Source organism: Magnolia sinica, chromosome 1 (assembly GCF_029962835.1).
Source record: "Magnolia sinica isolate HGM2019 chromosome 1, MsV1, whole genome shotgun sequence".
Taxonomy (NCBI): domain Eukaryota; kingdom Viridiplantae; phylum Streptophyta; class Magnoliopsida; order Magnoliales; family Magnoliaceae; genus Magnolia; species Magnolia sinica.
Genome location: NC_080573.1, coordinates 106,078,844 through 106,150,932, shown reverse-complemented (window position 1 = coordinate 106,150,932; position 72,089 = coordinate 106,078,844). Strand labels below are relative to the sequence as shown.

At 40.6% G+C, this 72,089-nt stretch overlaps 2 protein-coding genes and 1 long non-coding RNA gene across 7 annotated transcripts; 2 read left to right on the top strand and 1 right to left on the bottom strand.

Annotated features, from left to right (window-relative positions):
• The first annotated feature begins 20,016 nt into the window (after positions 1-20,016).
• On the top strand, positions 20,017-62,217 carry LOC131253249 (peptidyl-prolyl cis-trans isomerase FKBP16-4, chloroplastic). Of its 5 annotated transcripts, XR_009175066.1 has the most exons (12): positions 20,018-20,191; positions 20,281-20,412; positions 28,997-29,052; positions 29,179-29,234; positions 33,137-33,194; positions 35,064-35,138; positions 36,025-36,114; positions 40,007-40,084; positions 40,207-40,247; positions 40,379-40,410; positions 45,018-45,151; positions 46,210-46,874. XR_009175066.1 is itself a non-coding variant. In XM_058254211.1 (11 exons), exons 1-10 carry the CDS (start codon positions 20,137-20,139, stop codon positions 40,404-40,406), a joined length of 669 nt encoding a protein of 222 aa, XP_058110194.1. In that variant the 5' UTR covers positions 20,017-20,136; the 3' UTR covers positions 40,407-40,410; positions 59,431-59,654. The 5 variants fall into 5 exon arrangements, 4 of the variants coding, with proteins under 4 accessions (XP_058110194.1, XP_058110185.1, XP_058110173.1 ...); XM_058254211.1 differs by lacking the exons at positions 45,018-45,151; positions 46,210-46,874 and adding an exon at positions 59,431-59,654 and having other exon boundaries at positions 20,017-20,191; XM_058254202.1 differs by lacking the exons at positions 45,018-45,151; positions 46,210-46,874 and adding an exon at positions 62,079-62,217.
• Positions 34,452-35,161, bottom strand: LOC131253270 (uncharacterized). The gene is made up of 3 exons (XR_009175067.1): positions 35,051-35,161; positions 34,939-35,017; positions 34,452-34,582 (listed from the first exon to the last, which is right to left on the bottom strand). It is a non-coding gene; the product is annotated as an uncharacterized LOC131253270 (long non-coding RNA).
• A 6,109-nt stretch (positions 62,218-68,326) lies between the features above and the next one.
• Positions 68,327-70,748, top strand: LOC131253244 (wall-associated receptor kinase-like 20). The gene has a single exon (XM_058254170.1). The coding sequence runs from the start codon at positions 68,548-68,550 to the stop codon at positions 70,561-70,563; it is 2,016 nt and encodes a 671-aa protein (XP_058110153.1). The 5' UTR covers positions 68,327-68,547; the 3' UTR covers positions 70,564-70,748.
• The last annotated feature ends 1,341 nt before the right edge of the window (positions 70,749-72,089 follow it).

Here is a 72,089-nt window from a genome sequence, read left to right as displayed (position 1 = left end):
AATCGGGCTCACAAAATTCTTGATCGCTGAATCCGGCACCGATAGCCTCCGTAGAACCCCATTCTCGGCTCCTAGTGCCCATTCGCCAAGTTCCGATCCTGGGATGCTACGAGGAGGATTTTCAACACCAATTTGATTCGTAATAAGCATAACCAAAGGCATAACCCACAAACAACAACCAAAAACTCCATCACATTTCCACTATGATTAAAAATTTTACAAGTACAATGAGCATAAAGGGAAATACAATGATAGTGAACAAAAAGCTCCCAGATGATCTGTGAAGCGCCCCTGCCTTAGCGCTACTACGTTCCAACGTCACCTGCACGTAACGGTAGTGCATAAGCTTATGAAAAGCTCAGAGGGTTGTGATAATGTATGCGAAAGGTATTAATACAATTCTGCAGTATCAGAGTAATGCGGAATATGCTGATGAATCCATGAATGTTATTAGCCGTACCAAGGCCATGCGGTGCAAGGCATGAATGATGTCGGCCATAACAAGGTCATGCAGTGCAAAATGTAACTTAAGCATGTGAATCCTCATCTAAGTCCAAATGTCAATACAGCTCAACTCTGGAATATCATTGGAGTCTAGTACACTCCAAACTAGATTGTCGCCCCATCGCGCACAACAAGGCGAGTGGAAGAGACCTCACTATCCACCTGTCAATATCAGGCTCGGCTCATCGATAGCGGACCCATTCCTCGAGCTGCTCAAACTCAGCCTAGCATTGCCCCCTCCTCTCAGGTGGGTAAGGCTGCACCCCCTTCCAACCGACCATGACACAGTGGGAAGCGCAACCGTTTAGTAATCAGCACTCGGTGCTCATGCACCCACTTGGTCTAAACGTTGGAGCAACCTCTTGGTATCATAAGGGTTTAGGGACTTTCACCCAGGGATATCTATAGCACCCCATGTAGAACAAGATTTTCGGTATCCAATCCTGCCAATCCACGATACATCTGTGGAGGCTACAGCCCTGATGTCACTAGGGCGTACAGTAACCATAACACACAATGCGAATGCATGAATCACACTATCCAGTCATACAGCAATCATGCGCATATCGTGCGCTCATGTAGGGCAACACCGCCTATCTGGGAGCCCTTAAATAATTTGCCCGAAGGCATATGCTATGATCAATCACTTCTTATATCAAGCATACATATGATGCGTATGATCATGAATCATGGAACTATACTAAACATGTTATATGAAATGAATGCGGTTCATAACGAAGATGGGCCTAGATGGCCTACAATTATGGGCCTAACAATGGGCCCTAGGGAGAATTTTAATGCGGACATTTAACCAACATTATTCTTACAATGTGGACGTCAAACCAACATTGCTCCCAAGGCACGACCGTCATAAACATCAACACATAAACCACAGTGGAATCACATTATAATGGGCCTTATGTACATCCCATTGGGCCTCGACCCATGGACCTCCGGTACATCAAATGGGCCTCATAACAACGGGTTGGCCACAAATGCATCAAGATGGGCCTCCTCAATGGGCCTTATAAAATCAAGGTGGGCCTCAACAATGGGCCGCAAATGCATCAAAATATATAATTTTTATATAAATGAATCATCTCAAAAGATCAACTGGATTGCACTCCAAATACCAGTGGTAACGATGATCTCCACCGTTAAAATCCTATAGGGTGTGTGTGTGTGTGTGTGTGTGTGTGTGTGTATTTGGGATCCAACCTATTCATAGGTTAACATGGAGATAGATGGAGTGAGAGCAAAAACATTAGCTCGATCGGAATTACCGTGGCCCTTAAGAAGTTTTGAACGGTGAATGTCACTATCCCCACTATTTTTCAGCGGTGGGGATCCACTTGAACTTTAGATCTCACTCATTTTTTTGCCCATGCCATAAAATGATATCTTAAATGGTTGGATGGTTTAGATATAACATACGCGCCATGGTGGGTCCCATAGATAAATGGTGTGGGGGAGACAAATGGGACCCACGGTACTAGCTACTAACATTGAGAGAGAGAGAGAAAGAGTCAGAGAGAGGGAGAGAGAGAGAGAGAGAGAGGGAGGGAGAGAGGGAGAGAGAGAAATATACAGTGAGATAAAGGGACCCCGTCACTATGGGCCCCTCTTACTTAAATCACATACATCAAAATGGGTCCCACAAACAAGTGGGCCCCAAAATCAAAAATAACAGTAAATCACCCACCTATCGGCCTTCTCCTTGCTCCCTTGGACTCTTTAGCTCCTTACCTTCACTTTTAATGGAGGTTGATGAAAGATGAATGGTTGAGATGGGAGATGAGAGAGTAGGAAAGTGGGCCACACTTGTGGCTCTCTTGGAGGGCTTGGAAGGCTTAGACGTATAGTATTTTGGTTGCTTGGAAATGAGTTTGAAAAAGTGAGAGAGTGAGGGTTGTAAAGAGAGAGAGATGGGTGATGGATGTGTTGATGTGATGAGTGATGGGTGTAAGAGCCCTTTTTTTACTTTTGTGGTAAATGGTGTAAGAGAAGTATGGGTGTGTAAGAACCTTTTTGACTTTGGGGGTTGCTTGGGGAAGGGTGAGAGATGATATGTACTTGACATGTACTTGACACGATGGGATTGATTAATTGATTGATTGAGGTGACATCTCGTAGAGATTCTCTCAGAATTCGCACTCGCGGCATTTTTTTCGCACCGAGCGCCGGCCCGCATCTCCTGGCCAGAGTATCGGATCGGCGTGTGAGACGTGGCATGGGAACCGCGGTGACAGCGTGGTCGCAAGGGTACCAGTCTCTGTTTTAGTCGATTCAGGTTAACGGCGTATGACACAGGGTCGCGCACAAATACCGGTTAAGGGTCGAAGGTTGCCGGAATTCGACCGGAAAGACCGTGGAAGTCTATGGAACGGTACGGTCTAGGATACGGGTCTTACACTGTACATCTTTGGGATCATCACCAAGGTCTAGTACACTCTACATGTAATTTTCGTCTACTAGATGCGCAACCATGCAAGTGGAAGAGACCTCACTATCCGCCTTACTAGTTGTAACGCCCTGAAAATCGAGGGTCGAGTAAAAGTCCAACTCCCGAGTTCCAACGCATCACTTATGCAACATATTTAATGATGATTAAATGTTGTCTATATTAGTGCATAAACATGAATAAGATTAAGCCAAATTAGCAAAACATAATTCAGGGACAGTTGTAATATGCAAGCAGAAGTCTGACTTAAATATGTATAACTCTACAAATCAGTATAAGTCCCCAAAGTATGTATGCATTGCCAGGTCAATAATTACATGTATTGTTTTAAAATACAAAATGTCAAAAATGTAGTAGTCCACTACAAGTATAACCCTGAAGCCCTGTCGATTCAGAACGGTCTATGAGAATCCGCCTGAATACTGCATATATGAGAATGCCTCCTCATCATCCTCAAAGTCCGGCTCCGCCTCGCAGGTTACGCCATCATCTGAACCTACAACAGGGTCTGGTTGGTGTTCAAGACACCGTCCCGTAACGTGGGAGTAAGTGATCAACTAAGTGGAACACTAAAGCAAAGGTTAACATGTTATCAATTCAGTCAAGCAGCAATGATAAAGCAATACAATTGAATATCCCTAAGTACTTTGATTAATACAGGAATGGTATGAATACATGATGCATGCCCTCGCCTGCACTCCCTCAACGATCTTCATCTAACGGTCGCGCATGTCAATCACTTCCTCATGCTCTCTACACATCGCCAAACGGCACATGCAATGTGGTACATGAATATGATTACCAAGTTCTTATTAGTCTTTTTCATACAGTAGAATTGGGAAGCTAAGGTACCTCCCTTATATCAATTCCCAAACAATGATCCATTCTAGGGTCGTCAGTCCTAGTAAATCTCATACGATGTTACGGTTCTAGGTCGCTGCAAAGGGCTCGTCACCTTATCAGTGCAGGCCTAGTGTACTCTTGTTGCTACGTAAGGGCTCATCGCCTCTACGTAGTCTTAGCGTATGCTCGAGGTCACTACAAAGGGCTCATCACCTTATCAGTGTAGGCCGACAGTTCGAATACAGTGTCCCATACCACTGTATTCGGCTCATGAGACTGTATTGCTTACTGGACACTACGGGGAGGCTCGTCACCCCAGCGTAGGCCGACAGCTCGACCATGGTGTCCCATACCACCATGCCTGGCTCATAAATTTTAGCGGATCGAGGTACCAAGGTTAAAGGAGTTTTCACTGGTGAGTTTGGTACCTTAGATTCAAGCAGTAGCGTTCATACATGGTGAACATACATCGGGTCAATCGGGTTACTTGATGAGCTCGACTAGTACGAGCGCACGTTGAGTTGATTGATATGAAGTGCGTAAGCACTCCGTGTGGCCTAACCACTGCCAACATTCCAAGTACGGCTCGGATTCATCGATTACGTCCTATGTGGCGAGACAACCTCAACTACCAAATCAGAACCTGTTACCAATTGCCTGGACTATTTCATAGTCCCAACCGCACTCAGTACCAATAAGAGTTCATGTGAGATAATCAAGCAGTAAGTAATTCAAATCCTACAATCATTTAAGCATTTTATGAAATACAATATAAACATGAATTCACACATATGTATTTCATAAGTAATCAGACAATATAATATAAGGTACATAGAGGGATTTATACACATAGTTAAGGTAGTTGAGAACCTTATCTCAACGCCCATATACAATACGATTCACCAATTACTTACTCATACAGATAATTTATCAAACACTTATTCTACACTTATCGACATACATGACATATGTTGATTTTTAACATATACTTGGACAAATCCTTCCAACAAGGAGTTGTCACATACACCATCATCATGCACTTACATCCCATAGCTACGGTAGGCACAAATCATGATTTCATATTCATTCAGTCATTTCAAAAAATACTAAAACTACAACCCTTAAACATACATGACGTACATCAGTCATAACATGTATTTAGGCGGATCCTTTCACCAAGGAGTTGTTACAAATGCAACTATCCCCTATCCATGACAGATAATCATGGCAAACATGAATCCCAATTCTACATGCATTCAATCATTTCGACAAATACCCAGAATACACTATAGTTAATATAGTTCATATATATCTGAAACGCGAAACAAACAACGCATTTAACATGTGAAATAGCACCCACGTCAGTAATAAATCATTAACCGACATTGAAAGGCTTGAAAACTATAACCTATACATTTATAGTTCGCACCTTTCGCCGGTAGACTCGTAGCGAACTCAGTTTTAAAAGTTGAGTCTTGTCTATGGCACCACAATAACCTATACCAGGGAATAGGTTAGCTATTACATCTATTACAATAGTTGAAAACCCTAAGACAAGTTAGGGTTAGGTTTTCTTACCTAAGTACGGAGTCGGAATCGCCTGTATAGCAATACAGGAACGGCGGTTGAGTGCGTGGAGTAGCGGGATCGAATCCCAGGAAGAATCTCCAACTCTCACTCTCACTTTCTCTCTTTTCCTTTCTCTTTTCTCCTCTCTCCTAGGGTTTCTCAAATTCGTATGGGGTGAGAGAGAGAGGGTTTAAGGTCCTTATATAGGCCCAGGTTTGATGGGAATGGCCCCAAGGCCAAGGTATGCTTAGGTTATATCCAAATGCTGACTGTTCCGGTCCAACGGAGCACTTCTGGTGGCCCCTTTTCCATGTGTAGTCAGACTTAAGCTCCCTGACCATGGATCTAGGTCAGGCTGAGTTTTCGTTCTGATCGGATTTATAGATCGACCGTGGCGGACCAGTTTCAGTTCAACGGTCACGGTCACTCGATCAGGGTCACAAGTACACCGACATGTGTGGGACATTTCTCCTGATCTGAGGGTGTATTTGGGTCAGATTCTGACGGTCTGAATCCTTATATTTGACTCGCAAGCGACACGACTCAGATTACTTAAATTCAAATTTTATTTTTAAATATTTTCATGTTTCTCACACACTTCGCTCGGGGCTCAAGTTGTGCATTTCTAGATACAATTAAGACTTGATTTCCGAGGGGGTTGTCAAGTCCAGTAATGCGGTCATATTCATATAGTTTTGGGGTAATCAGACTTTCGACATGCGGTCCAGGTCCGATACGAAGTTTCAAGATGCTCCCGAGAGCAACTGGGCTTTGAGATGGATTTTAGATTTCAAGGTAATGTAGCGTCAATGATACTGCACGTTTTGGGTCTTGCAGATTATATTTAAAGTGATTAGTACTAATTTCATAAGCACTCTAGTTTAGCACTTGCTAACATTAACCTAATTTCTAAAGGTTTTGGTCTTGGGTGATTTCTGCCTGAGGTGGTACTCGGGTCTTAGTATGAATTTTTCTGAGACGTTACACAAGTAGTCAGTCAATATCTACCCAGCACATCGATAGCGGACCAAATCACGAGCTGGTCAAACTCAGCCTAGCTATGCCCCCTACCCTCGGACGGGTGAGGCCACATCCCTTCCCAACCGACCACGACACAGTGGGAGATGCGGCCTAATGGTATTCGGCACTCGGGCGCTCATGTATCCACTTGGTCTCTACGTTAGGGCGTCTCCTGGTCTCGGAGGTTTAAGAATTTTCACCCAGGGTCATCTATGGCAACCTAATGCTAATAACATATTTTCGGTGTCCCATCTGGCCATCCACGATATGCCTGTGGAGGCTATGACCTTAATGTCGCTAGGGCGTATAGTAATTACAACACACAATACAAGATGCATGAGTCATACAATCCAGTCATGCATCAATCCTGCGTATACCGTGCGCTCATGTGAGACAATCTCCGCCTATCAGGGAGTCTCATAACAACCTACCCAATGACATATGCAATGGTTAACCACATCTCATAATAAACATGTAGATGATGTGTATGGGCGTGTATCATGATGCTATACTCATAATGGGTATCAACAACCGGCACTGATAATCGGCCTCAACAATCTGAATCGGCCTCAATAATCGAAATCAGCCTCGATAATCGACCTCGACAATCGAAATCAGCGTCGGTAATTAGAATCGGCCTCGGCAATCGGAATCGGCCTCAATAATCGGAATCGGCCTCGATAATTGGAATCGGCCTCAACAATCGGAATTGGCCTCGGCAATCAGAATTAGCCTCGACAACCAGAATCAACCTCAATAATTAGAATCAGTCTCGATAATTAATCGGCCTCGAAAATCGGAATCGGCCTCAATAATCAGAATCAGCCTCGATAATCAAAATCGGCCTTGACAATCGGCTTCGGCAATCAGAATTGGCCTCGACAATCGGAATCGGCCTCGACAATCAGAATTGGCCTTAACAATTGGAATCGGCCTAAGGGAAGGTCACAATGTGGACATTTAACCATCATCGCCCATCAATGTGGACATTTAACCATCATTGCTCCCAAGGTTTGGTCCACATAGAGCCAAATGTATCGTGGGCCCATGACCTCACACAAGGACCTTATACACATCACTATGAGCCTCACTCATGGGCCTATATACATCACAATGCGCCACACCACGGTGGGCCATATACAATCTTGATGAGTTATATCTTATGGGCCTCAAATATATCTCAATGGGCCTCGGCACATGGGCCATAATACATCACATAGGCCGCATCACATGGACCTAATACACATCACAATGAGTTGCATCACATGGGCCTAATACGCATCATGATGGGCCGCATCACATGGGCCTCGAATACATCACAATGGGCCACAACCATGTGCCTCTCATACATCACATCGGGCCTTGCCATCTAGGCTGGAAATACATCACAATGGGCCACAACGCATGGGCCTTAATATACAATGAGTGGACCCTGCAAGATGGGCCTCAAATACATCAGGGTGGGCCTCATGGATGGGCCACAAATACATCCGAGTGGGCCCCACGGATGGGCCATAAATACATCAAGGTAGGGCCCACTGTATATTCTCAATCCAATCTGATTATAAGGTCACAAAGACCTGAATAAGAGGTAAAACAAATTTCATATAGATCCAAGGCTTATGTGACCTAAAAAGGGTTTCAAGGGTAGCCATTCAATTCACCACTGTTTTCTATAGTGTGGTCCACCTGATAGCTGGACGGCGTGGATCACAGATGCATCACGGTGCGCCCCACATAGCCTATCAGATGGACGACTGATACAAAATACATACAATCAAGGCGGGACCCACGGAACTTACTGACGTCTTCACAGTAACAAAATGCTGCAGATGGATGGTGAGATATAACACATACATCAGATGAGGGCCCCACCGCCCAGGGTCTGGATAGTGTGGCAAAACACATATTTCACGGTGGGTCCCACCTTCTGATGGACAGTGTGAATGAAACACATATCATGGTGGGCCCCTCCTACCAAATGGATGGACGTTTGAATATAACACGTACCTCAGATCGGACCCACTGACTGACGTCAGTACAGTAACTACGCTATTGGGACCCACCGTCCCTCCGTGGACATCTTGGATACAAAACAAATACATCAATGTGGGCCCCACCTCCACACATGTAGCACATGTGGAGTGGGTCTCACGGCTGCCCAAAATGGACGGATGGATATCACATATATCATGGTGGTCCCCACACACGTGGCAGGATGGATTGGATATAACAATACCTCATGATGGTCCCACACGGTTGCTGACGTCCATGCAGTGGGACCCACCATCCCAGTTCTGCTGGACGGACGGCTGGATAAAACCCATATATTACATGGGTCCCACATGGATGAAACGCATACATAAAAGGTGGGTCCACACATGTGGGACCCACTAGCTTTGGCATAAAGCTGATATTTGTGTTTTCCCTTTCATGCGGTCCAGCAGCCTTTACTGCTAGACGTCCAATGACTGGACGACGTGAATGCAACACCTACATCAATGTGGGGTCCATGTACACGTGGCCCACCAGCCACACATATCAAGGTGGCCCCACGTCTAAGTACTGGACAGCGTGGATGGCACACGTACAGCACGTGGGGGTCCACGAATCAAGCCGATATTTACATTTTCCCTCTAATAGGGCCTGCCCAAACGGGCAGCAATGTAGCCACGACATGGGCCTCGGTTGGGGCCACTTGGTTGGACGGCGTGGATCATACATCAAGGTGGGCCATCATTCACAAAAGGAGAGAGAAAGAAGGAGAGAGAGAGAGAGAGAGAGAGAAATTGGATGGTCATGGAGGGACCCTGCCACTATGGGCCCCTCTTGGATACAATGCATACATCAAGATGGGTCCCACCACAAGTGGGCTCTCAATCATTAAAATCACACTAATCAAACCCTAGAAAAACACCCATCTCAAGATCTCTTCTTCCTTCTTCTACCAACGGGTTCTAGAGCTACAAGGAAACAAGATTCAACGGTTAAGATTGATTTTGGAGGGTGGAGATGAGAGGTAGGAAGGTGGGCCACACAAGCTCTATCCATGGAGCTTGGAGCTTGGACGCTAGATCTCTCTTTGGGATTTGCTTGGAATGAGAAAATGAGAGAGGGAGGAGTGGTGATGGGATGAAAATGGATGGGTTCTCTTGACTTTTGGTAAGAAAGGAATGGGTTAAGAATGGGTTGCTTTGACTTTGGGTGAGAGAAGGATGGGTGTGGTGGGATATGTACTTGACTTGTACATTGATTGATTGATGTGACGTGTTGTAGAGATTCTCTCAGAATTTGCAATGCGTGGCATTTTTCTTGAACTAAACGCGGGCCCACATCTCCTAACCTGGGTATCGCCTCGGCGCGCGAGACGTGACAACGGCGCGGTTACTAAGGTACAAGTTTCTAGTCGAGCCAACTCTAATATATGGGACACGACTCAAGATCACGCGCAAATGCCGATAGCGGATCGCGGGTCGCCGAAATTTAACCAGGAGGACCGCTGAGGCCTAATGACAGATGGGCCTCAATATATAACAAGTGGGCCGCATTAATGGGCCTCAAGAGAGAGCTTGGATTACACCAAAAATCATTTCAATAGTTGTAGGTGTAACATGTGTATCACTGTACACTATCATTCTATGGGGCACATGGCTCACTAATGATGATCAGCACTGTCCAAACATTGGACATGTAAATCAGCACTGTCCAAACATTGTCCAGCACCGTCTAAACATTGTCCAGCACCGTCCAGCACAATCTAGACGGTGTAGATAATATAAAATAAATACATTAGGGTGGCTCCTACCCGCTGACAGGGAAAAACAGATGGACGTGTGAATATACAACATGTTATTAAAGTGGGCCCTGCCCATCCAGAACATAGATGGAAGACGTGGCTAATAGATACATCACGATAGCACCTGCACAACACCGTCTAAAAGGACGGTGTGAATATAGAATGCAAACATCAAGGTGGGCTCCACCTCCACACGTACAACACGTGTGGAGTGGGTCCCACGTCCTCGACGGACGGACAGATTGGATGGCAAATACATCATGGTGGTCTGTACAGCACCGTCAGATGGATGGTGCAAACAATACATATATCACAGAGGGGTCTGCACAGCACCGTCCAGATGGACGGTGCAGATGACACATACATCACATAGGGGTCCCACGTGGCAGGTGGGTCCACACGTGTGGGACTCACCAACAAAATGGATGGACAGATAGAATATATATAATATAAATATATACATCTTGGTGTGCTCCACTGTCAGATGGTTGAATGGTTAGGATATAACACACACCTCATGATTAGCCCACCGTCCAGAAATCTGGACGGCATGGATCTGAAGCATACATCACGGTGGTCCTCACAGATGGATGGACCGTGTAGGATATATAACACATGCCTCATGATGGACCTACAAAACTTGCTGTGCTGTACGGCAGCAGCAGGAGGTGGGGTCCACATAGATGGACAATCTGGATAATTAGACCCCACTTGCTGACGTGAATACATCAGCCATGTAGCTGGTGTGCGGTAGACCAGCCAACCCCCTTCTACTGCATGTGGGTCCCACGGATGGACGGCTGTCCACTTGAGATTTGAATCTGCTTCATTGCCTGGACGGCGTGGATGGAACATTCATCAAGGTGGTTCCCACGTCCAGGCCTGCTGGACGGTGCGAACACCACACATAAAAAATCAGATGGTTCCCACTATCCCATCTGGACGGTGGGATGAAATAGATACATCATGGTGGTCCATCACCGTACCAAACATACGGTGTGGATAAAACACATACATCAAATAGGGGTCCCACGTCTAGGATTTGGATGGTAAGGACACAATATACACAGCTAGGTGGGTCCTATGAGATTTACGACGTGGATCAAGTGGGCCACACCCATCACAAGAGAGAGAGATAAAGAAAAAAAGAGAGAAATCGGTGAAGGGGAGGGGCCCCGCCACTATGGGCCCTCCCTATATAATGCATACATCAAGTGGATCCCAAATCATGTGGACCCAACATCAAAATCAAATACTATGAACACCTACCGTTAGATCTTGGACTCCTCCTTCCACCGATGTGTGCTGGAGCTCCAAGGGAACAATTTCAATGGTTGAGATGGATCGTGGAGGGTGGGATTGGGTGGTAGGAAGGTGGGCCACACTAGCTTCTCTCCCATGGAGCTAGTTTGGACAGTGGGTTGCTTGCTTAAAAAATGGAGAAGATGAGAGAGAGAGAGAGAGGATGGGATGGGTGTGAGTGATGGAGTGATGGGGAGAGGGACGAGTGAAGTGATGGAAAGTTTGACTTTTAGGGTTGCTTTTGTACTTAGGGATGGGATAGAGTAATGAGTTGAGTGATGACTGTACTTTGACAAGTGAGGTGATTGATGTAATGTTTTGGGTAGAGATTCTCTTAGTTTTACAAAGTGCGGTGTTTTCCTCAAACTAAATGTCGGCCCACATCTCCTGGCGCACTAGACGCGGTGTCAAAACCATCACGACGGTGCGGTCGCAAGGATACAAGTCTCGGGTCGAGCCGACTCTAGAATATGGGATACGACTCAGGGTCGCGTGCAATTACTATCTAAGCATTGTGGGTTGCCAGAATTCGACCGGGAGAACCGTGGAAGCCTACGGAATGGTACGAGCTAGGATACGGGTTTCACACTTTCAGCCAAAGACATCCTAAGTGCCCTAAATGCTCAAGTAACATTTTCAGTGTCCAAACACGGCAATCCACGATATACTTATGGAGGCTACGGCTCTGATGAAGCAAGGGCGAATATCCACGTGCTATGCAATGCCAGATGCATGAATCACACAATCAACCATGCATCAATCCCAAGCATCCAACGTGCTCAAGAGGGAAAACTCCATCCCTCAGGGAAATACCAAAATATCATGCCCAATGGCACAGTCATGACCAATCACATCTCAACCAAGCATGCATATGATGCGTATGGGAGTAAGTCATGAAGATGAACAAAGATGCTAATGCGGTGAAGATGTACTCTCCTCCTAACTAGTAGGGTCTAGGTACTTAATCAGTTTCTCAAAAGGAATACAACCTCTAGTGGGGGCCCAATAGCCTGGGGTAGCCCTCAAGATTAGGATAAACAATGACATGGGCCTAAATAATAAGAATGGGTCTAGTAAGGGTCTATGGTGGACCTTTAACCACCTATAGGTACAAGTGGGACTACCATGGAGCCACAAATGTGGATATTCAACCACCATTTGTCCCAAGAAGGTAGCCCAATAACATTCTACCAAGAATCAAGGCCCATGGCCCGAGTACAACCATAAATATAAAATGGGCAGCTATATATATGTATGTGTGTGTGTGTGTATCACATGGGTCTCAAGGGAAATACATGGCCCAATCCATACACAATAACATGAGCACAAAAAGGAAGGTTATGGCCCAAGAATGAGGGTACCAAGTCCATACATTATGGTGGGCCTAGTGGGCAGCCCATAGCCCAATCACATAGGCAAGAATCATATTCAAGTTAAGCCAATTGGGCCTTACAACCTTAGCCCAAAGTCTAGTTGATTTGGTGGGCAATCAAGGGTCCAACCATACATTCATTTCCAGTCCAACGCAATGATGGACTGTAACGTCTCGTAAAAATCCGTACCAAGACTCGAATACCACCTCAAACAAAAATCACCCAGGACCAAAAGCTTTAGAAATTAGGTTAATGTTAGCAAGTGCTAAACTAGAATGCTTATGAAATTAGCACTAATCACTTTAAATATAATCTACAAGACCCAAAACGTGCAGAATCATTGACGCTACATTACCCTGAAATCTAGAATCCATCTCTAAACCCGGTTGCTCTCGGGAGCACACCTAAACTCTTATCAGACCTGGACCGCACATTGAAAGTTCGATGACCGCAAAACTATACAGTTATGACCGCATTACTGGACTTGACAACCCCCTCAAAAATCAAGTCCAAATTATGTCTAGAAATGCACAACTTGAGCCCGGAGCAAAGTGTGTGAGAAACGTGAGTATATTTAGAAATGACATACGAATTTAAGTAATCTGAGTCGTGTCGCTTGCAGGCCAAATATAAGGATTCAGACCGTCATAATCTGACCTAAATACACCCTCGGATCAGGAGAAATATTCCACACATGTCGATGTACTTGTGACCTTGATTGAGTGACCGTGACCGTTAAACTGAAACTAATCCGCCACGGCTGATCTGTAAATCTGATCGGAACGAAAACTCAGCCTGACCTAGATCCATGGTCAGGGAGCTTAAGTCCAATCGCACGTGAAAAAGGGGCCACCAGAAATGCTCCGTTGGACCGGAACAGTCCGTATTTAGATATAACCTAAGTATACCTTGGCCCTGGGGCCATTCCCATCAAACTTGGGCTTATATAAGGACCTTAAACCAATCCTCTCTCACCCCATACGAATATAAGAAACCCTAGGAGAGAGAGAAGAGAAAAGAGAAAGGAAAAGAGAGAAAGTAAGAGTGAGAGTTGGAGATTCTTCCTGGGATTCGATTCCGCTACTTCACGTACTCAACCGCCGTTCCTGTATCGCTATACAGGCGATTCCGACTCTGTACTTAGGTAAGAAAACCTAACTCTAACTTGTCCTAGGGTTTCCAACTATTGTAATAGATGAAATAGCTGACCTATTCTCTGGTATAGGTTATTGTGGTGCCGTAGACAAGACTTTACTTTTAAAACTGAGTTCACTACGAGTCTACCGGTGAAAGGTACGGACTATAAACGTATAGGTTATGGTTTTCAAGCCTTTCAATGTCGCTTAATGATTTATTACTGATGTGGTGTTATTTCACATGCCAAATGCGATGTTTGTTTCGCGTTTCAGATATATATGAACTATATGGAGTTTAGTATATTCCATGTATTTGTAGAAACGGTCGTATACGTATGGAATTTGAACGTGTGTTTACCATGATTAATTGTCGTGTGGTTATGCTAGTTGTATGTGTAACAACTCCTTGGCGAAAGGATTTGCCCTAAGACGTGTTATCACCAACATACATCATGTACGTTAGAATATGTAGTCTAAGTGTTTGTAGAAATGTCCGAATGAGCAAATGTGTAATAAATTGTACTTTATATGGGCGTTGAGAAGAGATTCTCAACTACCTTAACAATGTGTATGATTTCCTCCATGTAACTTATATTCTTTGTCTGTTTTACTTAGACACTGTATATGTGTGAATTCATGGTTAAGTTGAAATCCATCAAATGCTCGTATGCGTGTATGATTGGAATTGTTGATCCATTACTGTTCTGATTATCTTGTATGGTTATCTGTTATAATTGAATATGTTTGGGACTATGGAATAGTCCATGCAATCGGTAATAGGCATTGAATATGTGGCTGAGGTTGATTTCGCCACATAGGACGTGATCGATGAATCTGAGCCGTACTTAGGATGTCGATAGTGGTTAGGCCACATGGGATGTTTGTGCACTTTATGTCGATTAACTCGATGTGCGGTCGTACCGGTCGAGCTCGTCAAGTAACCCGATTGACCCGATATATGTTCACCATGTTTGGACGCTACTGCTTGAATCTAAGGTACCAAACTCACCAGTGAAAACCCTTTTAACCTTGGTACCTTGATCCACTAAGACTCATGAGCCGGGCATGGTGGTATGGGACACCGTGGTTGAGCTGTCGGCCTACGCTGGGGTGACGAGCCTCCCCGTAGTGTCCAGTGAGCAACACAGTCTCATGAGCCGAATACGGTGGTATGAGACACTGTGTTCAAGCTGTCGGCCTACACTGATAAGGTGACGAGCCCTTTGTAATGACCTCGAGTGTACGCCAAGACTGCGTAGAGGCGACGAGCCCTTACGTAGCAACAAGAGTACACTAGGCCTGCATTGATAAGGTGACGAGCCCTTTGCAGCAACCTAGAACCGTAACATCGTATGAGATTTACTAGGACTGACGACCCTAGAATAGATCATTGTTTGGGAATTGATATAAGGGAGGTACCTTAGCTTCCTAATCCTGCTGTATGAAAAGGACTAATAAGAACTTGGTAATCATATTCATGCACCACATTGCATGTGCCATTTGGCGATGTGTAGAAAGCACGAGGAAGCGACTGACATGCGCGACCGTTAGATGAAGATTGCTGAGGGAGTGCAAGCGAGGGCATGCATCATTTATTCATATCATTCCTGCATTAATCAGAGTACTTAGGGATGTTCGATTGTATTGCTTTATCATTACTGCTTGACTGAATTGATAACATGTTAACCTTTGCTTTATTGTTCCACTGAGTTGATCACTCACTCCCACGTTACGGGCGGTGTCTTGAACACCAACCAGACCCTGTTGTAGGTTCAGATGATGGCGTAGCTTGCGAGGCGGAGCCGGACTTTGAAGATGATGAGGAGGCATTCTCATATATGCAGTATTCAGGCGGGTTCTCGTAGACCGTTCTGAGTCTATGGGGCTTCAGGGTTATACTTGTAGTGGACTGTTACATTTTTTATATTTTGTATTTTGAAACAATACATGTAATTATTGACCTGGCAATGCATACATACTTTGGGGACCTAAACTAGTTTATCAAGTTATGCATATTTGTTTTAGTCTTCCGCTTGCGTATTACAACTGTCCCTGGATTATGTTTTTTTGATTTGGCTTAATCTTATTCATGTTTATGCACTAATACAGACAACATTTAATCATCATTAAATATATGCATAAGTGATGCGTTGGAACTCAGGAGTTGGACTTTTACTCGACCCCCGATTTTCAGGGCATTACAAGGACATAGCCCATAAATCCACTGGGCCTATTTAGGAAGTTCCAGCCCATTTGGCCTACAATGAGTCCTAAAAATCTGGTTACATATATGTCCATACAACCCAACCAAAGTGGACCTCCAAGATGCATTAATTAATCCCAAAAGCCAGGGGAATAAAGCATGAAAATATCCCCATTAATTCCTCAGAATATGGTGGGCCCCACATCCTTAAACTCTAGCCATAGACAATGTATTTTAATAATGTACCATACTGAAATTTCCAGCCCACTATCTATCTAGGCCTACTGGGTTTAGTAAAAATAAATTCTGATTGGGACGCAAGTCTAGGTGGTCCAGCATCATGTATAAGGGGTCCCACCACACAGGGAGCACACTACAACACAGAATAGGTGGGCCATACAGCTGGACCGAAGGTCCAGCAGTAGCCCCACAATTGGGTGGGTGGTCCATGGGCCTGGACGCCCGGCCCTCTCCAAAGCACAAGGTGGGCCACTCCTTAGACGTCCCACTGAGGGGTGGGCCACGTCCAAGTGGGTCACACATATGGATGGATGCATGGATGAAACACCACATCATGGTGGGCCACAATAGGGTGGGACGGCCAGCCTTGTTGGACGTCAACACCATGGGATGTCTGGCAAGGTGGCTGGTCCAGCCACTTGCCCCAAAAATCCAGTGGCCCAGATGGCCTAAAATCAAGTTAGGTGGGTCCCAGCAAGGGTGGGCCACCATGGGAATAAATTTCAAGATTTAATACACATGTTAAGTATTTTTTTTAAAATGGCAGCAATGAATTTCCAGAAAATCTGCTAGTGCAGAAAATATTGTTGTCCACATGTTTGGCACCACATGGGGTGGGCCTAAGCTTGCCCAAATCACTGAAAAATTGGTGGGTTTGATGGTCCCACATATGGACAGCAAATGGGGTCCACTGGAGTGGCCCACTTACTCCAAAAATCAAGATGGAAAAGGAGCATTTCCAACATGCAATGTTTCTGTACTGTCCAGAAATTTCTAGACAGTCAGCCTACTTTGGCCCATCCCATAGGCCTAAAACATGGGGGAAATGATGTGGGCCCCATTCTACATCAATGTGGGGTCCACACTCTAGAAAACCTCCAAAGAAATTTGGGAGAGAAAGGTATACAAACAGTCCCAAACAATTACTGAAAATCATACTATGGATGGGCCTGAAATCTGGATAGCAACATATCTTGTCCATAGAAATTATCCAAAGGGTTTTATACCCTAATCCATCAAGTGGGGTCCACCTAGATGGGTCATCAACATTTCAGATCCATCAGTACATCAAAAACTTCAAGAAAATCCATGTTTGAAGGCCACCCAACCCATGCATGTCATGGTGGGCTTGGACATCCCATTTTCTGATGGAACTTAGATGTCGCTGACCACATCAGTGGGCCACAAATCTCCAGCAACAAGAGGAAGAGAAAGGGAGAGAGATCATGGCCATGGTGGAAAGTTCCGACACTATGAACCTTCCACCTTCAATCCACACCATCTACTATATTGGTAGTTTACATGCATGCCATTTACAATTAAAAGGAGGTGCTGAGGTAGGGATATCATCCCTACCATGCATGCAAAGGTCTAAATGACTTATGAAAGGTTAGATCTAAGAAAAATGCCTCATGGTGGGTCCATGGAGAATGACCCACCATGAAAGAATATACGCATGCTCTAGGCCCATGGCTTTGAATCTAGGAGTCATGTAGGACCTCTACCATGGATTAGTGGGTCCTACATGCTTTCATTCATGTAGAGAAAGGAAGACAAGAAGAAAGGGAGGAGAGTCTTGATGGAGCACCCACCTCCAATGGACAAGCTCCAACTCAAAGTGCTAGCTTTTATGCTTCAAGGGAGATGTTTTAATGGTGTAGATGGGGGTTTGAGGGTAGGATTGAGGGGGAGATGGGAGGAAGAGTTGCTGGAAATGAGGCAAGGTGGGGATGTTTCCACCATGGAAGGAGAGAAATGAGAGAATGAGAAGGAGAGAGAAGGGAGAGAGAGGGGTATAACAAAGCAATCATTTATTTTCTTGGCTAGGGAAGAGGGTTGTAATCATAGCACATGGGGGGGAAGAACTCAAGGCTAATGATGGGTTTCTAGAGAAGATAGCCTACTACATAGGCTAGGGGTAGGTATGATAGGTGCTAGGGTAGGGTATGTAGGTTGTTTAGATAAGGGAGCTAGGTGGGGCCTAGTCTTGGAAAACGTGCAAGGGTTCTAAGTGGGTCCCACATGCATGATGTAAGGCCAATAATTGCTCGGTTGATAACTCAAAATGCACATATCGAAATTATGCATAAGACACAGCATTGGAACCGTGGCGCCGATGCAGTCGCAATGACATATCTTTCGAGTCGATTCAGGTCTGGTTTATGTGACCGGACTTAAGGATGACCTTATGAACATGTTGGATGACGGATACATGTCCTTGTGAGCTTTAATCTAAGTTTCAACTTGTAATTGTAAACGTCATTGTTTCACTTATTTATGTGGTGTGGCCTATTTGAGCTTTGGATATACTTCACTTTTTGTCTAATGCCATAAAATGAATTAGTAAAATGGATGGACATCATGGATCAGACACATAAATTATTGTGGGCCCTACATATTTAATGAAATACAATTCTTGTCTGATTACTAGCATTACATCCGATTTTAGAGTAATTAAAATGGTAATTTCCTTCTCTATCAAACAAATACTAGTGAAAACTAATTTTACACTACCATTTACAGTTATAGTGGAAAAACAAACAGGCCTTATAATTGGACTAGTTTAATACTTGGATTTTGTTGTACATGTAAATAAGAGCAAGAAGAGCGTTTTACTTGCCACAAAAGTATTTCCTTCCTTTAAGAAAGAGAGAGAGCTTTCGTTGTTTAGCCAATTGCAGTGAGAAGGAGAGAGAGAGATGTAAAGAAGTGTGAAGATGATTGAGGAAGAAGCAATAAGTGAGAGTGGAAGGGAGAGAAAGAGATGTGAAGAAGTGTAGAAAGGGAGAGTGGATTGAGGAAGAAGCAACGAGTGAGAGTGGAGGGACGTAGCAGCGAAGTATTGGGTTTTTTCTTCTGGTGGTTTTTTTTTTTTTTTTTTTAAGTGAGTGGCCGTGTGGACCAATGAGGATTAGGTAATCGGGGAGCCTCTGTTTGCTGAATAGCAGAGGATCCGGACTCCTTCGAAACGGATGGGCTTGGGACAGCCCGGGGCTCTGAACAGCCACAATGATGTATGGCTATTATCCACATTGTCCATTTATTTTTCACGTCATTTTATATTATCATCCTGAATTTTAGGTATTTTCATGGCTTAAGTGAACCACGCAATGAGGATTAAACGCTTACTGTTGAAAGCTCCTTGGGAGCTATGGAAATTTGGGATCCAGGTGACATTTGTGTTTTTCCTTCATCTAAGGTCTACATGGCCTTATTAATGAAAAATAAACATCACAGTGGACACTAGGAAGGTTTCAACGATAAGCGTCATTAGTACCACTTCTTCCAGTGGTGTCGTCCACTTGAGCCTTGGGTCTGACTCATTTTTGGCATCATAGCCTAAAATTGTACGGAAAATGGATGAACGGTGCGGATAAAATACATACATCACGGTGGCCTGTTTAGAGCCCCAGCCTGTCCCGAGCTTGGAACAGGCGGGTAGTACCCATCCGAATAAAAAAGTAGGTCCTGAAAGTTCACACGGACAAGAGCCACGTGTACCATCATCTCTCTTTAAAAAACAAAACGGACGCACACGAAAGAAAGATTAAAGGGCGCCAAAGAATCCCATTAGCCAGTCGAGAGGAAGAACGAAACAAAAGGATGAAATTCATGAGGTTGGAAGAAACCCCTGTTGCATTTGTTTGGACAAGCTCCATTTCCCTACGTTGCCCCTGCTTCTTCTTCTCATGGGACTCTCCCTTCTCCCATCCTCTCTCAACTTCCTCTCCTCTGCCCCCCCAAGTAATAATCTCTCTCTCTTCCCCCCCCCTTCCTCTGTGTGTGTTCATTTGGCGTTTTTGAGTGAAACTGGTTTCTTGAAAAACCTGCAGAAAGGAGGTCATTATGTAGGAAATTTCAAGTGCCACGTTGTTGCTTGGACGCTCCATCCCCACCGGATACATTGGATTTGGATTCCTATGGGAAGGGAAAAAGATGGTTCATTGGCTCTCTCTTTGCAGCAGGTTAGTAACTTGGTGCTTCCCTCTTTTAAGAATATTCCTTTTTCCAATAGACCATCCCAGAGTATGATCAGCTGTAGACAGATGATGAACACGTTGCATACATGCACATCTCAATCCAACTGTCCAAACCTCATAATTGTAACTATTTCGTTGATGATAATCACGACTGTCTGATTGATGATAATCATGTCGCGTAGCTGCGCATCTCAATCCAACTGTCCAAATCTTGTAATTGCAACCAGTGTTCGAAGTATTGGTATCGCTACAAGTTTCGCTGGCCAGGGATATGGAAACAATATCGATATCGCCGATAATATCGCTGATAACTGGAAATGCGGGGAAAAATGAGAAAAATGGCGGAATTTTCAGCGAAACTTCAGGAGATGTTAAAATATACATATTTGTATATTTAGAAATAAAAAAGTTTGCGAAAAGAATGAATACATAACAAGTTTCCATTTAATGGGGCCTTAAAAGCATGTGTGGTTATAAGAAATCAGTCCAACCATCCCATCCCGCCTATTTAACCATCCAACATTCTATCCAAATATCTATCGATATTGCAAAATATCAACAACACATGATATTTCACCAAGAAATCAACAACAATTGGAAAGGAAAAGAAAGATTGTGGTCTCAATATCGTGCATGTTGCGATATCGATAAGATTGAGAGATTATCAATATTATCAATGACAAATTGAAAACTACATACAACTATGTGCCCATGAAAAAAATTGAAATAAAATTTTTTCTAGTAAACAAAATTTTGATGATATCAATACGTTGGTGATATTATTGAAATATCGTCGATATAGTTATTATACAAGCATTACCTAGAATTTACATTGTCGAAAATATTGGCGATACATTGGCGATATTGATGCATTAGCAATACAAGTGACACCTAGAATTTACATAATTGAAACTATTGGTGATTATATTAGCGATATTGATACATTGGCGATACTTAGTGATACATTGCTAATACCTGGAATTTTTGATACTACCAGCATTATTGGTATCATTACCAGCGTTATCGGTATCACTGAGCTGGAGATAAAGATAATATCGGAGATATTTCGATAATATTGGAGATAATTTGAACACTAATTGCAACCACTTCGTTGATAATAATCACGACTGTCTGATTGATGGTCACTGAACAGATGATTAGAGAAAAAAATTCAATGTTCAGTAATTGCCAGACAAATGCGATGAACAAACATCAATTAGTGCGAGGTCAGGGTTGTCCGATCAATCCGATTCTGGGGCTCCATCTAATGTGGGGTCAACTATTCAGATAGTTTGGATTGATATACACATGTGACATGTGTGCGGTGGCTCATGCCTGTGGAGATATGCCGGTCATCTTTCCTGCTGCATATATATCACAAAGGAGGAGTTATATGATATTCTGTCAGAGTATGGTAGGCCATACTTACTGATACATCTGCCATACATGTGGTACATATGGAAATCATCCCAGATTGTCCAAATTGTGGGTCCCAAGTTGAATGGGCCCATACCAAAAATAACACCGATCAGAGGACCCTAGATGTCCAACTGGCCATCATCTTCGTCTTCATCATTTTAGCTTTTCTCTTTGCAATTTGGGGTTGGTTTTTAATTGTTAAATTGGCAGAATTTTTATATCAGCTGCCCACTGGACCTCAACCTACCTCTTTTAGCCAATGTTTGGATTTGGCTGTGGCAGAGGCTTACATCAACGCCAATGGCCATCAAAAGTTCAATCAAAATGATCAACTTTCTGATTGTCAGTCATTCCCAATATGGACATGGCACATGCCATAACATTCCATTAATGCAATTATGTTGATCTGTATGAAATCATACCCCAACGTAACCGATATTATTGCTTGAATGGATTTACATACTCCATACCTATCTATATATTATTTTAGTTTACTGACAGCTGTGCGTGCAAACACACACATCATGCAATCATGCCCCTATGCACCATAGATTCTTCGATTGCCGATCCCACGCTCCCATTCTCATTCCATCATTGATCTTGCTCCGGCCTTGACACTTCTCGGACTTGAACTCTTCACCAAACAACCACTGATCTGATGATGGCTGCGAGGAGGCAGCTTGAATAGTGTGTATTTGCCATTAGGCACTGGATCACCGGTAGCAATGGTTCTACACCACAAACAGTATTCATCTCCTTGTCTGTATCTCTTCTTTTGTTCTTGCTGTGTCTATGAACCTAGCCATGGCAACCAGTGTTGTCATGTGCGACTGCATATGCGCATATCCATATGCGATGTATACGATCGCATACAACATATGCAATCGTATATTGGCAATGGCACATTAAATTTTTTATTTTTTATTTTTTGCAAACAAACAACTTTTTGCCTATAAAAAGGCTTTCAAACCTCCTCCATTTGGAATATTCTCACCCCAAAACTCTCTTACTCTCTTCTTCTCTTACATTTCTTAATTCCAAGTGGTCTTAATCTCTCTCCCTCTCCTACATTCACTCTGTCTTGGAAGTTGGAAGATCAAGATTCAAGCACTTTTAAGTTTCAAGGAAGATAGCTTGTTGATTTTCTACAATAATAAATAAATAGCTTGTTGATTTTGTTGTTTCTTTTTACTTGTTAACTATATTGTTGAATGTTGATGACTTGATGTTTAATTCATTATTTAATTGATTTTATTTCTTTCAAATGTATTTTAAATATGTAAAATTAGTTATCTATTAACTTAGGAAAGTTCCCCTTAGTTTCATATATATATATATATTACATTTTTTTTTGAAAAATTTCCTATTTTCCGATTTTATTTTATTTTATTTTTAATTTTCGAAAAAAAAATATGCGGTCGCATATTCGATTCAACAACATTAATGACAACCTTTTATAAAGCCCTAGATCCATAGTTGTTTGGGTTTTTCCCATTGCTTACTGGAGAAGCCGACCCTATTGAAGCGTTCTACCACATGACCAAGCCTCTCCCTCTTGTTGCTGGAGAGAGGACTCTTTCAATGGTTGAGGTGGAAGACGGCAATATGGCCACATGTGTATGCACTACAGACACACGTGTCAACGTTCACAACGTCCTTGGGTAACAAAATTGAGTAATGATGGTAGGAAATTGTCCTTGATTCATTCGGTACAAATGCTTTGCGAGGACTTTTAGAGAATATAATTGGCTAATGACGATAAGAGTTTGAGTGGCTTCTCACCTCAAACATTCTGAAATGCCTAGAGGACTTTGACGTATGAGTATTCTGCTACCTATATGAAAGAAGAAAGAGAGCAACAAAATTGGCTAGCATAGATAAAGTGAAGGAAGAAGTGAAATGGGAGCATCTCTAGAGGTCAAAATAATTGGTATTGCTTAATCATGTTCTCTTTGTGGAAGAAAAATGTTGGAAAGAAATATGTATGGTTAAGTGGGTCTAATGGGTACCCAAGTATTGACCTTGTACTTCATGGTGGCATCTATTGAACGGAACATGAACCCGCTGGTTTAGTAGCAACCCTTCTTACTTAAATCAATTGTAGAGGAACTCATTGACCATTTTGCCATTATATTCTTAATGATGCGTAGTTTTCCTAACACTTACGCAGAGTTCAAGAAAGGTTAGAAATTGAGGATTGAGTCGGGTAGTGGCTCTCCGTCAGAGTATGCTATGTGGACTCTACTTCTTGAAATGTGGAAATTGTGTTCATGCCTTCATGGGACCTCATTGGGCAATCCGAGTGAATTTGGGATTGATAATTTTCAGCATGATAAGTCAAGCCGGCGTTCTTAAGTTTGTTTAGGGCTAACAAAGCAAATGAACTAGAAATTCAAGTTGTATTAATCAGGCTAGAATTGTTCGAAGATGCTTTTTCTCTGCATGAGTGATAGTTGAAGGGGACTTCACAGGTTCTTTTTCTCGGGCTTCCAAGAAGAAGAAAGGGTCATTTATGTTTTCTTTTTCACCATTAACAAAATCAAATCTATTGCATAAGCATCTTATGATCTTAATCCCGGAGAAACCAAAGATGTCCAAAAATCTTTCAGCAATGGGGTTGTAGGCACCTTCTTTTTGTTAACTCATCTTGTCCACTATCTTGTTGGATCTCTCATGCAAATATTTTGATTAAGTGATAGTTGGTTGATGTCGGGAGGGATTTAGTCGTTTAACCTTTTCCAAGAAATCATGAGAAGCCAGTCCCAAATAGTTAGGACAAGGCTATGATGATAATGACAACGAGGATGCTGATGGCCATGACAATGTCTTTGATGATGATGATGATGAAGAATATACTTTAGTTACTGATTGATTTCTAGATGTTATAATTGTTACTCCCTTGGAAACCAAGGTTTCTAAATTGGGAGGAACCTAAAAGGGTTGTGATTCAAGTGTTGTTTAACCCTTCTTGGAATCACCGCAGAGAAAGATTTGAGGCATTTGGATTATTTTTTTCCTTCCACTGACCTGGGCCCACTCATCATCAAAGGCAAACCTCACAATGTAGTAACGCAGGTCAAGAAAGAGAAGGTAAAGGCTTAGAGGTGAGCCTGCATCCTGATGGGCTTAGGGAGGTTTCAGAGAGGCTAGACATTGTGTTCTCAGTAGTTTGTAATGAGGTCGATGTGGTCATGTGGAAGCCTTATCATTAATGAAAGAAGGAATGGGGCACTCTTATATTGTTGTAGGGGATTCATTCCCTTCATTGTTATTGATCCCTTTCTTTAATAAAATTTTGGTTATTTATAAAAAGAAAAACAGTGAACGGAAACAAAAAGGGGAAAGTGACATCTATGAATATCAGGGATGCATTCTCACACATGGTAGATCATGGGGATGCATTCTACCAAAAGGCTAATGTTAGGGAAATTAAAGTTATTTATGGGTCATCAATAGCGTAGAAACCAAGAAAACGTTGCTCCTAAACACTTTCAACAATGATCATGAATACATTTTAATGAGTGTTTATAAAATTAAAAATTACAAGACTGCTGTTCGTCTGTTACCCCTTTCTAAAGTCTAAATGATTTAGAGTACTATTTTTGGATGCCTCATCTTCAAGCACAAAACATAGACTCCCTAGATGTGGCAACATGGCATGCGTAAGAGATCCAAGATTGTTTGTAGGGTGGTGCCCACAATGTATGTTTATTAACACACAATCGTGTGAGTCCATTTATTAGGTGGCAACGTGCTATGAAGAAATGGATGGGTAGTAAAACGATAATGAACTCTCTACATTGTGAATGTTGATCTCACTGGATGAGTGGACCGACCTAATTTTACAGGACAGACGCACTATGGAGACTATCTAATGAATTTACTGCATCTTGCATGCATCTACCATCAAGGCATGCATAGGTATCTGTATTTGTGATTGAAGATGGAATGTTTGAAAATAACAATCCTCTTATTTCCTTTTTGGGCTTGTTTCAGTAATATTTCACCACCATTATTTAAAGTGGTGGTGACTCATCCACTATACACACGGCATGCATGTACAGAAATTTACGCTGTTTAAACCATGGGGCCTAATGTGAATGGATCATGGATCACATTGATTGAACGATCCTAACCATCCAATTGGCAGCTTTCAAATGGTTGTCTAAAAGTATTTTGGTTGACGCTCCAAATTCATAGTATGAAATCAAATGATCAAGATTGTTCAATCGGTGTGATTTCTGGACATGCCCCATCCCACTGGGCCCTATTTGGAAATTCTGGATTCCCCTGCATATATGCCACATGGACATTGGGTGAGTCAGCACCATTTTGAAAATGATGGTGACCTTTGGCCATGGTCTTGACTCCAGCCCTCTATTATGATGGTTCTCTCCAATTCTAAGTTGGTGTGTCTGATCCGCAAAATGCATAACAATTCAAACCATTCAGATCACATGCCTCACTATGGATAGAGCAAAACTTGAAATTTAAACATCTGATTCACTCTTTTAAATTGGATCACTAACCAATTCATATAAGCATTTGAGCTAACATCATTTGATGGCTAGGATAACCAGAGCTATTTTTGGGTTGTGCTCCATCCACACTGGGTCCTAAGTATTTGGACAGTCTGGACTTTCATGAATATATGCCAGTGACCTCATCATCTGAGCGACACATGCACATTGAATGCATACCATTAGTTATCATTTTTTCCCCTAACCATTCATTTCTTCATAAATGTGTGGTCAGCCTGATAAATTGGCTTATGGGTTTTGGCAAAGGAATATACATCATCAGGATCACCTTACGTGCCATATCAGCATGTCCAGGTTTTGTCTTTTTGAGCTTAAAGATGAGGCTTCTGGAAATAACATTTTACAAGCTTAGACAAAGGAGTAGGATAAATTAGTGGAAACTTTCGAAAGAGGTTGATGGTTAAGGGGATGCACAAACTTCAGATACTCAACTTGTTACTTTTGAAGACACTTACGCTGCAGTTGGTGGACTCTAGTTTTGTTAGATATGTGAGAGGTTGCAAGAATTGTGAGTGTGTTAATTTTGATGCAATCAGATCTTCTAGGTGAATTGCCATCCTTTGGGATGCATTTTTATTAACCAAAGAAGATTGGTGGGAGGGTGAGTTTTCTGTTTCGGTCTATCAGGAGGTGTCCGGCAAGGTTCATTGTGTGGTCTCTTGTGTCTCTTGCCCCTCAATGATCCAAGCTAGCCAAGTAATCTTTGGAGTGAATTGGGTTCAATTCCAAGTAGATGGACCTTGTGTTGTGTGGGTGGTGATTTTAATATAATTGATTCTTCTTCTTTTTGGCAGTGATTGGGGGAGGGGGGAGTAACTTCTTTTTGGAGGTTTATTTATTTATTTATTTTTATTTTTATTTTTTTATTTTTATACTTTTCCCAAAATGGCTGGGTTGCAAGAGCTTGTTAATTTACTGTTGGGTGGTGCAAACTTTACCCGGACAAATTGTAAGAAATATCCAACAACGTCCAAAATCCATTGATTCTTGCTTTTTGAGGATTGGGTTAACCATTATCCAGAAGCTCTCTAGTGGGCTATCTTGGGTATCCTCCTTTGTGCCATGGTGCCATTCTAGTTTGTACTCATGTGCTGGAGGAGGGCTTACTTGAAGCCTGAAGGCGATCCTTTACGATGATAGGGTGGGTTAGTTATAGTCATAGACTTGGTCAAGCTCAGGATTCCGAATTATGAAATTAAGGAGTGTTACAAGAATCACTTCAAGCATATTAAGAAAGCTAAAACCTTTCAATGATATTTAGGAGCTTGACTGAAAAGAAGATGGGGTTTCTATCTTTGGGAATGTAATCTCTAATGAAAATGGTAAAGAAGAGCAGAAGATGCAAGTTGAAGAAATCACTTGGAGATGATGGAGGGCTATTTGTTTGGAGGCAAATAAGAATGATTTCCCATGGCATAGCCCATGCTAGAATAAGGAGGAATAGGATTCAACGGCTAAAGACTAATTGGTTAAGGAAGATAACTGGCCAGCTATTTATTTGGTGCTAGAGAAATTTTGCAAGGACCTCGACACTGCTCTAGACTGAGTAGGTTGAGATTACATAACCTTGCCTTTGAGAGAGTGGGTGATGAGGGGGAGTGTCTTTTTGAGGAGGAAGTGGTTTAAACCTTCCTTCTCTTTGCAATCATTGACAAGTTTTGGAAAGTTCCCTTATGAAGCATGATCTGTTTCCTTTGCATCTATCTAGGAACTTTTCCTTTCACTGTAATTATTTTTGGCAACTAGCCTTTGTAATACCTTATATAGTATCATTCTTGAAGTTCTATCCTGCACACATTGGTATTATGAAGATGGTGGGATATAACAATATGAGCTTTGTTGATCACAAATTTTGGGCGGGCTGCCGGGCTCCCACTAGATGATGAAGCAGACAGTTCAAAGTTCAACAACCAGTCTAGTGGTCTTGTTCTCAAAATTTCCATTTGAACTAATTTCGAAAAAAGGAGGTTAGAAAACCCATGTGCTGGTTTTTGTTATGTCTTCAAAAATGATTCCAATTGTCTCAAGATGGAGACACCGAGAAGCCTTTTTCATGTTTTTGCTCGTGTTTATGCACATGCTTTTCTTGTCCTTTAGAAGTGAAATTTTCTACTGAAAATTTCAGCCATGTTTCCCCTATGGTAATTGACTTGGATTATTACTTTAAAAAGCAAACAACTGAGAGGATTCTTAGAGAATATAATGGTGTCAGCACTAGAAGCTCCATGTTGTCTGTAAAATTGCCATAATATTCATGTTCTCTGTAAAATTGCCATAATATTCATTGAAGGGTCTTGTCCTCAATGGTAAGGTTTGGTCGAAATTGGGCAAGGAAGGTGTCGCGGGGGGGGGGGGGGGGGGGGTGGTGGGGTGTGTCGGGGTGGGGACTTCCTTCAACGTCTGAAGAAACCTATATACACCATCCATGAAAGAGCTGTACTAAGGCCACTTAGTTGAAGCTAGGTGCTAAACACAATAGAATTTATAGCTTCTACCTTTTGAGTAAATATACATGCTTTATCTTATACCACTGCTATGAATTGTTTTGGTTTGCATGTATCGCTTATTCTGATTCATTACTGGCTTAATTTTTGTTTATTATGATTCAGCAACTGGCGTTGACATCTGTGACACAGCTGCTGCTGTTAGTACAAGTAGAAGAGCTGTAAGATATGTTTATTGTCAATGAGTTCTATAATTCATCTCTGTTGCCCATGCCAGCTAGTTTGTGTTTGCTTCGCAGCAATTATTATTATTTTATATAAATTTATTTATTTGTTTTGTTTTGCAGCTTAGAGGGGCTAAGATACCTGAAACTGAATACACTACTCTCCCAAATGGGCTAAAGTTAGTAATACACAACCCTTCCCTAAAAGCTTGTAAATCACTGTAAATTCTTCTCTCTATTAGTCATTTTCAATTCTTTTTACGTCTATTTTTCTTTAACAGTGATTGGTCATTGCTAGTCATTAGCACTTGTGTGTGTGTGTGTGTGTGTGTGTGTGTGTGTGACTGTACCCGTGTGTAGGGTGGTGTTTTAGATTGTTTTTATGAAGGCATTTGTCCTTTGCTTGTTTTTAACTTTTTATTAATAAAGTAGTGATTAGAGCTGTTAGATCTGAACTACGTCTTCCTTCTCCCTTTGAACATTTTCCCCCTTTTCTTTATTTATTCTTTTTCTTATTCATTCCATCCCATTTATATGGTATCAGAGACATTTGTTCTTTGCTTTTCGTCCTCTTAAATGTCTTTCTTTATCCCACCAAGAAAGGAACACCCGCAAGGCTGACTTTCAACATGTTGGATATTTAGAAGGCAGTTTTGGTGTGGTGGACATAATCTATTGTTGCAGTTTGATGTAGACCAGTGTATTTGGAAAAGTTGCATCAGTCCTCTATCTAGAAAAGAGATCTATAAAGTTATGAAAAAAAAACAGCAGAAGCAACGCGCTATTTGAAAAGGAGAGTTTTTTAAATTTGGAGTCTAGATCTGGAGCGCCAGACTCTCTGGAAAAGAGATCTTGGTAGATCTGAAAAAATTAAAAAATTGCAGCACCACACTTCTAAGAGGTTAGCAAGGGCGGCAAATGTACAGTGACACTAACACATCAATATACTGAAATGTCCATGTAGTTACAATTATCTGATAGAAGTGCTGGCTTTGTGAAGGCGTACACTGGAAGGTAAAATCATGCAGCCGTGAAAAAAAGAAGAAAAAGGAAATAGAACCTAACGGCAAAATGTACTGTATATTCTAATGTTTCACAGTACCCAATTTTCTTGTCACTGGTTCTTGGAGTGCTAGCTCTTCTCATTGTGAAAAAAAATATGATGACTAAGTGAAAAGGTATGGTTTCCAGAAGTACACTCCTGTCGTCTTCTTACTCAATCTCTGGCCCCTTCTTTTCGTGAATATAGCCATGAGTGGCAAAGAACTAGGCACATCATAGTTATGCCACAGTAGCAAGTATCATGGTGTCCTTTTAGAATTATAAAATATGTCTCTATCCAAGAGCATGGACAGATAGGGTAGAAATGTCATATACAAACAATTACGTCGTATACATCAAATGACAGTGCTCTGATCATTGCAAGTTCCTGAGCAACATGGCTTGTAAGAAGTTCATTTACTTGGATCAATAACAAAGATCAGTTGTAATCACCTTATTTTAAACAACCAAAGGGTTTTGATACATGTGTATGCCCAAGCTAATTGCTGTTGATTGTACTTCATGGAGTTTGCTTCATTTTGGAGATTGATTGACTATCTTTTGTAGATCGGATCACTTGATGATGAATAACACTATACATAAACAAGGCAAATTTATATTGATTGAATATTAAATGATTACAACTCATGGGTAAATTATGGGATAGACTTAGGGCTGTCAATGCGCTAGGCTGGCCCAATGGGCGCGGGCCGGCTTGGACTGGAGTATCAGGCCTGAGGGCTGGGTTTGGGCCTAAAGTTTGAGCCCATTTCTCAAGTGGGCTGGACTTGGACTTAGCTGTCCAAAAGCCCATCACCCGGCCCGGCTCGATATATATATTTTTTAAATTTAAAATTTAAATAAACATATTTCCCTTCCAAAATTCAAAATTTACATCATTTTTTCCCATCCCATCCCATCCCTCCTCTCTATCTCTCTCTCTCTCTGCTGAAATGGGAAGAGGAAGTTTATTTCTCTCTCTCTCTCACTGTGTTGAAATGGGAAGAGGAAGAGTAGAGGTGAAGCAAATCCAGAATAAAATCAATCGTCGACTATCGCCAAATGTCTAAACGGGCTTTTGAAGAATGCCCATGAACTCTCCGTTCTCTGCAATGCTGAGGTGGCTCTCATCATCTTCTTCAATAGAGGAAGTTTTCCAACAGCTCCATGTAAAGAAACTCCACAAAACCCAAAATTAAAAAAGGGAAAAATAAAAAAAATCTGATCTTCTCTTGCTTCTAATTCTTTTTGTCTTCCATTTTGACTGTTCCTTGGCGTCTTGATGCTGATTTGCTGATTAAAGTGCAAAAAAATGTGGTCTCTTATGCCTTGTTTTTCTGGTTTTTTGCTCGTCTGAGCAATTTGACCTTTATATGATTGTTTCATTTCAGATATGGAATCAGATCTGGTTTTTGTCTTTTTTTTTTAATTTATTATTTATATTTTAAAACCTAAAGAAACTTCATTAATGGAGATATGATGATAACATCTATAACATCCTTTTGTTGAAGCTCGTACATCTAAACCTCAAAAGTAAGATTATTCTATCCAAGAAGAAAAGACCATCCAAATACCAAATTTAAAAAAACAGTATCCAAAGTTCTTCTTCTTCTTTCTCTTTGAATGGCCTGTCTCAGGCTTGGGCCGGGCCCTGCATTTGTATTGTGGGCCAGGCTTAGGCTGGACTATTTTAGCCCATCAAGGGCCCAAACCTGGTATGGGCATATGTTGAAGAAGGCTGTCCAGGCTTGGATAGAGCTTGGCCCGGCTCTAACCTGGCCCATTGACACCCCTAGATAGACTAGTTCCCCACTTGCAATTTTACATGTAAATAAGTAGTTAATTTCTCTTGCATTTTTAGATTGTCAATGTCCATGATGGTTCAATAATAGAAATTTCTATAAACATTGGTCCTCTGATTCGATTATGGAAAATTTCATGTCATTTCAAATTAGGGACTTTGATTCCTTCAGCTTCAGTGCAAATATTAGTTTCCAGACAATCATCACTTTTAAATGATGAAGCTTAGTTGTTAAATCTTGTTTGGATTTAGAAGTAAGGTCTCTCCTCCTCACGCTTAGAACTATGATCCCCAAATACTTTGGATTAACATATCTGTATCATGACTGTGGTTGATAAATTAGTATTAAGGGTGGCAATGGGCTGGGCGGCTCACCCAGCTCGAGGAGCCCACTTGGCATTGGATGGGTTTGGACTGTGGTTTGGGCTTGGGCTTCACATGTATGGCCCGTTAATATAGATATGGTGTAAATTACTTACATGCCCTTGTAATTGGGTTGAGATGGGCTACAATAACGTGAGCCCAAGCCAACCCAAAAATTGATCAGGTCATGCATGTTAGGCCCAAGCTTGGTCCATGGTCCAAGCTAATAGGTCCAAGCCCAGTCCAAAACCGAATGGGCTCTTTGGGCTTGGGGAGTATGAATATATTATATAACTTGTTGATCATAGTCAACTCGTTGATTTTAAAAAACTCATTGATTGTAATAGCTAATAACCTATGTAATGAACTGTTATATAGCGATTGATCATGATCAACCTCTATAATAGTTTATCACATAGTGGTAATTGGAGTTTTGTGCTTCATTGCCAGTCCGCAGCCGGTGTCAATTTATGCCCTTCCATCGTGAATTGGAACAATATGATGATGATCTAAATGTATGTATGTATGTGCGTGCGTGGGTGTGTGTGTGGCTGATTTCATTATAGCTCGACCCGACCTATCCAACCACCCCCCCCACCAAAAAAAAAAAAAACACGCACACACACACACATAGAAGGTTTTTTTTTTCCCCCTTCCTTTCTTTCTCTAGACATGTTGGTCAACCGGGGGGCAAGATTGCTTCAACTCAGGCTTGGGCCTTCTATATGAGGTCCATTCCTGGCTTGGGCCTTGCCCGGCATGGTCCAAACCTGGCCCAATGCCACCCCTAAGTATTAAGTGCAAACTTCAAGGTCATATCCATATTGCGTCTGGGTATCATAGCTTTGGCTCTTATTATGATGTTCTTCTAATCAGGTACTATGACTTGAAGGTTGGAGGTGGGCCTGAAGCTGTGAAGGGATCACGCGTTGCAGTACGGTCATGCTTTCAGTTAAATTTATCTATATGCTTCTAAATTATCATCTGAAAATCACTTTTGAAGACGATGTTTTCAGGGGAAGGAAGGCATTCATGTTTACATTTGCATGTTTACTTATTTATGATGCTCTTATTGCGTAGTTAAGATAAACTTTGTATATGCTGTTTTTGAGTGGTCCTCTGCATCTGTTTGTTTAGTCCTAAATGTATGTTCATCCTTATTACTTTGTAAAAATTTATATAAAAAAGAATAGGAACTGATTTGTTTAATGGCTTAGACATTCGTTCATGTAATAAATTGTTTTACTTAGTTATTGTATTGAGTGTAAATAAAACTTCATACTTCGAAACCCATCATGTACTGTGTTCATTTAAACATGCTGATGTTGTTTTGATAGAAATAGATTGATAAAAGTTTGGTGGCTGCCGTCAAGCATGCTCAAACTTAGATATTAAATTATTGGTAAAACCTTTAGCTATTGAAGATACTGAAAATTCGTTCCTGCTACCGTCATTTTTTTTTTTAATTGTTTCGAAATAAAATTCTCTTTGCCTATCACAAAAAGAAGGCCGGGTGCAGAATTAACTCCCTCCATTAATTTACACAAATGAGGATAACTATGGACAACAACATTCCTAAATAAATGTGATACTAAGCTCTGTTGGAACTACAAAATAGTTTGTGGCATTTACTACAAAAACAATTCAGTCTTCACTAAGGGTACACTTGTCTGCACAACATCTGCATATATAAATGCTACTAAAGAAACAATTCAGTCTTCACCAAGGGTATGTTTGTCTGCACAACATCTGCATATACAAATGCTTAGCAGTGTAAAGTTTTTACCATGGATCCATTTGATAGCAATAGTGTTAACACCGATAGTATTTTACCACATGTTATTTTTGGTTTTTTCCTATTAAAGTCATTTTCCATGTTTGTTTATGATGCGGTACACAAGTCTGAAAATCTGTTTTAGCCCAATTTTTGACCTGACAACATTGTTAGCTCGAGCATATGGGGTCCACTGCATTCATCCCGCCACATGTAAATGGGCTCTGCCACACATACCAACACATGTAGGGCCCACCTTATGGGTCCAAAAAGGACATAAACCTATTTGTAACTATTCAAAATAGACATCACATATGAAAATAAATCATAATTCAGTCCATCATCAATCATCCAAAGTTCCAAACCAAGGGAAATGGGCCTAACCACACATTAACACATAGGGCCACTACATGGGTCCAAAAGATGGAGATCACTTGTTTATACCTGTTCGAAGCATGTATCACATACAACAATAACTCATTAATTTGTCCATCATCAACCATCCAAACCAAGGGAAGTGGACCACAAAATATCTCTCCACTCGCAACCTTTAATGCAGGGGCATTTTCACACCGGGCTCAAGTGGGGTTGCCTGTGGGATGCAAGGGCACACTCAAGGTGGGCGGGGCCGACGGGGGAGGTCTCGTATTCGAAACTCCTCACCGGGAGTGATTAATGTGCATTTCACACCGGGCTCGAGTGGGGTAGCTTGTTGGATGCGGGGACACTTGGGGTGGGCGGCCTGTGTGAGGCGGTACCCATGTGATTTGGGGCTCACGAGAGGGGTTCGACCGATGTCCTAACCCATGAGATGTGGGGCCTGGGCTATGAGATAAATGAATTAATTCGCCATACTCTAACAATTCGAGCTTTTAGAGCAAGTGGTTAATTGTCCTGCATCAACCTTGTTTACTAGTTACCTCTCCCTTAAAAGTTCTCAACTATATCATGTTGTCAGATGTCACAAATGTTCACTGCTTAACCTTTTTCATTTAAATTAGCATGATCATGATAACTTTTATATTGTAGGTTCATTATGTTGCCAAGTGGAGGAATGTTACTTTCATGACTAGTAGGCAAGGGCTTGGTGTTACTGGTGGATCTGTGAGTATGAATATTACATTATCGTACATCTGATTTCTTATACATTCTAGTTTCTAAAATTGTGCACAACAAATCATGAGTGCAATTTTCTATCAGGAGCTTTCGATTGAAATCTATTTGTGGTGTCATCTCCACCATGCATGTCGCCACAGCTATGGGATCTGGACTCCATCTGGTGGGTCTACACGTATTGGCTCACAGTCCAAATATTTCACAAAATGAATGCATGTTTGTAACCATCCAATCAAATAGATTCTTGCCCATTGAATGTGGACTATTACCCATTTTTGTTTATCATTTGTTTGTAGGTCAATTGTTGATTCTTAGGATCATCCAACTGGTGTACTTTATTTATTGTTTTTGTTATTCTTTCTGAGCCATGGTCTGCACACAGTGGGATGACCTGATGGAGGTCCAGATCACTGGAGAGGTGGCCACAGGTATAATGGAGATGGCATGGCTGATAGTTTTCTATCTGCCACACTAGATAGTTGATGACATCAACTATAAATCCACAGTAGCAATTTCTTTATCTTCTTTTGTTTTTCATTTTTTAAGACTGTACTGCTGAATATTACCATCTGCAAGATTGTGTCTATTTAGCATAAAAGATAACTGTTCTTGCATTTTTTATTTTATTTTATTTTTAATTCAGAAATGAGATGATAAGCAGCTTCTAACTGGATTTTGTGTAAAAACAAGAATGTGTTCATCTTCAGCAAATTTTATACAGATGAAATGATTAGCAGCTTATAGCTGGATAAAGAATTATTATACATTCATATTGTTAATTTAGAAATTCATAATGATATTCCCTTTGTAATCAGAAATTCTCCAAGGCCTTTTACTTCTTAATGTGATGCTATTATACTGAATTTTTTTGCAGCCTTATGGATTTGATGTGGGTCAATCTGAGAGAGGATCTGTCCTTAAAGGACTGGATCTAGGGGTTATAGGCATGAGGGTAGGAGGCCAGGTGAGACTGATATTTACTGTGTGACTTCTCTGTTTTACTGTTATCCTGCAAAAGACTGATGTTTAGCATAATTTACAAGTTCACTGCTAGGTCCAGTGCTTCAGGGTCAGTTTTGGTGGGCCATCATATATTGCACCACCTCAAAATAATGCTTTGTTTACATGTGAGTTGAATGTCGCTAGCTACGGGTAAGGCATCACTTGATGGAAAAGTGGTAGTCAGTTCACTCAATGAGGCGCTATGTTTCCTTCTCAAACAGTCCAACGCGGTTTGCACCATTTGATGGCTCAGAAATGGTGCCAGATCACCACTCTGTGGTAACATCAAAGTGGGCCATAAGGATCTTTTTCAATGCTATCTTTTATAAACCCAGACTGTGGTAACTTTTGAGTGACATGTAGAGTCAGCAAGTTTCAGTGATTTTTTTTTTTTTCAGTAGACGTCCAAACATACAGTACCTGCAGTGCAGCTAATGTTCCAAAAAAGTTGCACTTTTTGAAATGCCAGTTGGAATAACATCATTTTCATTCTTATACTCATCTTTGTGAGAAGCTTTAGGGTTGAATAAAGCGGATAATGGAGAAGTGATGTTTGACACAACTGTCTATTATCTTTACAATGATAATTTGTTATCCTTAAACATGCCTAGTTGTGATATCTCAAATATCAGCCTTTGACCTGAGATGGACTCAAGCTATGTGAGTTGTTGGATAATGGCACATGATGAAGTCTGGCAAAAATCTTTGACAAGATTCCGGATATTCTTAGTGAGATCAATGGTTTTTCAGTTCATCATCATAGCATTATACCAACTAACTGGGGCCAGCTACATGAATCCTTATCCCCCATTCCACTCTATCAAGGCCCATATCATCGTCTGTTGCATTTACTCAGGAAAACCAACTTGGATATTGAAGGACCATATCCTCAATTAAACCATAGGTCATCGTATATTTTCTTACTACATCTATTCAGATCCTTTTGGGCCTTCTCCTTGCCCTCTTAGAGGCTTCAATAGTTCAACTTGAACCAACTTATTGCTTCTAACTAGGGTAGTTCTTTCTCTTTGATACTTTAGGGGAGTTCTTACACATGGACAAACCATCTAAGTCTACTTTCCCTCGTCTTATGACCAATTGCGGCTACTCATAAGTTTTGTTGACTGTGTTCATTTCTAGTTGTATCCTAATCTCACCACTCATCCATTTCAACGCCCGCATTTCAGCCACACTTATTCTATGAATGTGATGTTCCTTGACTGCCCAACATTTTGTCTCATAAAGCATGGCTGGTCTTATAGCTATCTTATAAAATCTCTCCTTTAATTTGATTGGTATGTGGTGATCACATAAAACTCCTGTGCCACATCTCTGTTTCATCCAGCCCGCTCTAATTCTGTGAGCAACATCCTTCTCTATTTCTCTGTTCTCTTGAGCTATCGATCCAAAATACCGATAGTGGTTTATTTGGGAACTTCTTGGCCATCAATCTTAATTAGTTCGTTGTTTCTACTCTTGTTTTTAATAAATTACATGTCATATGCATTGTATCTGTTCCTCTAGTTTTAAAACTTTTAGATTCTAAAGCACCCTTCCATAGTTGTAGTTTTGTGTTTTCCCCTGTGTTTGTCTCAATAATCAAAACTATGCCATCTACAAACAAGACACACCACGGGGCCTCTTCCTGTAAATGCCTGGTTAACTCATCTGACCAATGCAAAAAGATATTGACTTAATGCCGACCCCTAGTGTAGGCCGTATGTTGTTGGAAATTCACTTATATCTCCACTAGTGATCCTCACATGAGTTACCGCTCCCTCATAATGTCCTTAACCATGTCAATTTACCCCCTTAATTTACCCCCTTAAGACTCATTTCTTTCCTAACACCCACCAGATTTTCTCTCTAGAGACCCTATGCATGCTTCATCTTAAATCAATAAAGACCATGTGCATATCCTTTCTCCTCTCCCCAAACTAATCCATCAACTTTCTAAGAAAGAAAATGGCCTTGATGGTTAATCTCCTTGGCATACACCCCAACCTTCTAATACATTTATGTCATCCCTTAATACTGCAATAGATAGTGCAACTCCGTATGTCTCATTTATTCTTGTAGATGGATACCATGATACTTTTCATCCATTCTTTTGGCATTTTCTTTGTTCTTTCTATCCTGCAGAACAACTTAGTCAACGAAAATAAGTCAATCTCCTTTGTGCACTTCCAAACCTTTGTTGGCATACCATATGGCCCTAATACCCTTCCTATCTTTATCCTTTTCAAAGCTTCATTTATTTCGTATATCGTAATCCTATGGAAGTGTCTATGATATTGAATGCCATTTGATTTTACAATTCCTATCCCTAAGCCCTCCTAGTGGACGCCATTAAACAAGTTTTGGAAATAACTTATCCACCTTTCATTGATCTCATTGCCCTTAACCAATACCTTATGGTTATCACCCATAATGTGTTAGGCATGATCTAGGGTTCTACACTTTTGTCTCCCTCATTTTTATAAGTTTGAAAGACATCTTTATTACTTTCTCTAGTCCTCAATCTATTGTACAGATCATCATATTCCTTTAGCTTAGCCTCACTATGTTTTTAGCATTTTTTTGGAATTTATTCTTCTAAATTTTCCTTGTTTTTAGTCCCTTGCCAAGCCTTGTTTCATGATCGTTTCTCACCAATAGCCTTTTGTATCTCATCATTCCATCTCCAAATTTCCTTATTGGAGTGGCTTTTTCCTCTAGATACTCTGCTAAAACTTCTTTCGACACTTACTCTATGCACTCAACCATCTCATTCTACATAGTGGTAACTTCTTTGTCAACATTCCACTTTCCTTCTTTGATAAAAAATTTCCTAAATAATATGCTTCCTCTCCTCTTAAATTCCACCAACTTGTTGGACGCATTAATTTCATTGTATCTCTTCCATCTTGATGTAAACATTCATAACTATTAGCAGTTTTGTTGTTAGACTCCTGATATAACCGTGCAATCTTTACATATTGATAATTTTATCTTCCTAAGTAGAAAGAAGTCTATCTGGCTTGTATATGATCCACTTTCAGAGGTTATTAAATATTCCTCTCTTTTTAAAGTTTGTGCTTGCTATTGCAAGGTTGGATGCTGAAACAAAATCAAGGACAACATTCCCATCTCATTTCATTCCCAGAACCATATCCTTCATGGATCCTTTAATATCCTCTACTATCTTTTCCTACATGGCCATGTAAGTCTGTCCTATAAATATTCTCTCTCCATTTGAAGTTTCTTGTATCAGTCTATCAATGTCCTCCTAGAATTGTCTCTTAATTTCTCTTCTAATTCTGTGCTTATGCACTAATGACATTGATTATCTCATCTCCCAACACAACTTTATTGATAGAAACCGATCGCCTACTCTCTTAACATCTACAACTTTATGATTTTAATTTTTTTGTACTATTATCTCTCCTTCATTTCTATTGTTCCTTTCCGATAAACCAAAGTTTATTCGTATCCATTTCCGTACTGCTTACCTATTTCCACTTGGTCTCCTGTACGGATGATGTTAACTTTCCTTCACTTCATCGTATACACTAACTCCATACTCTTATCCATCAAAGTTCTTAAATTTCATGTGGCAAGACATCCTATTCTCTTGGACTAGATTCTTTACCAACACATCCAAAATGGAACAGAAAATCTTATCTACTTTTCCCTGCAACCGGTTGCCGTTTGGTGTCACTTCCAGGGGACGCCCTAGCCAACCCTTGCTTATTTCTCACTGCACATGGGTGTTCGTGTGGGCGTCGCTTGCAATGAACACCCTAGCCAACCCTTGCATTTCTTTAAATGGCCTGGCTGAACTTCATTAATCTGGAAACATGGTGTTTTTGTAGAGATTGTTGATAGTTCCTCCTGAGCTTGCTTATGGAAGTAAAGGAGTCCAAGAGATTCCTCCAAATGCGACGATTGAGGTAAAAAAGTTCATTTCTCTTTTAAGCTTTATTCAGTAATGGCAAACAAGTTTCTTATAGTGATGCTATCTTCCATTTTGGGTTCTAAACTTTGCTCTTCTATCTTCACCTTGAATCTGCAGTTGGATATTGAACTACTGTCTATCAAGCAAAGTCCATTTGGGTATGTATGGATGCTGGAGAGCATATTAGGAATTCATCATTTTCATGTTTCCTCACATGTCTTTTTATTCGAGTCTTGGCATGAACTGACTCTACCATTGGTTGCTGTCAATTGCTACTTTCTTGTGACAGGACTGGTGTAAAGCTTGTGGAAGGATGACAAAGTAAGCTCCTTTTATTGCTTATATGCTCCAATGCCTTTGGACCCATATTTATTGAGATTTGTCTATGTTCTCGCCTTCTCGGTATGGTGTATTTTCGGCAGTTTCTGGTCTAAGTTGAATGCCTCACCTGTTCCTCTTTGAAAGTCTCACAGAAACTCTTTACTTGTGTCATATCATTTTTTTTGTTTTTTTAAACTCATTTAATGCATTTGCAGTGATGTTTAATAAACAGGCAGTACGCAGGTACTGCACAACCATGCTGGACATCAGATTTCTGTTATCATAAAATGCCATGCAACATCTCATCACCGCTTTCTAAGTTGCATTAGTTATAGCTTCAATAAGTATAGATGATGATAGAAGTCAGTGTTTGAGTGGAAGTTTTCCTCGTCTGGGCTCATTTCTTTTTACTATCACTCTAATCCCTTGATTGCATGGATCTAGCTAGCTTCATAGATAAATAGGGTAGGGCAATTAGCAGATGAGTAGGTTGGATCAAAATATACCCCTTGAGTTTAGGAGAACCGTAAGCTGGAGTATGGTTAATAATCGTGGGTGTTTGGGTAGCAAGCATAGAAATTATGAAGTCCAAGGAGTTCCCCCTGAAAGTGGACGTGGTATTGTTTTTGTTGCTAACAGTGTTTTAAAATCCAGACCAACTGGTCGGATGGAACTGACACAAAGACAGGCCAGGACTGCCAGGTCATTAAAATTCGAGCTAACTGATTATTTGATAAAAAAATGCACGAGTGCCCATTGGATAGAAACCAAATTTACTATCCAGCATGACAGAGGCTCTGTTGAATAATGTCTCAGGCAGATGTCTGGACACACAAAAGGAAAAAAAGAAGAAGGTAAAGGTCCAGTCTGGGTTTTAGAGCAACAGTCCTTATGAATGGTAGCTTCAGAATCTTGTTGTTGGCTGCTCAAGCGAAGATCTAAATTTTCAAGATTGGCCACGGGCACCAGATATCTTATCGATGACCGTGGCCTTTAGACCTCAAAGTCGATCTTCTAACGACATTGGTGGATCTGATGTGAGAAGAAGGTTATTGCATGTTGATTATGGATGAATGTTTAAATCCTCAACTCGACAACCCCAATCCCCAATCCAGCATGATAACAACTCGAACTCCACTTAAATTGTTTCAAGAGGAGGTACCAAGTTCCTGCATAAACGTTGTTTGCCCATTTCCAATAAAAGTTTGTGTCCGCTGGTGTTGCTCTATTGCCAACAGGATCAATTTAGGTAGTCAAATTCAATTAGAGATTCAGAAATAAGAAAGTCAGGGACCAGGAATCCTTGGGATCCAAAGTTTGTTGCTAAAGTATGGGTCTAGGAATCTCCAAGTAGTAAGAGGGTCTTTTGCCCCCAATCAATAGGGAATAAGAAAAGCTGTTGAGTTGAAGGTGTATTACCAACATTGTTGGGTTGCGATACTGTTGCAGTAGCAGTGGTAGCAGCAGCAGCACCGACCACAATGGGAACTGCTTGGGCAACTCTATAGGGGAAGGAAACAAAGGTGCGCCTTGCATGGCAACAGCATAGTTGTAGTAGCACAGGTTGACTGCTACTGGATTTGCCTGTTTACGAGAAGAAAAGTTCTTCCTTCAATATCAGCAATTAAGTCCCTTGTCTCTCCGACAGTTACATGAACATTGTTTTCAGTGGAAAGGTTGCTGACTTAGATGGCGTAGTGCGATAGAGGTCATCATTGCAACCGCTGCAATCCAATAAATTACTGTAAAACTCAACATGTGGTGGTTCTCTCAACGCCAAAGAGGACGGCTTCTTGTTGTAGGGATTTCAACCGTGTTTAGAATGGTAACTAGCTTAGTGGATAGACTCAGTAACCAGGCATTGCAATGTGCAGGTATTGTTGTTGATGGAAATTATCATTGTTGTGTTTGGATAACATCCTAGAGTAGGCTATTATTTGGAACTTTGGATGCATGGAAAACGAATTATGTTGGAAGTCTGAATTTAAATTCACTGTTCTAGACAATCCATTATGGAGTCCCATCTTTGATTGCTTAGTGCTTACCCCTCCCAATAAAACATTGGTCTAATGTACCTAAGTGTCCACTCAATGGCTAGGGAGTTGGATTGTCCATATTGATCACGCTATAGATGGTCTCATGATCTAGTCCATCCATCATGTGGCTTCCACCTTTGAGTGCCAACTCAGTCGGTTGGATGATCCTAACCATCCACTCAAATGGGCGACCAATCTTGACTGTGCAACGACTCATCTGATCATTGACCTAGGCCATCACTCATGTTGTTTTCACCTTTCATTGGCCATCCCTTCAATCGTCTAATCCATGTCTAGGGAAATGGATGGTCCATATTGATCATATGACGAATGGTCCATTCATCTGGACCATCCATTGTCTGGATCTCACCTTTGATTTTCCATCCTTCACACACTTGGATTGGATGATCCTTACCGTCGATCAGTGGCTAGGAAATGGATGGTCCATACCGATCATACTAAAAACAACCGAACCATTGATCCAAACCATCTATCATGTGGGTCTCACCTTTGATTGTGTTAGAATGGTCGCATGTGTGATGTGATCACACGTGACGTGTCCACACGTGTGACCATCATGTTTGGGTCCAGTTTTTGTGCATGGGTTAGTATATATGAGCTTTTGAGTCTACGGTAGTGTGCTTATTTTTGTTTCTTGTTGTAAGGGTATTTTGGTAATTTCCTCTTTAAAGTGAAACCCTACTAATAAAACCAGAGGGGTGGGGGCGTGCGACCATTAGAGCTCTCCACTCTCTCTCATGTTCTCTCTCTCTCTCTCTCTCTCTCTCTCTCTCTCACACACACACACACACACACACACACACACATTCTTTTCTTCTAGATCAAGAGCATGGTATCTAAGCAACTTTGATCCAAGTTTTGCTTCTTGATCTCTCTTCTTTACCTTATTTCATCTCTTTTTATTATTTTTTCATTTTCTCTAGTGGGAAACCCTAACGTGTTTGGGGCTGATCTAACCTAATCTTTTTCAGGTGTTGTACCCCCACGTGATGGGTGGTGAAATCGTGTTTAACGAGTACGTGTAAGGCCCGCTTTTGCATTATACTCGTGTGATGGGACAAAGTGAGCTATCATTCATCCGATGTGCAATCTATGTTAAGTTTCTTAAAGCATGAAATCAGATTTGAGGGCTGAAAATTCAGAAATTTGTGAAGACCCTCCTTTATTATGTTGATCAAGACAAGTTGAAGGTCAGAATTAGGTATTGATTTAGTACATCAGTTTGTTGGAAAATTTGTGTTGAAGGAAAATTGTTGTTATTATTCAAATGGATTCCAAAAATGACCTCAAGAGAAGTATTTTATCCTCATTGGATTTGGTGCCCCTCCAAATAAGATCATTGAAATTGAATGGCACAAGCTATCTATAGTGGGCCACGTCCGTAGAAAAATTTCTGATTGGAAAGAGGAAAGTTAAATATTTGACATCCCCGAAACCTAATACCACTGCTACAGGTTATGATGATTGGGTGACAGATGATGCCCAAATTAGGGCATTTTTGTGGAATAACATGGAATCACATATTAATGCCAATGTTATCTTCCTTAAGACTGCCAAAAACATCTGAGATGCCTTGAAGGGGATGTATTCTGGTGAGAAAAACTTAATCTATATTTATGAACTCCTACAGAATATATTTGCATTTCAGCAGGGAGATAAAAGTGTGGGAGAACATTATTCTGCCTTACGCGGCATGTGGGAAGAGTTGAATGTATATCAATTGTTGTCAACCGATTTTTAGGTTATGCTTAGGCAAATGTTGGAATTTTGTGTTGTTAAAGTTTGAGCCTATGAGGTCCTAGATTCTTGGAGGTAGTGAAATTCCCTCAGTGACAGAAGCATTCACCAGAGTATATAGGACGGTTGGCATGTTTACTCAAAGTTCTACTTCATCAGATTGTTCCTGCAATGGGCAGAGGTGATGGGGGATTTCAAGGTGGCTGTGGTCGGGGCGGTAGATTTGGAGGTGGCCATGGTTGTGGCCGTGGTGTGATTGTCATTGCACCCATTTTGGCCTCAACAATTATAATATTGATTCATGCTGTGATCTTCATAGAAAGCCTACATGGGCTAATCAAGTTAACTCTTTGGAGGATAGTTTAGAAGGTTATGTATCCAATCCCGCCACTCTTGTTGAGCCGAGTACTTTAGGTGACACAGTCACTATGTCCAAGGAAGAGTATGCCAAGCTTTTGAAAAATCATTCCACTCATGTGTCTTCTTCTACTTCTACTCTTGCTTAGTCAGGTACATATTGTCTTACATTTTCTGAGTGTACTCTATGGATTATTGATTCTAGTGTTTCTGATCATATGATCGGTGTGCGTAATTTGTTGTCCAAGTTAGTCCAGTCTTCATTAGTTTCATCTGTTACCTTGGCCGATGACACTTCAACTAGTGTTATCTAGTGAGGGTTCTATATGTCCTACATCAGATCTTTCATTGTCATTAGTTTTGTATATTCCAAAGTATCCATTGAGCCTATTATCTATAAGTAAACTAACCAAATCTGTGAATTGTTCTGTCAAAATTTTCCCTTTTTATTGTGAGTTTCAGGATCTAAAGATGGGGTGGATGATTGGTGAAGGGCATGACTCTAATTGACTCCACTAGGTCAAGAATGAAACGACCGAAGTTGGAGTTGCGTTGCAAGCTAACATCTCTCCACATCAATGGCATTCTAGGTTTGGGCACCCATTCTTAGCTAATTTGAAGCGTCTTGTCCCATCTGTCCCGTGTCTAAATTAAATGTTAAGCTTGTGAGTTAAGCACGCATCACAATGTCTTTTCTTTCCCGTGAAGATATAGTGATAAACCATTTTATTTGATACATTCAGATGTTTGGGGACCTGTTCATATTTCTAGTTGATCCGACTTTAAATATTGTCATTTTTGTGGATGATTGCTTCAGAATGACATGGTTATTTATGATGAAAGATCGTTCTGAGGTGTTTATGTATTTCAAAGAATTTCATGCTTAAATCCAAACTCAATTTGATGTTAAAGTGTGTGTTCTAAGATCAGATAACGCCAATGAGTACAAATCAAATCTTTTTCTCTCCTATTTCTAATCCCATGTCATCATTCACCAAACATCCTGTGCACACACACTGTAGCAAAATAGAGTTGTTGAGCGCAAAAATCATATTTGCTTGAAGTGGCTAGGGCATTATTACTAGACATGAAGGTTTCAAAGAGTTTTTAGGGCGATGCTATTTTAACTGCATGTTATCTTATAAATCGGACACCCTCATTAGTATTAGGAGCTCAAACTCCTTTGTCTGTCTTGTATCCCCTAGTGTCCTTCCTTTTCTCTTCCTCTTAAAATGTTTGGATGCGTATGTTTTGTACATTAATTTGATCATGTCTCTGATAAGTTTGAACCGAAAGCCAAACTCCTTTGTCTGTCTTGTATCCCCTAGTGTCCTTCCTTTTCTCTTCCTCTTAAAATGTTTGGATGCGTATGTTTTGTACATTAATTTGATCATGTCTCCGATAAGTTTGAACCGAAAGCTGTAAAGTGTGTTTTTTTGGGGTACTTAAATACTCAGTGTGGCTACAAATGCTATAATCCTATTACCTAAAGACAATGTGGCCATGGATGTGACATTTTTTGAAACTTCTCCGGTGATGGAAAGACGTTTCAATAATCCAAAATTCTACCACCCTTCCTGTGGTGACGAACACAGATTTATCAGCAAAGCAAACCATAGAGTCACATCCCAATCCTCTGTCGTTGCAGGTTTACTCCAGACGTTCCAAGAGAAGTATTGAAGCACCTAGTGATGTGCCCTCTGCCAGTTCTACAATCTGTCTAAAGATCCTCCTCTTCAGTCTTCACCAGACTTGTTGAATGAAGCTGATCAACATATTGCTATTCGAAAGGGTATACGTTCTTGTACTCTACATCTTATTCCCAAATTATCTTTTTTCATTGAATGGTCTATCACCTATTTCCCTTCGAAAGGGTACATGTTCTTGTACTCTTCATTTCGATAGTTTACTTTGTCCTTGTAGTCTGTGTTTATCCCTCGATCGTTTCAGGAGGCTCTACATTCTTATGGGTGTAAAAGAGCTATAGAAGAAGAAATGGTTGCGCTTCATCAAAATCAAACTTGGACTTTGGCTAAATTACTTGCAGGAAAGCGTGTAGTAGGGTGTAGATGGGTATATACCGTGAAGCACAAGTCTGATGGCACTGTGGATCGTTTAAAGGCTCGTTTAGTGGCAAAAGGATATGCTCAAATGTTTGGAAATGACTAGTCTAAAACCTTTTCCCCGGTGACCAAGCTTCATTTAATTTGTTTCTTCATGATGATTTACTTGAAAAAGTATATATGGATCAACCACCTGGCTTTGTTGCTTAGGGGGAATCTGATAAAGTCTGCTGGCTAAGAAAGTTTATTTATGGGTTAAAGCAGTCTCCACGTGCATGGTTTGACAAATTTAGTAAAGTGATAATACAGTTTGAGATGAAACACAGTCAGACTGTCACTCAATCTTTGTTAGGCAGAGTGAGACTGACACTCTGAGTCTTGTCGTTTACGTGGACGATATCACATTACCGAAAATGATAGTAAATGCATATATGGGTTGAAGTTCTTGCAGCAACACTTTTGTACAAAGTTGGGAATTAATTTATCACAAATGAAATGTGTTATGGACTTGTTAGAAGAGATAGGTTTATTGGGGGCTAAGCCGGTTACAACTCCCATGAATGCAAACTCCAAATTAAGTACAGATGAAGGAGACCTTTTTGATGATCTAGGCAGATATCGCCAGCTAGGAAATTGATCTATTTAACTATTACACGGCCTGATATTACTTATCGGTGTAGTTAGTCAGTTTATGCAAGCCCTTCACGTATCTCATATGGAAGCTATGGCCCGCATGCTTAAATATTTGAAAGGTGCCCCAGGTCGGGGAATTCTCTATAAGCGAAATGGACATCTTAGAGTGGAAGGATTATTTGATGTAGACTGGGCTAGATCTCCTTCAGATAGGCGATTCGCCACAGGTTATTGTACCTTTGTAGGAGGTAATCTTGTTATCTGGAAAAGCAAGAAGCAACAAGTTGTAGCTTGTTCTAGTGTAGAGGTAGAGTATAGAGCCATGGCCCATACCACATGTGAACTTGTGTGGTTGAATGTGTTGATGTATGAGTTAGGTTTTGTGGTTGATACTCCTATGAACCTATATTGTGATAATCAAGTTGCATAACATATCACCAATAATCCAGTTTATCATGAGATAACCAAGCATATTAAAGTATAGTACCACTTCATCAGAGAGAAGGTTGCAAACAAGGAAATATCCACACCGTTATCAAATCCGAAGACGAAGTTGCTAATATGTTCATAAAGGCTTTAAGTTGGGCTCATCTGGATAGGTTTTTTGACAACTGGGCATTTATGATATATATGATCCAACTTGAGGGGGAGTGTTAGAATGGTCACACGTGTAATGTAATCACACGTGTGGACACATGTGACGTGTACACACGTGTGACATGATCACATGTGTGACCATCATGTTTGGGTTAGTTCGTGTATGGGTTGAGCATACATGGTAGTGTGCTTTTGAGTCCATGGTAGTGTGCTTATTTTTATTTCTTGGTGTAAGGGTATTTTTGTAATTTCCTCTTTTAAGTGAAGCCCTACTAATAAAACAAGAGGGGTGGGGGTGTGTGAGCATTAGAGCTCTCTCTCTCTCTCTCTCTCTCTCTCTCTCTCTCTCTCTCTCTCTTCTCCTTACATTCTTTCTTCTAGATCGAGAACAAATTGAACATTTGTCCCCACCTTACTTGGTTTGGATGATCGTAACCGTCCATCAATGGCTAGGAAATGGATGGTCGATACTGATGATATTACAAATAATTCAACAATTTATGTAATTGTTTATCATGTGGGTTCTACCTTTTATTGCTCATCAAAAAAATTCACTTCATTGATCTCGGTCATACATTTAGTGGCTAGGCAGGGCGTAAGAGCCTTTGTCACATGATATCCTTAATTATATACTTTGTACAAGCAGTGTTAGTCTTCGTAGTATCGGTATCGTTACAAGTATCGCTAGCTAGGGATATAGAAACATGTATTGATAGCGTCGATACCTGGAAATGTATTGTTGATTGAGGGAAATATAGGGAAAATTATGGGGAAAACGGTGGAAACTTTTAATGAAACTTCAGGAGATGCTAAAATATACATATTTGCATATTTAGGAATAAATAAATTGTAAAAAAGATGCATACAAAATAATTTCCCATTTAATGGGTGCCTAAAAGCATACACCATTGTAAGAAACCAATGTAATAGTAACCAGAATAACTTTATATAATATAAATGCAGATACCAATTAATGACTGGCTATCTCTCATGCCCGCATGGAATTAAGAGGTGGCTCGAAGTCATCATCTGCATCCCTACTTTGTCTATCATGATACTGTTGCTTAATATGTCGACAGTATTGTGCCTAGGTCATTGATTGCTCATGCCAATGAAGGCACTATCTCACATATCTCTGATTGCCATTCTCACCGAACTATATGAGTATGCCCAAATGTGGGTATTACATGATGAACATCGATTGTGGCTGAGTAGGGTCCTGGGGGAACAGACAGATTCTAACCCCACCTCCTGGACAATATTGAGTTCAATCATATGACGGGTACCTCGAATATCTCCCTTTGTACCCATAATTGGAAACGTTATCCATTGGTTGTGCATATCCATAGGTGGACGATTGTGATCGAGTGTCGTAGCTGCCGTGCCCATAGTCGTAATATCCCCCATGCAAATAAGGTGGAATGGAAGTGGAGCTCTCCTGCTCTGAAGTAATATTCATGGATGACAAGCTGCGTGCAAGAGACTCAATGTGTGCTACATTCTTCCGACCATTACGACACTGAAAATGTTGATTGGGACAGTGCTGCCCTCTGCAAGAATGATGGACGAGATTTATGGTCTTCATCTTAAGCGGCATGGTTAAAGCGAGCCTTCTCAGTGAACTGGTTAACAAATTGCTGATTTTGACTCGTCATGTAACCCCCACCACTGTAGTCTTCACTCTTGTTGCCTACCCCTCCATTGGTATTGCTGCCACCACCACTCCCACTAGACTAGCCTCCCTCCCCTTCCTCGCCACTTCCATCCTTGTTATTATTCCGACCATCATTGTCAAATGAGCATAAAGTCTTATCTTTGCTCAATACGACCCTACAATAGGGAGGGCGCTATGAAGGTGCCTTGCCACCCCCATCATGACACACCATACTCATCATCAAAGCATTGAAGGAGTTCACCGTAGTTCTCTGCTCATTGATAGCCTAGTCGACATCAATACCAAGAGACACCACTCCCTCGGTTACCTTTGGAGTGGTATCTCCCTCAAGGTGTCCCGTATCGGTATCGGTTGGCGTAACGGTGACCTCCAAAATCGATACGGATACGGGGGCGTAACGGCCCGTAACGGCGCAAAATTTTTTTTTTGCCAAAAAAATATGAAAAAATATGGATTAAATCCAGAATATTCTAAGCATTCCAAATATGCATTCATTTATAAATTGGAACATGTTTATGGTGGTGTAACGGTCCACTCTTTGGTGAGAAGTTTTATCGGACTATCTGATGAATTTATGAACCAGATAACCTGAATTTGACTACAAAATTCATATATTTAATTTTCTAACTATCTACTATCAATGATAGATATATTAGAATGAATGTAAAATGAAAATATCTTACATTAGGTGTTTGCAATTATTTTTGAGGAATTTCTCGAACATACCTGTGGTCCTGTGCAGTGTGGTGCACCGTGCACGTGACTGTGATAGTGTAATTCCTGTCTATGACCTGTCATATTAAAAAATAAAAAATAAAAAATTAGTAGTGTCTGATATACTCCCCTGCAACTTGATTAAGGATTACTTGATTGGTTGTCAGGGGAGCTATTTTAAATACAAGTTCGGCAGTGTCAAGTGTGTGCATGGCTTCTTGCAATAATACTGTTGTGAGCTGTCTGCTGCAACAAATACTTACCTTAACACAAATATATACTCACAATCACAAGTCACCACCAAAATGAAAATCTGCTTTTTTGTGGTTGCTCGACCTCCACATCATCGTCATCGTCACCATCAGGCTGAGGCTGTCCAATAGGTGTAGGTGCTACATATCCATAATATCCAGTGCCAGAAGGAAATACTAGATCAACGAAACTAGAGGATGACTGATCCTGACTAGGCAACGACTCTGACCCGGAATAAGGATATCCACCAGTGCCCGTCGAATAGCCATACTGGTGCCCATACTCAGGCTGTTGAGAATCTTGGGATTAAGAGTGCGTCTGCTGTGATGAGTAACTTGGATTTGGATCTGGATATCTATAATCATATGGATATTGATCAGGAGGGCTACTCCAACATGAATGTGATGGAACAGGTTGATAACCATCATAATTCAATTCACCATAAGAATATCCATCATAATAACCAAGACCATGAGCCTGCTGATGTTTCGAACCTCTCGGACCCGGTGCACCACTAGATGTACCCACCTCCTGCTGGCTGTATCGTGACTCGGTACACTCATAAGTCCGACCTCGTATACCACCTCGTCGCTGTTCATCGACATCGTGATCTGTAGACGGCTGTATAGGGCACTGAGCAACACCAGAAGTGCCAGCACCAGGGGCAGGGGGGTCATCGTCTTCATCCGACACGGTCACGCTACCACTGCTCGTACTCTTTTGTTGATTTTGAGCCGTATCTGTACGTGGCATAAACGCTGCCCCTCTTACTGGGTCCAACACATCTGCACGACTCTCTTGTTGCGCTCTGCGTATTTCTGGGTCATCAATTTCCAATTCTTCACTATCCTCTTCAATTTGTTTTTCCCTTGTTTCCAACCAAGGTAGAAGTGGGTCATCCTCATCATAAATATTATCCAAGTTTATTGGACAGTAGTCTCCGTCATCAGCAGTTGTAATGCTCCTATGATGTCGTCGCATTCTTAGTTTTATATTGTAATGCATGAAGACAAGTCTATCTAATGTTCTAGTCTGCAATCTATTCCTATTCTTTGAATGAATGAGCGCGAAACAACTCCAATTCCTTTCGCAGCTAGAGGAAGATGTTGTCTGGCTCAAAACTTTTACTGCAATTTTTTGGAGAGCCTTCGTACTCTCTCCGAAATTAATCCACCATTCGGCCGGTTGCAATCTAGATACTGCATGCTGTGCAAGAGCATCTCCAAAGCTACCAAGGCGATTTCCAAATGTATCTAATTCATTTAATGCCTTTATTTGCAGATCTAAGTCAGGCTCTAATCTCTTTATCACATTTTTTAGCCCGACACGAACTTCATCATCCGCAACAAATGATTGGGCATATCTATACCTAGGATTTAGGTAGTAACCTGCTGCATGAAGATCGTGATGGAGTTGGTTTGTCCATCTCTTGTCGATCATCTTCCAATAAGTCTGCCAACTTCTACAATCACGTTGAATTGCAAGCTTTGCCTTATCCATGGCATCATATAGGAAGCCCATGGTAGGTGCTTCATCGGATTCAACAAGACGGAGTACCCTCATTAGTGGCTCCATCACCTTTAGGATCGCCTTGACCTTCTTCCAATATTTGTTGTCCCGTATGGTGTTCGCAACTTCGACCGGTATTCCTGATGTCTTCTTCCTATGTTTTGTGTTGAGTCATTCTCGGGAAGCGAACATCTCACTCAACTCTTCCCTATGCTGGAATAAACTCTCTAATGCTATAAAGTTTGTTGCGAATCTAGTCGCCGCAGGCCTCAACAACTCTCGTCCTTTCGTGAACTTTCTCATTATTGCAACTACTTGATTATGGTTGTAAATAAACGTTGTCACTTCCCTTGCCCTTTCGACCATTTCCTTAACATTCTTCTTCTTCCCAATATCTTCCAATATAAGATCAATACAATGGGCAGCACATGGTGACCAAAAAAGATGTTTTCTCTTATCCATCAACATATGTCCTGTAAGCTTATATGTTGCTTCAGTATCTGTCATAATCTGCACTATATTCTCCTCTCCAATCTCGTCCACAACTTTATCCATTAGTCCATTAATATAAGTAGAATTTTTTGTTGCCTCTGAGGCATCAATTGACTTGTGGTATATAGTTCCTAAGTGGCAGTATACCATGAAATTGAGCATGCTGCATCTGGTTGGGCCAGTCCGACCATCACACATGATTGTGCTCCTCTGGCTTGCCATACAGGTTTAAAGGTAGCCACGTATGCTTTCACATCCACATACTCTGCATTTGTCCATTTTCCCCTAATCTCCTTAGCCGTGGGAGCTTTTATTCCTTCACCTGCTTCTGCTGTTACATTAATTACCACCTGCTAATATAGAGAATTGGCTGCGTTAGGAGGTATGTTGGCATGTATAAATAACTTTGCTGCTGCTCTACCTAATTTCTCAACGGAAGTTCTACTCCACATTTGTTTTATCTTCTTTTGTTTAGTTGATTCTTTCCTAAATAGGATTAGATCAATAGAGGGTCTCCTAGGCTCATTTACTTCTTCATCCAAACGTATAGGGGCATCATGTGAAGATGTCTGTCGTCGGCTCCCAAACATACGTCGTAACCCACCAAACCACTTCCAGTTGCACTCCCACTCCCACTCCCACTGCCCCCCCTGTATCACGCATTGACCCATGCGTGCCAAACATGCGGCGACGTTCTTCCTCTTCACGAGCTAGACGCAAGCTCTCTCTCCTAGCTATAGTAAATTCTCGATCTGAATCTTCGTCAGAATCAATAATATCTTCATCACGAATGCCCATATATTCAGGACCAAACACTTCCTGTCGAGCTGCATCCAAAATATCATCTTTCTTCTTTTGTACAGCAGCACGTTTACCCTTCGACTCATCCAGACTAGCTTGCATTATAAGCATTATCTCTTTCGGTACTCTACTACATGGCGCAACTTGACCCTTTCGATGTGCCAAATGTTGTTTGAGACGGGTAATTCCACCAGTCACTAGTCTATCACAATACTTGCACTTCATTTGGTGCCTAGTACCACCAACCCTCTCACAATGTTGCCATCCAATATCATCACTTGTTGTTGGCCAGACCTAGACATTTCTTTAGGCTTAGGTAGACACTAGATAATTAGATTTGAGTATGAGTGTATGACCTATGTTAATAAAGATGATTTTATATTCTAACTAAACCCTAAGAAGCTCCAAAGCAAAACTTGTCCAATATAGGCAAATAAAAACATAAAGTCACTAATTCGAAAATAGAAAAAAATTATAAAATGACACCCCAAATCTGTAAAATACACATTAACATGTTCTACTATGATTAACACATCACATGGCATGATTAAAACAGTAAAACAATCATTAAAAAATTATTTTTTAAATTTAAAAAAGAAGGGCCATAATTAATGCGTAAATAGAAAAAAATATTAAAAAATTATAAAATGGCACCCCAAATCTGTAAAATGCACATTAACATATTCTACTATGATTAACACATCATATGGCATGATTAAAACAGCAATACAACCATTAAAAATTGATTTTTCGAATTTTAAAAAAAAGGGGCAAAATTCATGCGTAAATAGAAAAAATATTTAAAAAATATAAAATGGCACCCCAAATCTGTAAAATGCACATTAACATGTTCTACTATGATTAACACATCATATGGAATGATTAAAACAGCAAAACAATCATTAAAAATTGATTTTTTGAATTTTAAAAAAAAGGGGCAAAATTCATGCGTAAATAGAAAAAAATATTTAAAAAATATAAAATGGCACCCCAAATCTGTAAAATGCACATTAACATGTTCTACTATGATTAACACATCATATGGAATGATTAAAACAGCAAAACAATCATTAAAAATTGATTTTTTGAATTTTAAAAAAAAGGGGCAAAATGCATGCGTAAATAGAAAAAAATATTTAAAAAATATAAAATGGTACCCCAAATCTGTAAAATACACATTAACATGTTCTACTATGATTAACACATCATATGGCATGATTAAAACAGCAAAACAATCATTAAAAATTGATTTTTCGAATTTAAAAAAAAAGGGGCAAAATTCATGCGTAAATAGAAAAAAATATTTAAAAAATATAAAATCGCACCCCAAATCTGTAAAATGCATATTAACATGTTCTACTATGATTAACACATCATATGGCATGATTAAAACAGCAAAACAATCATTAAAAATTGATTTTTTGAATTTTAAAAAAAAGGGGCAAAATTCATGCGTAAATAGAAAAAAATATTTAAAAAATATAAAATGGCACCCCAAATCTGTAAAATGCACATTAACATGTTCTACTATGATTAACACATCATATGGAATGATTAAAACAGCAAAACAATCATTAAAAATTGATTTTTTGAATTTTAAAAAAAAGGGGCAAAATTCATGCGTAAATAGAAAAAAATATTAAAAAAATATTAAATGGCACCCCAAATCTGTAAAATGCATATTAACATGTTCTACTATGATTAACACATCATATGAGATGATTAAAACAGCAAAACATATTAAAAAAAGTATAAATACCTATTTTTGACAAATTTATGAAAAATGGCCCACCAAGCTTTGATTCAACAAAATCCACAATATAATGTGTTTTTTCCTCAAATATCCAGCCAAGGTTGGTCGAAATTAGTAGTAGAAGGAGTGAGAAACAGTTTGGAAGCAAGAAGTTTCGAAAAAACATCAAAAACGGAGCTTAAAATGCAAAAAAAAATGGCCGTTTTTCGACCGTTACGGCGCTGACCGTTACGCCCGACCGTTACGCCCGTATCGGGCCCGTATCGGCCGATACGGGTACAAAAATCCGAATCGGCCGTTTCGGCCCCGAATCGCGTAACGGCTCGTACCGTTACCGTTACGTATCGGCCGATACGGCCGATACGTAACTGATTTGGCATACCATGATCTCCCTCGACATCATCTAAATAAGCTGACTTGACCAAGTCCTTAGCATTATCACTAAACTGTGTCATCGTGCCTATCAATAGTAGGTTGAGCGGGTCTTGACATGCCTCCATGCCTCAATTTGTTCATAGTTGCCTCTCTTTTATCTTCGTGTTATAATGGCAATATAGATCTTTTGTAACTTTTCATATCCCGGTTTGTTCTTATTATTGGTGTGAGTGACTATGTGCTTTAATTCCCTTCGCATGGCAAAGAGGAGAGTCTAGGCGAGATCATGGATGGCCAATAACTATAGTGTGGGCACTGTTTGAATTATCTCCGATATTATCGAAATATCCCCGATATTATCTGTATCTCTAGCTCGGCGATACCGATAAAACTGGTAGCGATACCGATAACAATGCTAGTATCAGAAATTCTAGGTATCGGCGATGTATCACTAAATATTGCTAATGTATCGATATTATTAATATTTTCAACTATGTAAATTCCAGGTGTCGCTTGTATTGCCAATGCATCAATACTGCCGGTGTATCGCCAATATTTTCAACTGTGTAAATTCTAGGTGTCGCTTGTATCGCCAATGTATATGCGATATTTCGATAATATTGATAATATCACGATATGATCATTATCACTATATGTTGATATCAAGACCACAATCTTTCATTTCTTTTCCAATTATCAACAATTTGTTGGGTAATATCATGTGCTGCTGATATTCTGAAATATCAATACACGTTTAGATGGAAGGTTGGAGGTTGGATGGATGAGATGGTTGGACTGATTTCTTAGAAAACACATGCTTTTAGGCCCCTAGTAATGGAAATGTATGCATTCTTTTTTGCAAGTTTTTTATTCCTAAATATGCAAATGTGTATTTTAACCTCAAGTGAAGTTGCATTGAAAAATTCCAACGTTTTCCCCATGTTTTCCCGCATTTCCGGTTATCAGTGATAGATATTGTTTTTGTATCCCCGGCTAATGAAACTTGTAGCGATACCGACAATTTGAACACTGAGTGTGGGTATATCACCTTCATACATGGCCCACTACTCGTCGATCCATCAAAAGCATGTTTCAGTTTAAACAGAGAATGCAATTACTTTCATAAACCATACTATTTAAGTAATTAAAATAATAAATATACTCATGTGACATCATCGTCTCTTGATGCTTTTGCGTGTGCGATCAAGAATGAATCCTTGACACCTGTAAAACACAACAACTATAAACACAGATTCACAACCATGCCCGTTATTGCTAACTATGTGTCTTCCCCTCACTCAACACTTTCTTAATCTCTGCTCTCAATTCCTTTGGAACACTTGAGCAGTCCTTCACATTCTATTATCCTCTGCCTAGTGCTCCTTTAGCTTAGACACCCCACACTCTTTGTGTGCCCATAGTAATTGCAAAGTGTTCTATATCTATTTTCCTTCGTTGACCGTTCATGTTTGTTTCTATTGAATGTCCCTTGCTCTTCCTTTTTCCGATGACATTTTGCTTCCTACTACTTGCATACAAATACAACCAATAATAATATAATAATCACTTCAATATCATTGAAGGAAAGAACAAGTAATGCATCAATCCATGCATGCATGCAAACAAACATGCATTCATACCTCTAACCATCCATCCATCGATGCATGATACATACATAAACACGTGCAAGATGATCCATCCAACCATCCATCCATGTATGAATGCATATAAACAAAAACACATGCATGATGATCCATCCATGTATGCATGAATACAAACATACATAGACACATGTAGGATGATCCATCCAACCATCATCCATGCATGTAAACATACATAAATACATGCAGGATGATCCATCCATCATCCATCCATGCATGCATACAAACATACATAAAAACATGCATGATGATCCATCCATACATCCATGCATGCAAGCATACAAACATACATAAACACATGCATGAAGATCCATCCATCCATCCATGCATGCATGAATACAAACATACATAAACACATGCATGATGATCCATCCAATCGTCCATCCATGAATGCATACAAGCATACATAAACACATGCATGATGATGCATCCATCCATCCTTCTGGCTATCCATCTATCCATGCATGCATAAAGAATACATAAACAAACACCTGCATGATGATTCATCCGTCCGTCCATGCATGCATACAAACATACATAAGCATACATGATTATCCATCCATCCAACCAACCAACTAACCATACATCCATGCTTGCATGCACATACGCACATCCATCCAATCATCCATGCATGCATACACACACATGATCCATCCATACATATATACAAAGACGCATACATATACACACAATGCATGATCCATACATCCATCCATGTGTACATACATACATACACATACATGATGGATAGACATACACATCCATGATCCATCCATCCATCCAAGTATACACACACATACACACATACTGCCATGCATCCATTAAATAGAAATCTAAAAAAAGAAGTTGAATTTTTTTTCTTCGAATTAAACAGTTTTTTTTCGATAATAAAATAAATATTATTTTTTGAAAAATCAAGAGATCACCATGAATTGATAGGTCAGCCCCTTCTCATGATCACGTAAAAAGGGGCTCCAATTACTTATTTTTGACAAGAAAATGGGAAAAAATTGGATTTTCTCCATTTTCCTTAAATTGAAAAAATTGATCCCTCAATCTCATGATTTTCCACCCAAATCGATGTCAATGCATGAAAATCATGGATTTAAAGTAAAATCCATGTGAAAATAAAGAAAAAGCCAAAATTTTCAATATTTTATACCTTGTAGATTCAGCCCACCGATGCTTTGATCCATGATTTCGCTCCCAAATTCAAGCTTTGATCCATGGGGAGTGAAGGAGAGTTTGCCGATTTTCATCCCAAACTAAGACTTGGTAAAAAAAAAAAAGAGGGGAATTTTTTTTTTTGGATTTCTGTTTTCTCTGTTTATGCAAGGGGCTACTGTCAGAAGAGGAAGTCCACTTGTGTCACTGATACAAGCGATATTTGGTACTTGTACACACGAGGAAATCATGATATATTGGCGGTACACAATATTATCGATAAATGACAAGATATCGGTGATATATGGAAATCCAACGAATAAATGAGTTATTGATATCGTCGAGCCTGCGATATCTATTATTAATAATATTGGCGATATTAGAAACACTACATACAGGCTATAAGCAGAGAGGGGAGAGTTTGGCGTAGGCTGCTTGCATTAAAAGAAATGACAGGAAGCAGGTTGATATGGGCTATTTATGGCACTTGCATGATAGAATCTGAACTGTTCTTTGCAAAGTGCCTATACTTTTTATTATTGTTTTACCCTTTAATAAGCAAAGTTTCTAAGACTAATTGCGAGACAAAAACGCCTGAAATTACCGGTATTATATTTAGTATAGATGTGTTATTATTGAGTATCATTAACATACGTGTAGAAAATGCATAATGTGCCACGTTGGGGCTTGACAAAATTTTAATCAGTAAACTTGGCCTGACTCAGGCCTTGTATTATCAGGTCGGTCTTTGTTGGACCTTGTGATGGCGCAAGCTCCGGATGTGGAAATCCTCAAGTGCACGCTTGAGAATTCATGCTACATCAAGGCTTGGACTTGGCAGCTTGAATGGACCCCAAGCTGGTAAGAAAAATGTTTTAGAACCCGGACTGACCGGATTTGGACTGGAACTTGTGGCATGTTCGTGCCGCAGTCTGGATCTCCATAGGAGCCATTTCGAATTTGGACCACCTAGGTCACGTGTTAAACTATTTGACCTAGGCAGTTTGGTTTTGAACCGGTGGCCTTTAGATTTTCTAATTGGTGAGTTATTTTAATCACTCAAATTATAATATCATGGTAATGTTTGGCTGAACTATCGAGTTGCTGGTTGGGCTGGTTCGGACTGGACTGCTCATGAAAACTAGTGGCGTACTGACTGGGTTTTAAAAACATTGGGTAGGAATTATGGCTGTTTGGATGTAACCAAAGTTTTGTTGGCATAAGCTGTCCAAGTCATGTTGTCGGGACTAGTTATTTTGTTTCTTATTTGTCAAACACCCTATAACATTAAGTAAGGATGTAATGTGGAATGTGTTGAAAGCTTAATATGGATGGTGGCATGTATAGAATTTATAGTGCTTTTACACATTGACACACGTGGTACATGTTGGGCACTTGAAGATTGATGGTGGGACATGTGCATATGTGGAATGTTTGAACTTGGACTGTCACACATTTAGCACATGAAAAGCAGATGCAGGAAAATTTGCGTTCCCCTTGTGAATAGAACTAGGTATAAGCTATCCTTGTCCTTGCTCCACCTTTACATGCAAATCTTGCGAACAATCATATTTTGCAGATACATTATCCTTTTTTTAAGGTTTTCGTATATAAATGGGTTTGACAAATCATAAATAAACAGTATGTGCTAACCAAGGTATTCCGTATCGGTAATGGTGGCCGTAATGGTCACCACCATTATCGATACGGGTATCGGCTATAATGGTCGATACGGGGGGCATAACGATAGTTACGACCACCCGAACGGTTTAAAATTTTCTTTTGCCCGAAAAATTCTAAAAAAATATTTAGAAAATCAAGAATAATGTAAATATTCCAAATATGTATTCATTTTTTGTTTTGAACATGTTTATGGTGTGTAACGGTCCACTCTTTGGTGAGATTGTTGTATCGGGCTGTCTAGTGAATTTGTGAACATGATTATATGTATATAATGTTTACGCATCACAATAAAACATTAAAACTAGAAATAAGAAAAATTGCATAAATACTACTTTTTCAATTTTTTGAAAAAAAAAAGGCCATCGGAGCTTCTATTCACTCAAATCACTTCAATCTATGATTTTAATATTAAAAACTATATTAAGAGTGGTCGAAATCTATTGTAAAATGATTTGGGAGAGTTTTTGGAATGATAGAAGTAAAAAAAAAAAGGGAGAAAAGTGGATTTAAATAGAAAAAAAAAAAAAAAAAAACTAGCCATTTTTTGAACGTTACGGGGGTAACAGCTGTTTTGCCTTATAATGGCCTTTACAGCCACCGTAACGGTCCCTAAAAATCAACTGCCCCATTTCACCCCCGTATCGCATAATGGTCATGGCCGTTACCTATATGTATTGGCCGTTACGGGCGTATCGTAACGGATACGGAACACCTAGGTGCTAACACAAATTTGTTTAAATCGAAACAACCTCCTGAGTCATGTACAAAACTCATGGTCAGATTCACCAAGTTCTAGTTGTAAAGCCCTGCAGAGTTCACACTTGCCTATTATCATAAATCAACTTGCATGTTACTTTTTTGCATTAGGCCCTTCTCTTAGGTTGGATTTGATTCGAAATTCGATCTTATAGGCCTTTTTCAGAAGGGATGCTGTTGGTTGGATTTGATTCCAATGTTGCATGTCTTTATTTCTTGGAAGGTTTATAAAAGATGGGAATATCCTGAATTTACATGAAAGGAGCAAGGACACAAAAGGAGAGGAATCCTTGTAAAAGTAGGACCACCTTTTTCTGAAATATAATGCATTTTGTTTGTGGAGAATCTCCCAAATGACTCCATACGGAAAATCCACTTACCATAAGCTATATTTTTTCCTAAAAATGGAAGTTCCTTGAACACTATGGTTTTTCATTATCGAAAGAGAATAAAATATCAAGATTTGATAAAAACAATTGTTAGAATGCAACTTGGGTGGAAAAAGAGCCAGAAAACTGCTATATGATATGCTATATATAAATAAGATTAAAGAACAAAAACTCAGTTTCAATAGTTTGAATGCATGAGTATGAAAATGCACAGGTGGTCAAATAGGTCAATATCATTCTTTGCTTCTCTTAAATCCTTCATTTCGAAGTAATCCTTATATAAATTAATTTCTCTCTAGTGAATGTTTCTACCTTGCGCTCAGTTCTATCACTGAATGACGACAACCAATCTGTCATATTTGAATGAAATGAGTTTTTTTTTTTTCCTTTTTTGAGTAACTTCAGTCTGGTTTGCCTGCTCTTCTAAAAAATATGGAGCTTTTTTGCCCAAAAGGAGTACATTAAAAGGACTATAAACAGAGAATATGACGGGATTGGGAATCCTGCATAGTTGGGATTAAGCCTAATCTTGATTTTGGTGGGGCCCATGCCTTCTACGTCGGTTTTGCCATGCTAAAGTTGCACCTCCGCATAAATGTAATTATTGGTATTTTAAGTTTGTTTTTTCTAAAACTTTGGTAATTGCATTTATGCGGAGGAAACTGCCACTTAAGTGCTGCGAACCTGACGTGGAGGGCATGGGGCTCATCAAAATCAGGATTAGGCTAAATCCTGATTTGTAGGATCCCTACCCAAACATACCCTTAAAATTTATAAAAACATGTATATATATTGTTTAAAAAGAAATCTCGATCACTAGCTTGAGTTTATATGATTTAAACAAGATTTTATAGACATTTCACCTCCCTCAATTTCTTGCCACCCAGTATTCAGCTTTATTGCTGAGAAAATTCAAGTAAGGGTACTGTGCATTCTGCTAAATTTTCTAGATGGTATTATAGGACGTTGCTTTAAAAAAATTCATTTATGATTTATTTAGGTAGCAAATTGGTGGTCGAAGAGGGCTTTTCATATGATTCCCTGCCTGTATGTGCGACATGATGATATTTGGAAAAGTCCTTTTCATATGACTCAAGAACAACTTGTCTTGATTTTATTTATAGGCTGCCCGGTGACAGCTTCCAGTGTTGGCCCCTCACTTCCCTTAGGGGTCATTTGCATGCCTGTAAAGTTTTAAGTTGTAAACACTTTACACCTGAAAAGAGTTTCAGGCGTAAATGGTTTATATGCTATTCCGAGTGGTAATCTATTTACATGTAAACAGATTATATATTTGACGAACTTGTAATGTATTTACAATGGATAAAGTTGGTATCATACCATAGAGCTTGGGTGGTAAAACCTTTCAAAATTTGCAAATCATGTTAAGGACTTGATTTGTTTTTGGATCACTAGACGAATTGGTGTCCTCCACCCATCACAATGGACCCCAAATGCAATCTGATAGTTATTAGTGGTGGACGTCCCATCCTCCCTTCGTGTGGTCCATTTGATAATGGACGAACTTTTTTTTAATTTAAATTTTTTTTTTTTAGAGCCATAGGAGAGCATCATGGGAAGCACATGATGGATACATTGGATGTATCATACATATTCAGGTGGGGCCCACATATCTTGGGTGTATATCAACCATTGTGTTCTACCATTTATAATGCCTTTTTCGCCGCAAAGACTTCACTTATAATATGAAACATGGCTTCTTCTTTTTTTGCCAGATTTCATAATACAGCTAAAAGCTGTATCTGTAAAATGCTAGTATCCAAGTAGCTCCTCTGTAATTCAGTTACTTGTAATCCCTTTGCTACTTGCGGTGTTTACGGGCATTCAAACAACTCCTTAAGAATAATTGGGCTTGTCTGTGTATGCCTCCAGCACCCCAAAAACCAAATTTCTCCCAATTTCCTAGCGCATGTTGGAAAACTCTGCATTCACTTCAAAATTTTCTAACTATTATAGCTCACATAAAAGATGGATAGATGTGCTTCATGTGTGGTCCATCTCTTGGGTTGATCTCAAACCTTGGATCTAGATCTCAGCTCTATCATGAGATTTAAATTTTCTAGTGAGGATAGATCAGAGAGAGAGAGATGACTTCATTTGAAAATAAACCACATTGGCATTATCTTTATTCGCCACATCGATTCAAGATATTAGACCTAGAGTTTTATAGCTATATATATATATATATAAATAATTCAGAGAACCTGTTATCTTTTCAAAGCTCCGTTAGCTCCTACTCCTTATAAGTGAGCTCCTGGCGCATTACTCCTGGACAAGCTTCCCACACTCGAGTTCACAAGAGGATCTAATACGTGAGCATTGAACAAATTACAAACCTTCTCCCACGTCAATACCATTCACCCTTCTTTGGGATGCTTTCATGACTGATACACCCAAACAAGTCCAAAATCCTATAATTGCTTGTCGATTAGAAACAACCAGTTTTTGCAAAGCCTCTCCTGCATGGAACGAAGTAGATCAAAGGATTCCAAATCCATGGACACAAAATAATAGGAATCAAACGGTCCTGTAAACGCCAAAAATTTTAAAATATTCTTCCTACCATCTTTTAAAAGAGAATTTATATGATACGTGGACCCGCATCTTTCCACAGCATGCACGGGTTTTTATTTCTAGTGGAGTTTGTTGTACGGTGATCCAGACCGTTGCTCTGTTGTTTTTGACCGTGGATTGACCGCCTGTAAATTCTACTTGAGAAGAAATCTTAACCTCGATCGGTTCATATTCAACTTGAAAAAGGTTATAATATTGGTCTCCAACATAGCCCACTCTGGGTTATTTATGGGACAACTCCCATCCAAGATGGGACTCAACAGATCAATGGTTTGGATTACCCTATAAGGTTTGATACTTGTCTGATGTGGCATACATTACAAAATTTTGGAACCCACTATCACATTCCCAAAATCAGATTGCTTGAAGAAGTCTAATAGCTGATTTGTGAGCCCCAGGTCTTTAGGATATTTCTCATTTTTAACCGTCCCATCAATGTCCGCCAGGCTGATTGTAACGCCCCGAAAATCGGGGGTCGAGCAAAGCTCAACTTCCGAGTTCCGACGCATCACTTATGCAACATAGATAATGATGATTAAATTTTGTCCATATTAGTGCACATAAACATGAGTGAGATTATACTAAATCAGCATATCATACTCTAGAGTTAATGTAATTAGGCAAGCGGGTGACTGAGATAAATATATATAGTATATAAGTGTTTCGCAACCTCCAGAATATGAGTATGCTACTAGGCTGAATTTATACATGAATGGTTCTAAAATTTACAAAATATCAAAGTGTAAATGTCCAACTAATCCATAAGTCCCTGTAATCCCGTCGAATCAACACGGGGTCTACATAGACCCGTCTAAGAGCTGAACGTAGGAGAATCCTTCCTCCTTGCCTGCGAAGTCTAACTCCGCTATATAGACTTCACCATCACTTGCATCTAAATCAGAGTCTTGGTGGTGTTTTAAAACACCGCACCAGGGTGGGAATGAGTGGCCAACTCAGTGGTACTATAAGGCAAAGGTTAACATGTTATCAATTCAATCAAGCAGTAATGATAAGGCAATACAACAAACATTTCCTAACTACTCAGGTTAATGCATGAATGATATACGTAATGATGCATGCCCTCGCCTGCACTCTCTCAGCGACATCATCTCACGGTCGCGCATGCTAAACTCCCACTGTGCTCTTCCTCGCTAAAGGCAAATGCAATGCGGTGCATGGTCGTGTTAGCCAAGTTCTTAATTAAACTTATTCATACAGTAGATTCGGAAAGTTAAGGTACTTCCCTTTATATCACTTACCCAAACAATGATCCATCTAGGGTCGTTAATCCTAGTTAATCGCATACGATAGGCAAGTTGTCGGGCATCACCCATAATGAAAGTAATGGATAGGCAAGTTCAATTGATTATACTCGACGTCACTCCACCAACGCCCTACCAACTAGAACGCTATTTTCGAAGGGGGTCCGGATCAGACGGTACACCCCAACTTACGCTGGGACCGCAGTCAGGCTGTGCCGGTGTAAGCCGACAGCTCAAATAGTGTCTCATACCACTGTATTCGGCTCACGAGTTTGGGTTGCTCACATGTCACTAGGGTAGGCTTGTCACCTCAGCGTAGGTCGACAGCTCGACCACAGTATCCCATACCATCATGCCCGGCTCATGAGTCTTAGCGAATCGTGGTACCATGGTTGAACGGGCTTTACATTGGTAAGTGGTACCTTAGATTCAAGCAGTAGCGTCCATACATGATAAACACACAATAGGCCAATCGGTTTATTAGACAAGTTCGATTGGTACGAGCGTACGCTGAATTAATCGACATGGAGCGCATAAGCACTCCACGTAGCCTAACCACTGTTGACAATCATCGTACGACTCGGATTCACCGAACGCATCAAATGTGGCGAGACTAATTCGGTCACTTCAACGAGAACTGTTACCGATTGCCTGGACTACGTAGTAGTCCCAATCATATTCAAATACAGCATGTGGTGACATGTGATAATCATATAGGCATTTAATAAACAATCCAAGTACAACCCTCATTTGAGCATTTTATCAACATAATGAACATGCAACCGAACATTTCAATTCATCCATAAATTGCATAGTTAAAACTAAGATTACATGAAGGAAATTATACATATAGATAAGGTAATTGAGAATTCTATTTCAACACCCTTATTAAATACAATTCATCAAACAATATCTCATTCAGACATTTTATCAAATACATATAACATGTTATTATACATAAATCACGTAGTTGAAATTAAGACTGCATGAAGAAAATTATACATCTAGATAAGGTAGTTGAGAATCCTATCTCGACTCCCTTAATAAATACAATTCATCGGACCATTTCTCATTCCGACATTTTATCAAATACTTAGACTACATATTATCACATATATGAACTAAATTAGTTATAACATATATTATGACAAATCCTTTTACAAAGGAGTTGTCATACATAAAACAATCATATATTCTAGATTAATAGCCATGGCAAGCAAAAATTATGATAGCAATTTCATTCAAATATTTCAACAAACACACGAAATGCGTTATATATTCATATATTTCATACACATGTATTATTTATTGAATACATCGTAACTAAGATCATATGGCGGCAAACAAGTCAGACATAAATCATTAGCTGACATTGAAAGTCTTGAAAACTATAACCTAAACGTTTATAGTCTGCACCTTTCATTGGTTTGCTCGTTTCGAACTTGGTTCGAAACCTACACTTCCGTTTACAGAACAACAGCTACCTAAATCACGAAAGAGGTTAGCTACTTCGTCGATTCCTCTATTCGAATTCCTAAAAAGAAATTAGGGTTAGGATTTCTTACCCAAATCGGAATCGAAACATGTTGAGTAGCGTAGTAGAGAGGTGAATCGATGTGAGGAGTTGTGGGAAAAGATCCCAGCAATTATCTCCAAGAATCCTTCTTCCTTCCTTCCACTTTTTTCTCATTCTCTCTCTCTCTATCTCTCTCTCCTAGAGTTTTTAGGAAATTCGTATGAGGGAGAGAATGAGGGGTTTAAGGGCTATATATAAGCCCAAAAGTGATGTCAATGGCCCCAGGGCCATGGTATACTTAAGTTATAGCCAAAAAGCGACTGTTTCGGGCCAACGGAGCTCATCTAGAGGTCCATTGCACATATACGGTCTGAAGAAAGTTTCTTGACAATGGATCTGTGCCAGGTTAAGGTTTCGGTCCGATTGGATTAGTGGATCGATCGTGGAGGACCCGTTTCAGTTCAACGGTCATCGACACTCGATCAGGGCCACAAGTATACCAATGAGTGTAGAAAATTTTTCCTGATCTAATGGTCTAATTGGGTCAAAATTTGACAGTCTGAAACCTTAAATTTCGCCTGCAAGCGAACGACCCAATTCACTTAAGTTTGAGTTCATTTTCTAAAGATATTCGCGTTTCTCACACACTTCGCTCCAGGCTCAAGTTGTGCATTTCTGAATACTATTTGGACTTGATTCCCGCGATGTTTGTCAAGTCCAATAAGACTGACATAATCTTATAGTTTCGCGGTAATCGGACTTTCGACGCACAGTTCAGGTCCGATATGAAGTTTCAATGTGCTCCCGAGAGCAACTGGGTTTTAAGATTGCTCTCAGGTTTTTAAGTAATGTTGAGTTAGTGATTTTAATTGTTTTGGGTCTTGTAGTTTATATAGAAAGTAGTTCAAGCCAAATCCGTTGATCGTTTAGTTTAGTACTTAATTAAATTCCGCCCTAATTACGACCGAATAAGGTCATAGGGTAGTTTTATGCCCCTTTTGACACTTTTAGTTAGTATATTATTTTATTGATTTTTTTAGTAGTTCATCATCAAGTCTACTTCATCTCTACCAAATTTCATTAGATTTTGTACTGTAGAAAAATTTTAAAAATTCTAGAAGTACCAGCTGTCGGGACCAATAATTTTTGAATAGTTGTCACATCAACCTAAATTTAACTATATTAAAAATTTTATTTTATTTTTCACTTATTTTTATATGCAACTAGACTTATCAAGCTTCAATTTAGCTTTTGAATCACTTAAATTGGAGTTATAACGAAAGAGATATGACTTTTTGAAGTCGGTTGAAAAACTGTAGAAAACTGCAGCGAGTGTCCACCAAAATTTGGTGCACTGGTGAGGCATTGCGGTCGGCGCGATGCCATCGCGGTCCACTGGACCTAAGGCGATGCCATTGCCGCCTGGGCGAGGCCTCGCGCTCACCTGGAGGTGGTTCTGCCACTCGCTTTCTTGAAACGAGCGTATCTTCCAATCTAGAATGAGTTACGTGACGTGCCATATATGAATTTGGGATAGGAGAAGCTGATCTATCCAAATAACTTATTTATTTTAGGAAATTTCATAATGTTAATGGTCAAAATTTTATTTTATTTATAAATTTACTATTTATAGTAAATTTTAGTTTAAGTATTGTTCTTCATTATTTATACTTTAGGATTAATGTTTAATATGAAAGTACTTAGAAAAATTTGAAGAATAAGGTAGTGAAAGGTGAGATTTTGAAGGAAATGAGTTGAAAGGGGATTTAAGACTTTGAGATTGAGTTCTGAGAAATCAATAAGGGATTATGATCGACCCATTGCCCAAGGACGTCCATCTCCAAGTTGGGAAAAATCCGGGACGTTACACTGATAGTCACATAATGAAATAATATCACTCTAATAGTTTGAGACGCATTTTGTGGACATTTTAATTTGAATTACTTACATTCCACACATGCAATTTTTTAGGTAATATCTAAGTGCCCGCGTATCATCCATCACCCTCCGCCGGAGTATCAAAGTTCTCTTTTTTTAATTTTAGTGTTGGCCACTTTATTCTTCCTTTTCTTCCCAATCCTTTTTCTATTTCTCCCATGCTCTCTCCACTCTCCTTGTGTGCATGTCCATCCTACCATTGCAATCTCTTCCCTTCAGTCTTTCCATTCAAACATCCAAACATGCCAAAAACAAGAAATCCAGTTCCCCCACTTTCTCTCTTCTTTCTTCAGTTATTTTTTAGTATTTCTTCTTCCCTGAACACATGTACTCCCTGTGGTTCCTTGGAAGTCCCATACCCTCTAAGCACCAGCCCTGGCTGCGGCGACCCCAACTTCCGCCTACGTTGCAACATCTCGGAAGGAAATCTATACTTCGACGCTCTCAATTCGAGCTCCTACCGCGTGCTCGCCATCCAAGCTTCGGCACAGCACATGGTGGTGCAACCATCGCCGTGGCTACCCGGGTCATGCGTCACCCAAGACATGCCCAAGAGCGAGGGGCTCTGGTTAAACCAGTCTCTCCCTTTCAACGTCACAGCGTCAAACACCATCTTTCTCTTCAACTGCTCGCCCCGTATCCTAGTCTCGCCCCTCAACTGCACCCCCTCCAGCCTCTGCCATCGGTACCTAGAGCGCTCGGGCCGGGTGGACCCACACCGTGTATCCCAGTGTACGAGCGGCCTGTCGCCATGTTGCACATTTGTTGCGGGCGGCATGCCCTCGGCTTACAAGATAAGACTCCACAACTCCGGCTGCCGAGCCTTCAGAAGCATTCTCCACATTGATCTTGAGAAGCCCGCTAGCGAGTGGGAAGAAGGATTGGAAATTCAATGGGCTTCTCCACCAGAGCCCGTCTGCCAAACCCAACTGGATTGCTCCAGGACTTCGACTTGTTCGACGACTAAGCTAGGCCTTCGACGGTGCCTCTGCAATAGGGGCTACCACTGGGACCATGCAATGGGAATCTGCTCAAGAGATGATCCTCACCGCTCATTATCCCCCATGGCCCGCCTTGGTTTAGAGGCTGCCATGGGAGCGCTGGCCTTGTTCATGATCTTGATGGCGGCAGCGGCCATCACGGTAAGAAAATCCAGGAAATTCTCTGGCACAGCGGGGCTTGCTAAAGTAAGGGAAGACATGTTGAAGGCGAGCACTGGCGGGAAATCTGCTCCGATGTTCAGGTTGAAAGAGCTGAAGAAGGCGACAGATGGGTTCTCTAAAGAGAGGATGCTGGGGAGCGGTGGGTTCGGAGAGGTTTACAAAGGAGTGCTTGAAGATGGTTCGCTGGTGGCCGTTAAATCTGCCAAGGTGGGCAACATCAAGAGCAACCAACAAGTTCTCAACGAAGTCGGCATCCTATCTCAGGTCAATCACAAGAACCTGGTTAGACTCTTGGGCTGCTGCGTTGAAGCCGATCCGCCATTGTTGGTGTACGAATACATATCCAACGGCACACTCCATAACCATCTTCGTAGAAGTGTTGTGCCCACCTTCTTGGGTTGGAAGATGAGGCTGAACATTGCTCTACAAACGGCTGAGGCATTGGCCTACCTACACTCATCAGCTCACACTCCAATCTACCATAGGGACGTGAAGTCCACCAACATCCTCCTCGATGACGAGCTCAACGCCAAGGTGGCGGATTTCGGGCTGTCAAGATTGGCCCGTCCGGGCCTCAGCCATGTATCGACGTGCGCCCAAGGCACCTTGGGATACCTCGACCCCGAATATTACCGGAATTACCAGCTCACTGACAAGAGCGATGTGTACAGCTATGGGGTCGTGCTGCTCGAGCTCCTCACCTCGCAGCGGGCAATCGATTTCTCTAGACATCCTGATGATGTGAACCTTGCCGTGTTCGTGACACAGCGGGCCCGTGAGGGCAGGGTCATGGATGTGGTGGATCGTCGGTTGCTCACTGACGAGCCTCTTGTCGTGGTGGTGAGGAGCGTCGAGCTCTTCGCTGAGCTGGCTCTGGCATGCCTGAGGGAGAAGAAGGGGGAGAGGCCGAGTATGAAAGAGGTGGTGCAAGAGCTGCAGTATATAATAGAAACAGTAGCACATGGAGAGGTTGCTGGCAAGGAAGGTGGTGGGCTTATTAGTGTAATGTAAAAGACATGCACCTCTACGTGCGGCCACACGTAGCAAGATGGTATGTATGTGAATAATCTGAGCGTGCTTAAGGTGGGTCCTGACGGTTAGATGACATTGTCCACACTCATCAGCACTGTCACACGTGTATGATGGACGTGGACTGTTACTAGCTTTTCTTAAAGGTGTCCATATCTTCGTGTCCATCTGATGAGTTTATCGGCCTGGACTTTGGAACGGGTCATCCACATGCTACCAGCTACTCCATAACTAGGTTGGCACGTGGCAGTGCATGTGGATGGACACGTGTGGGTTTCACGAAGCACAATCTTCGGACGTTTGCTAGGTCCCTGCTATGGGTGGGCATCCAGCCGAGTCGAGGTGGGCCAAGCTCGGCTCAGCTTATCTATGATGTATTCGAGTTTGAGCTCAAGCTCGAGCTCGGCCTCGAGCTCAACATTGAAGCTTGGCTTGTTTGCCAAAGCTATCAAGTCGAGTTCGAGTCGAGCTAGTAGTTTGAGTCGAGTCGAGCTCGATCTTTTTAATATGTTAACCATATGGGCTTTTAATCTTTTCATAAAAGAAGTCAATAAACTATCCAGTAGCTACTTCTTGAAGAAGACAGTTAAGTCAGTTGTTTGTGCTAGTGATCTTTCCAAAGAATCAATGATATCATTACTGATCTTTCTATAAAATTAAGTTTGTAAAATATTAATGATATCATTACCTCATTTAGATCTGAGAAAAACATGTTTGATGGTACCTCAACTCATATTTAAGAAAAACATTGTATAAGTTTCACAGTCCTAGTTATGAAATCATGACAGTGAATTTGATTAAGTGAAAAAAAAAATAAAAAATCAACAATGGACACTCAGATTGGGCATTTATTTGTGATCTTACACTAAGTGGGGTCAGTAAGCTATCTTGGGTTAGATTGGGCATTTATTTGTGCTTGAGATTTTTCCATCAATTGAGCCCAAAAGTACATCCACTGGGTATATCTTGAATATGGATAGTCGAATTAAGGATTGATGCTTGTGCTACATGCTAGCCGAGTCGGGATTGACGGAAATCAATGGATAAAAAAAGGGGGTGAGTGCTAACCGAGTCGGGATTGACAAAAATCAATGGTCTTCTTCACTCGGTGAGATCGATTCGGCAGGCAGTGGGTAGGTTGCGGCAGGCAAGCAGCGTGCTGGTCGTGCGTCGGTGGTGGTGGTCCGGTGGATTGCTGCTGGTCGGGCGCCGGGCGGGTGTGCGGCGGGTAGAGAAAGAGAAGAAAGGGAAAGGGGGTGCGTGCAGGCAGCGTGCTGCGTGCTGGTATTGCTGGAAAGTGGAGAAGACTGGTAGTGGTCCAGGCGAGCGTGCGGTTGGCAGCAGGTAGAGAAAAAGAAGAAAGGGAAAAGGAAAGGGAAAGGGGGTGCTTTGCGTGTGGTGGAGTAGGGTTTTTTTTTTTTTTTTTTTTTTTTTTTTTTTATTTATTTAAGTTAAAACTTTTATATATGCCTATATATATATATATATAGGCATGCTCACCTACGCAC

Bases quoted from the DNA above. Each gene is read 5' to 3' on its own strand.
- LOC131253244 (XM_058254170.1), top strand. From the start codon at position 68,548: ATGCTCTCTCCACTCTCCTTGTGTGCATGTCCATCCTACCATTGCAAT.
- LOC131253249 (XM_058254202.1), top strand. From the start codon at position 20,137: ATGGGACTCTCCCTTCTCCCATCCTCTCTCAACTTCCTCTCCTCTGCC. The intron at 20,413-28,996 runs GTTAGTAACTTG...ATTATGATTCAG, and splicing joins TGGCTCTCTCTTTGCAGCAG to CAACTGGCGTTGACATCTGT. The intron at 29,053-29,178 runs GTAAGATATGTT...TTTGTTTTGCAG, and splicing joins TTAGTACAAGTAGAAGAGCT to CTTAGAGGGGCTAAGATACC.